A 72089-nucleotide genomic window follows, 5' to 3' on the forward strand; every position below is an offset into this window, starting at 1 on the left:
AAGCCAAAATATAAAGCACCCAGCACATATAAGGATATAGGAAGTTTGTAGCAATCTTGCCATGCTACATGGGTAGGGGAGTTCTCTAGGTCCGTGACTTCATTGTCTAACCATCAGTTACTGTATCTTTCGCATAACAAATTTTCAGGTCCCACCCCATCTCCCATTGGTAATATTATGAAACTACAAGAAATATATGATTTTCAGATGCCAAAACTGACTGGAAACTGGCCAGAAAATGGTCTAAAAAGTGGCTGAAAACAGGAAGAAATCTAGACAGTTTCAAAATCAAACTTGTCGAACTGTTTTTTGCGTTTTCTGACTAAACCAAAAGGAGTTAGGAGAAACAGACACCAGTGCTGGATTGTGCAGGCAGAGGCACAGCTGGTGGAGTGGCGCGTGGTCATCGACCTTGACACATTGGGGACACCGACAAGGCGCGTGGATTATAATTCGGCAATGACGTCAGTAGGCAGAATGTTGTCGGCGATGTGACAGACTCTGCAATATTGTTGGATTTCAGTTCCAAGCAATACAGTGAAAGTTGGAAGATTTTGCCCTTGAATGTTCGGGTACTGTTTTGTATTGCCGTGATTGTTGGAAGTTTTAGAGCGAATAGTTACGGTCCTAAAGTGGTGATTTGCATCTCTTGATATTTACAGACCTTTAGATGTGGTCCGCTCGGTAGTGTTTTCTTTGCTTTTCATTATTGTAGTTAAAACTATTGTGTAGAGTAATTATTTATTTTTTCCATCAAAAGTCATCGTGTGGGATAACATTAGGATTAGGGTTACCGTGAAGGGGGTAACCATTTCCTAGTGCTAGACCTAGGAATTACTTGTTAATTATCTGCCTAAATCCTTCGTGAATTTGTTGCCAATCTTTTCTACATTGTTAGAATTGCATGTGAATTTAGGATAGTTTTTTTAAGCATTCAATGTGAATTATGTCTATACTTTGCTTGTGGTCATTTTTGGTATTGATGACATGTGTAGGTCTAAGGCAAGTGCAAAAAGTAAGATGTGTTTTAACTATGGTAAAATTTTGGACATAGTGAAATAAATTATCCTAGGAATGATAATAAAAGGAAAGATAAGGAGAGATGTGAGACGAATGTTGCCACTAGGTCGAGTTATGACCCTAATGAAGTTTATTGAGAGTAAACATGTTTACTACATGTGCATCTGTGTATAATTACTTAATTCTATAGCGTTGATATGCTACACATTCAATTTTTCTGATGTGTGTTACAGCATGAATTAGAGTAATTAATGTGTTTTGTATGTATAGTGGGTTGAGATCTGTGGCATACTTTTTTTGCACAATGAGCGACGTGAGAGAATGTGATAGTGAGAAGAAATAACGGTAGTCGTTTTCTACTTTATCCTTGTGAACCTGTGTGGTTTGTGAGATTATGTGAGGTAGCCATATATGTGTTATCTTCTTCCTCTTTATGAGCCTCTTTTGTGAGTGTAGTGAAATAACCAACTTTTTTTCTTTTCTTCTTGTGAGTGACACTTTCACCATTTTCTTTGTTGATTTTTTGAGTATTGGTGATTGGAATAACCTTTTGGTGCGTGGGTCAATTTAAATTGAGCCATAACCTTTGTGGTCGCCAAAGGTATTGATTTGTCATAGTGGGTTTGTGATGCAATGAGTGTGGGGATGTCTATTGGTAAGGTGGATTATAGATGCTTAAAGATACATTGGTGATATGCACAGGGATGTGGAGTGTGACATTAGGATCACGAGTGGAGAGGTGATTAAATGTTGAAATCATTCACCTGTTAAGAGACCCTGTACAGGTGGAATGTGAAAAAGGCTTTTTCTATTACTTTTGTTAGGTGGAGACCCATTATCCGCATAAGGTGGAAGAAGTGAGTGGCGATAGAGGATTATCATGAGAACTTATTATCTATTATGATTTACCAGATAGACATGAGTTCAGTGATCAGCCTAGTGAGCATGGGTGATGAGAGGAGAGGTGTTCTCGAGGTATGAGCAACATGGAATGGGATATGATAAATATGGTGGGATCTTTTCGTGGGTCATTTATGCATTTTTTTGCATGTGTGTTGGCTGTTTGTTCATTAACTTGGTGTTCATCTCTGGTTTTGTGTGAACGTGTTATTTGAGAAGATCTGTATTATCCTATATTATATCTTCATTGCATGATTATTTGCTCTTGAACGTTTACAGTGAATATTTGCTTCTGCTTGGGTGTTAATTGACCTTAGTCCTGGTGAATACATTGAGCAGGTATGTAATGTGTTTTGTGTCAGAAACACGAGGTAATGTCTGTGATACCAATTTTATTTGTTACTTTGATTATGCAAGTATAAACTGTGTTTGCTTGTAGATTGATTCAGTATCAAGGAAGAGATTTGTTGGGTTTTGATACCAAATAAATCTAGAGGATGATTTAAAACAGTTGACGAATAATTTATTGACACCATAAACTTGATTCGACTCGAATACGACCGACACTTTTGGAAGGCCCAAGTTGGAGTTGGATTGGTGGTTTGATAGTATGTGGTTTTGAATTATTTTTGGTTCATTAACTTAGCCCGTTTACCTTGGTATATTTTAGGCCTATTTAAATGAATAAGTTAAGCACAATTATTTGTGACCTAATATCCATTTATATATCCATCCTCCTGCAGCTGGTTTGGTGGTGGTGTGTGTGAGAGAGTTACAACAGAGGAGAAAAATGAGAGAGAGGCAGCCATGTCTTGATGAGGTGATTTAGCGATATTCAACTACTAGTCCCTTTCATTTCTTCCTCATTTTTTAATGTTTGTAATCTTTTGTGGTTAGAAGAAGACAACTGCGTGAGGCAGGAAACTTGAGGCCACCAAAGTGTTGGTTTGGTTTGGGTTGAGCTTTGATTTGTGTGGTGTTCGTTTGGTTGTTTTCTAAACTTGGAATCAAGACTTCTTAAGGGATTTTCGCGACATCAGTCACCATACTTAGAATTGACTTTCCTTACTATGACAAAGTGTCGTCATTTGAACAAATTGGTGATTGTTGAGAATTGCCTGAGTGGAAAACTCCCAGCCTCTATTGGTAATTTCTCCACCTCTCTTGAAATATTTGCTGCATATAGGTGTAGAATCCAAGGAAAAACTCCGAAAGAGATTGGTAAATGAATTAGTCTTGCAACTTTAAGTCTATCTGACAATGAGTTGACATGAATCTTTCCGACTAGTGTCAAAGGTTTGCACTGTTCAGCAATTGTATCTACACAACGACAAGATAATAGGATCTATTGTAGATGAAATATACAGTTTGAAGAACATTGGTGCATTAGATTTGAGCCAAAACCAAATCTCTGGTTCCTTGCTAGCATGGCTAGGAAATATTACTTCTCTAAGAAATCTTTACATCACTCACAACAGATTAAATTCTACTATACCCACTAGTCTGTGGAGCCTTAATAATATATTGAAGCTCAATGCATCCTCAAACATGTTAGTTGGCCATTTACCTGCTGAGATTGGGAGTTTAAAGACAATGACTCTGATAGACCCATTAATGAATAACTTATCGGGCAGCATTCCCAACACCATTGGAGGACTACAGAAGTTTATTGAACTTTATCTGGCACATAATAGATTTGAAGGGCCTATTATAAATTCATTTGGCCAAGTTCTGAGCTTGGAAAACATAGATGTTTCCTATAACAATTTAAGTGGTGCAATTCTCAAATCATTGGAAGCTCTCTTATATCTCAGGTATTTCAATGTTTCTTTTAATGAAATAAGTGGCGAAATTCCAAATGGTGGCCCTTTTGTAAACTTGACAAACCATTCTTTCATATCAAATGGAGCAATTTGTAGAGCTTCTCAGTTTCAAGTGCCACAATGTCCACCCGATAGATCAAGGAGAAGAGGGCTTTTGCGCATTGTACTGTATATAATTTTTGGGATTTCATTGCCAATACTTGTATTGATCGGATTGGTTATTCCATTAAGATGTTGAAATAGTAGGAAGGACGAAAATCAAACAAACACTTTACTTGCCTTAACACTTTCAAGAATTTCATACGATGAACTTCTACAAGCTATCAATGGATAAAAGTTTCAGTATAGTTTACAAAAGACTTTGTTTGCGTGAAACCTGCAAGTATGCGAGATTGTTGACAAGTAATAATAAAATAAGTTGTGAGTTACCGTACCACAAGAATAATTTTTAATTCTAATTCACTAGTTATTACTAAACTCGATGTTCGTGACACAAACGACGTGATTTTGTTGTTATTTAAACTAATTCTAAATTAAGGAAGCAATAAAAAATGTGTTGTCAAATATGTGAATGAATATATTGGATTTGAATCCTCATATTGCCATTTATTTTAATTCTTGATTCGTAATATATTCAATATCATGCTTTTGTGACAATTGATAACACTACTGTATTTAATTCTGTTTTCGAATACAAATTAAATCAATTCTAATCACGACCCGATCCTATTCATAATCCGAATTCATATAACCAAAATGCATTAAATTATATGTTATCTATGTGGTAAACATTATTCTTAATTCTATCTACATATTTTAATTTTGATCTTCATTTTGTTACCCATCTCATCTATGAATTGTTTGCAATTTAGTCATCGACTTTTGGAATTTGCCATTTTTCACTATTTTGCATTCGTTTCTCCAATTCTTCATCAAATATCGTGTTTTACTTATTTGACATAAAATAATATGAATTAGGCTATATTTCATTAGAAGAATTATAAAATGTCATTATTTAAAGCACCGAATAAGTTAATAAAATACCCTTATCAAATCTCCAAACTTGAATATTTGTTTGTCTTCAAACAAAATCATAACATAACTTGAACTTGGTATTTTATCTCAAAATTGAAATCATGATATTAAATCTAAACACATCTTCAAGATCATAATACAAAAATCAAAGTTTATTTTCCAATGTAAAATCGACACGTGTGTGTGTGTGTGTGTGTGTGAAGAATTAAGCATAGCATCATGAATTTATAAGTTGTTCCATTTCCGACCCTTAATAGTCAAAGATGTTCTTATTCTTACTCTTGAGATTCGTACCTCAAAACTTGTTCTTTTAGCTATTTTCAAGTTAGTGATTTAAGGTTGATTTTTTTTATTTTTACTATCATTACCTCTTTAGTTTAGGTAAATTTCACTAATTGCAAGTTGATATATCAATAAACAAGGATTATCCATAGTTTGATTGCTTCAATCTCTAGAACTCAACAAAGCTAATAATCTCTCATCAAAAGTCAATTTTTCTTGAACAAGTATTCGGGACTTAACCAAATCATTTGGTGCATCTTCTGTTTCATATACATACTTTTTTTTATTTTTTTTTATTTTTTGTATTTTTTCTCAATTTTCTTCTTTTCAATAATTTTTTCTTTATTTGCAGCATTCTCTCCCTTAAACCTTCTAAATGACCCCTATAGCAAGCTTTCAGTTGATGACTCCCAAGTCAAATATCCAAGTAAATCGACTTTTAACTTGAGACTTTCACCCAGTTTCATCCTATTGACTTTAGTCAATTCACACAAGATTTTTAATTTCACATATGGAATCCACATCTATCTTAATATCTTTCTACAACAGTGAAATCCCCCAAACCATTCTAAATTTTGTCAAGGATGTAGAATATAGTGGTTTTGGATTTTGCATTTATGGTCTACCATTTCAACCTATCCAATTATGAAATCATCTCAATCCTACACAATGTTTAACTTAATTCACATGCTCAATATATATTAACTTTCACATGGAAAAGTAAAAATTAACCTAAGTATGCAACCTATTCACTATTCATAGTCAATTCATAATTCAATATATTTATCATTGTCAGACAGGCCAATTAACTCACACAAGCACACGAAAAATAGTTTTGATTTTTTTTATTATATATTTTTGTAACATCTGAAGCAATAAAGCACACAAAAACAAAAGAAGACTCACACAAGCATACAAAAAGAAAATAGTTCTGAATTTTTTTAATATTTTTCTAATATATGAAGCAATAAAGCATACAAAAACAAAAGAAGAATAATGTTTTTACCCCCCCAAACTTAAGTTAGATATTGTCCTAAGTCCTAAATCCTAAATCCGCATATAAAGGAGTGAGAAAGAAAATGAAGAAAAGACTCACTTGATATGGCGTGCAATCCAATGATTAGCTTTCCTATTGCTTCCAGTGGCTCCGTAGGCAATAGTAGTTTAAGTGTTCTGCAATGTCATATTTCTATACAAAGCAATTAGATAAAGCATTAAGGCTAAAAAATCTGGAACAAACATTACTTAGCTCAAACATCTAGTAAACCAACAAATGTCTAAAAGACCCAAGGAGAAATAGGGTGTGGATGATGAGTCCCTATTCTAAACTATTCTAAATCTAAAAAAATAGAATAAATAAAAGGGATAGACGTGTTGGGTTGCCGTCCAACAAGTGCTTATTTAAAGTCCTTAGCTTGACTTCTGTTGTTTAGATACTGGTTGCACTTCTTCGGTTCATCCTTGACTCTTCAAACAATCATGTTTACTTTATTGTCCCTACCAATAATTCTTCCTGCGTTTGGCCTACTTTTGTAGTTTTTCCAGTGATCCACTCATTGGCAATCCTCAAAGTAGGAGGGTTGCCTGATTGGATTCTCTATGCTAAAGCTCTGATGTTTATCCTCTACCATTAGGACTATCTCATTAGTATCAAAATCCAACGAAACTCGGCTTGTAGACAAGAATGGCCTTCCAAGAATTATTGGCATATGATATGCCTTTTCTATGTCCTCGATGATGAATTTAGACGGAAAAATGAACTTACTCGCCTTGATAAGCATGTCTTCGACTATTCTGTAAGAATGCTTCGGTGATCGATCCATCAGTTGAAGGATAATAGATGCTGCCCTGAAGTCTCCTAATCCCAGTTTTTCGTGAAGAGACAATGGAATTAAATTAATACTTGCTCCTGAATCAATCAAACAATTTATATTATGTAAATTTCCTATGGAGCAAGTTAAGTAAAACTCCATGGATTTTTTAGTTTAAGAGGGATCCTATGCTAGTTTATCGCGCCGCATTCTTCAAATAGTGCTATCGTTTCGTGCTTAGGCAGCTTCTTTGTTGATTCTTCAAAATACTCTACTTGTTCCTTTTTGTTTGTAGATCCTTGAGTGTTCTCAGTCTCGTTTCTTCTTACTGTAATTTTTGGTAGCTGAACCCCACTCCTAGTAGTGATAGCCTGAACTTGAGTAGCATGGATAAATGATTGTGACTCTTCAGATTCAGAACTCATTGCCTACACTGCTAGTACTTGCTCCCATGTATTTTTTTTTGTGTCGCTAGGCAATGTACCCTATTGTCTGTTGGCTATTGAAGTTGCTATCTGTTCTATTTAATGTTCCAAATTCTTGATAGAAGCCTCCTGGTTCTGGAAATTGGTCTTAGAGAGTGTTTGACACCCATTTTTATGTAAAAATGCATTTCAAAATAGTAAATTGATGGAAAATGTGTGGTTGAAAAATAAGAAACACTTTTTTTTATATTGGTATAATATTATTTTAATAAAGAATGTGTGATTGAAAAGAAAAGAGAGAGAAATGCATTTAGAAAAAAATGGGTACCAAACGGGGCCTTAGTCTTTGTGACGTACTAAGATAACAAATCTTCCAGTGAAGACCTTTGCTCTTGCTAATGTTGTTGTTGCTATTGTTGGAGGCCTGGTGGTCTTTTAAGACAATATTGCCCTTGATTATTAGCCCACGAGGAGTTTGGGTGCTTGTTCTAGTCTGGATGGTAATTGTTGGGATAATTCTGCCGCCTCTGGAAGTTTTGTGCATAACTGACCTCCGCTGGCTAACTCATATAAGTAGAAGTTAAACGACAGCTTGTAGTAATGTGATATTCCTCACAACCTGTGCACATTGGAGTTGAAATTTGTAACATATTCACAGAATGGGTCAAAATGTCAAACTTTCTAGTTATTACCTCCAATTGTGCTGTCAACACTGTCATTGCGTCCACATTATATATACTATTTATTTTTCTTTGGACTTCCCTGTTGCTCAGCCACATTGATTGATTTTCTTCTATTCTCTCATACAGTTCATAGGCATCGTCCATGTTTATAGTTATTATCGATCCTTCCGCTGAAGCATCTACCATATTCTTGAATTTTTGGCGTATTCCGTAGTAAAAGATGTATACCTGCGCTTGTTTAGGAATGGCAAGATTGGGATATTTCCTGAATAAGTTCTTGTACCTTTTCCATGCCTCTGGATAGCTCTCGAGGTCTTTTCTGCTTAAATGTGTAGATTTCATTCCGAATTTAAACTAGTGAAAACTTGCGAAGAGTGAAAACAAGAAGAGATCTAGTATTTTAATTAAAGCCTAAAAAGAACAAAAAGAAAAGGAAAAAAAAATAAATCAAACTTATTATTAACTACTAAACTAAAATTAAATTCGTTATTCCTCAATAATGGAGTAAAAAACTTGTTCGCGTGAATCTTGCAAGCATACGGGATTGTTGAGAAACAATAATAAAGTGAGCTGTGAGTTATTGTCCGATAAAGAATAATGTTTAATTCTAGTTTACTAGTTACTACTAAATTCAATGTTCGTAACACAAAAGAAGTGATTTTGTTGTTGTTTAAAATAATTCTAAACTAAGAAAGCAATAAAAAATATTTTGTCAAATATGTGAATGAATGTATTGGATTTTGGATCCCTCTATTGCCATTTGTTTTAATTCTTGATTCGCAATATAATCAATTTCATACTTTCGTAACAATTGATAACACTAGTGTATTTAATTCTGTTTTCCAAGACAAATTAAGTCTATTCTAATCACGACCTGATTATATTCCTAGTTTGAATTTATATGATCAAAATGCATTAAATTATAGGTTATCTATGTAATTGCATATGTGATAAAGATTATTCCTAATTATATCTACATATGCTAATTATTCAATCGATGGCTAATCAATTAAATAATGTAATGGGTATGCAAAATCAATCAAGAAAATCAAGAAATAACTAAATTAATTGTATTAAATCAAAACAATACACAATAGGGTTCATCACTCTTCCAATACAATAAAAAAGTAGCCTAACATTCTAATAATTAAATTATACAAGAAATATTGAAAAAAAATACCCTGAAAGAAGAAATAATGAAAAAAAGTTGAGAAATCCAATTTCTTGGCTTGAACCTTGAAAATGTATGAATATTCTTCAGTAAACTTGTATAATTCGCCTTGATCTTGATGCTGTCTCATTCTTCACCTCCAAAATGCGTAAAATATAAAGATTTTTTAGGTCTAAGGGAGGTCCCCTCACGTTTTGGATGGCTTATGGCATAAATAGAGTGCTAAAAGATTGCATACCGAAAGTTTCCAAAACAAAATAAGGAAACAATTTTTTTTCAAAAAGTTGAACCATGTGGTACGCACATGTGATTTGATATCTAAAGTGAATTTTTGGAACCTTTGTATGCAAGTTGCAAGGCCTGTAGGCCCATGCTTAATCATAATACAATTTTTTTCCCGAACATTTTTGCTTGTGTATTTTGATCATTTTCAACAAATTTTCATCTCATTGACTTATCTTCAACTCCATTTGACGCTTGGCAATCTTGAATTATTATTTTGCAATCCGACTCAAATTTTAAAGTACTGCATTTTAGTCCCCAATCTTTGTATTTGATTCGATTGAGTCATTTTCTCTTGTAATCTTGTTCTTTTATCTTCCAATTGTATCCAATTAAATTCTTGACATCTTTGATCTCCATTTTGTCACCCATCTATCTATGGATTGTTTGTAATTTAGTCCTCAACTTTTGAATTTAATCATTTTTCACTATTTTTGCATTCGTTTCTCTAAATCTTCATCAAACACCGTGTTTTAGCTATTTGACTCAATATAACATGAATTAGGCTATATTTCATTAGAAGAACTACAAAATATCGTTATCTAAAGTCCCGAATAAATGTATAAAATACACTTATTAAGCTACTAAGAAATGAGACTCCTTTGGCAGTAAAGGTGTTCAATCTGCAATTAGAGGGCACATTTAGGAGTTTTGACACAGAATATGAAGTATTACGCAATCTTCGCCATGAACAATTGCACCAATCTTGATTTCAGAGCCTTGTTAATGGAATATATGTGTAATGGGAGTCTTGAAAGATGGTTATATCCTCATAACTATTTCTTGGACATCCTGTTGGGAATTTACTTAAATATGCACAGCGGAATTAAACAAATTTCAATTCCCATTCAGGATTCAACTTTGTATTTAGATAAGAACTTTGATAAGAAATATACATTTTCTTGATTTTGTAAACTCCTTCGCGTTATTCTTTTCCAGCAACTTGAATCTACCTCCTACAGCTGTCCAATTGTCCAGCCTCCAATGAAATCCACATAGAGAATAGACTGCAACTGATAGGATTTTTTCTCTTGTGCCAGCAAGAATAATGAAAATCTTATGGACCTCAAACCCTAGCCATGTATTTATATAAATCCAAACGGGCTCGGCCCGGCCCGATCTGGTCCGGTTCGGTCCAATGTTTAATTAATCCATTTAATTAAATCCGATCCGTTAATTAATTAATCCAATTGATTAATTCGAAAATATAAATAACAAATCCAATTAATTAATTTATCCAACGATTGTGAAATTAATCAATTGGCAATTTGCAATCTTCCAATTATCTTTTGTGTGCGACCTATTAGGTTCCCGACCACGATGCCTAACAACGTGAAATATTATTTTGATCTAATCAAAACTGATAAATTAAACACCCTTTTAATTTATCACAAATTCACACTCGTCGTCCCAAATTGATATTTAGCAATGTATTAGGGCAACACATGTGACGGGAAATGTCACGTGGTATGACAAAATCAAAACTGTTCGTTTACCATAAAATTATAATTTTTTCGTCAATATGATCCGATCAACTGCGAGATATGAAAGTGTGTCAATCTCGATTATCGATCATATATTTCATTCTGCTATTAAGTCAATATGAGTCGAAAACTCCTTTTCGACTTATATGTATACCTTGGCCAAGGATTTCGTTATTGACTTAATTGAACGAAATGCAGATCACGATCTCTTACTATCTAAGAGTGACGAATCCTCTATTGGTCATTCACAACTTTCATATGGTTCTTGACATACCCGAACAATATTGTATTAGCGGCCCTTGGCAGAGCAACATCCAACACCGTTAAAGTATGACTGTCCTCATACAAGGCACTATGATGACCTCAAGTTGTAGGACCAATTTCACTACCGAACGTTAGAGATTAACCACTGACACTCAGATAGTTATCCATGTGAAATCTCTTAGCGGGTCTCCAATATTTTGTTCTATAATAAAACATCCATGTGTTCATTTAAGTGTCACCACACTTTAACTCGTGAAATCAGCTACTTACTTCATAAGTAAGAAATGCCACACGTGATGATCTAATTGTATTAACGATATCCGTATCTCGTTATTACTTACGACCACGGTTTATTCAAGATCCAATTACATGTAATTTGTATCTCACAATCACAACTCCTTGTAATTAACAAATCACTTAAACTTGGATCTTCGGATTCTATTATTTAATATTATTTATCACAAAATTAATTTAAATAAATAATAGATCTCGCCAAAATTAAATGTATTAAACATATTAAAAGTATTTACAACATAAGTCGATTGGATTTAGGGTATAACACTTACAAACTCCCCCTTGCACTAGATCCAATCACTCATGTATCTAATACCATAAGCGTCTACATGACGATCATGTTTCTGTTGTGACAACGGCTTTGTCAGTAGATCTGCAATATTGTCATCTGTGGGAACTCGCTCTATCGTTACGTCATTTCTTTATATAATCTCCCTGATGAGATGATATCGTTTTAGCACATGTTTGGATCGTTGATGAGACCTCGATTCCTTCGCTTATGCGATGGCTCCATTGTTATCACAATACAAAGGTATGAGATCAACAATGCTAGGAACGACTCCAAGTTCATTAATGAACTTCTTGATCCAGACAGCTTCCTTCACTGCTTCAGAAGCAGCAATGTACACTGCTTCTGTTGTTGAATCAGCGGTTGTCTCTTGTTTGGAACTTTTCCAACTAACCGCTCCATTGTTGAGAGTAAACATATATCCTGATTGAGACTTGCTATTATCTTTGTCAGTTTGAAAGCTGATATCAGTATATCCATGAATTTTCAGTTCATTTCCTCCATCGATCAATGACACATCTTTAGTCCTTCTCAAGTACTTAAGAATATTCTTAACCGCTATCCAGTGTTTCCCACCAGGGTTTGCTTGAAACCTGCTCGTAACACTTAGAGCATATGAAACATCTGGTCTCGTACATAGTATCACATACATGATAGATCCTATCACCGAAACATAAGGAATCTTATCCATGTGACTCTTTTCATCATGTGTTTTAGGACACATATCTTTTGATAGGTAAATCCCATGCGACATGGGACATAAACCTCTTTTAGACTCTTCCATATTAAATCTTCTCAAGATTTTATCTATGTACGAAGATTGGGATAAGCTTAGTAATCTTTTAGATCTATCTCTATATATCTTGATTCCCAAGATATATGCTGCTTCTCCCATATCTTTCATGGAGAAATTCTTTGACAGCCATAATTTTACCAATTGAAGCATTGGGATGTCGTTTCCCATGAATAATATGTCATCGACATATAATATTAGGAATACGATCGCGCTCCCACTTGTCTTCTTATAAACACATGGTTCATCTTCATTTTTGATAAAATCAAACCTTTTGATTGTTTCATCAAAACGAAGATTCCAGCTCCTAGAGGCTTGCTTTAATCCATAAATGGATCGATTTAGCTTACATACTTTGTTGGCTCCTTTGGATTCAAAACCTTTAGGCTGTGTCATGTACACCTCCTCTTGTAAGTTTCCATTAAGGAAAGCGGTTTTGACATCCATTTGTCATATCTCATAATCATGTTATGTAGCTATTGCAAGCAAAATCCAAATGAACTTTAGCATGGCTACAGGCGAAAAAGTTTCATCAAAATCAACACTTTGTCTTTGTGTGTAACCCCTCGCTACTAGCCTTGCTTTGTATGTATGGACGTTTCCATCCACATCGACCTTTTTCTTGTAAACCCATTTACAACCTATCGATTTTATCCCACCTGGAAGGTCGACCAAGGTCCAAATCTTGTTCTTATACATTGAGTTCATTTCGGATTTCATGGCTTCTTGCCATCTCTTCGAGTCAGCACTTGATTTTGCTTCTGCATAATTTGTAGGTTCATCATCCTCGACTAATAATATTTGATTAGTAATCGTGAATTCGTACCTTCTGGGAGGTCGAATGATCTTACTTGATTTACACTAAGCTGGAGTGTCCTCAGAGTTCTCTACATCATGATCAAGAGTCTGTCCGTCAACAGGTATAGGATCAGACTTAGGTTCATCTAATTGGTCAACAGTATTTGTGGATTCTTGAACTTCTTCAAGTTCTAGTTTGCTCCCACTACCCTCTCCTAGAATAAACTCTTTCTCTAGGAATATGTCATGTCTTGAGATGAACACCTTCTTCTCAAAAGGATTATAAAACTGATATCCAATTGTCTCTTTTGGATATCCCACAAATACGCATTTGTCAGATTTAACCTCAAACTTATCTGATTCATTTTGCTTTACATAAGCGTCACAGCCCCAAACTTTCATATGAGATAAGTTTGGTCTTTTTCCTCTCCATAGCTCGTATGGAGTTTTGTCGACCGATTTAGATGGGACATGATTAAGTGTGTAGCACGCAGCAATTAGTGCATGACCCCAAAATAATTTTGGGATGTTTGCATTGCTCATCAGAGATCGCACCATGTCTAACAAAGTGCGATTCCTTCGTTCAAATACATCATTATGTTGCGATGTATATGACAGAGTCCACTGCGAGAGAATCACATTCTCTTTAAGATAATCTAAAAATTCTCCCTTTAAATATTCTCCACCTCGATTTGATCTCAGCGTGAGAATATTTTACCAGTCTATTTTTCTACTTCAAGTTTGAATTCCTTGAACTTTTTCAAGTGCTTTATACTTGAATTTCATCAGATACACATAACCATATCTAGAATGATCATCAATAAATGTGATGAAGTAAGAGAAACCACCTCTGGCAGTTATTGACATGGGTCCACATACATCAGTATGTATTAGTCCCAGCAATTCTGTGGTTCTTTCTCCTTTTCCAGTAAAAGGAAATTTGGTCATTTTGCCTAACAGGCACGACTCGCATTTGTCAAATAATTCGGAATCAGTTGACCCCAAGTATCCATCTTTATGTAACTTGGAAATGTGTTTGTCGTTAATATGACCCAATCTGCAATGCCAGAGGTATGTATTATTTAGATTATCACTTTTATGCCTTTTATTTTCTATATTCATAATAGACAACTCAATATCAAGATTATAAATTCCATTTTGCAACACACTACAACCATAAAAGATCTCATTTTTATAAAATGAACAACGATTATTCTTAACATTAATTGAAAAACCATTCATGTCCAAACACGAAATAGAAATAATGTTTTTAGTAATGGTGGGAACAAAATAGTAAGTTTCTAATTCTAATACTAAGTCCAAAGGCAGTGGTAAGAAGTGTGTCCCTACAGCAACTCTTGCTCCATTTCCCACTCGCAGGTTAACTTCTCTTTTCTGCAGTGGTCTACTTCTCTTTAGTCCCTGCATATTTATACAAATATGAGATCCACATCCGGTATCTAATACCCAAGAAGCTAATGAAGTAGACATATTAACATCAATAACGAAAAGACCTGAAGTAGAAGCTTCAGAAGACTTCTTTCCCTTCAAGCTAGCGAGGTAAGCCTTGCAGTTCCTCTTCCAATGACCTTTCACTCCACATGATAGCATGGGTCATCAGATTTGGTATTGTCCTTGCCTACTTTGACTACTTTGTTATTGCCCTTAGCCTTTTTGGATGTTTTCTTAAAACTTCCTTGATTTTTCTCTTAGTGCCCTTGGAGGAATGAATAGCTAAAACATGTCCAGTGCTAGCCTTAACATTGGACTCCACAGTTTTAAGCATATTAAGCAACTCAGGGAGTGTGCATTCGACTTTATTCATATTGAAGTTTATAATGAACTGTGAATAGCTATCTGGCAGAGATTGCAAAATTAAGTCAATACTTAGTTCATGATCCATGATAAAACCCAATGAAGCCAGTTTTTCAATGAAACCAATCATCTTCAGCACATGAGCACTGACTGAAGATCCCTCTGCCATTTTTCACTGGTATAATTGTTTAAAGGTCTCATACCTCTCCACACAAGATTATTCATTATACAATTCCTTGAGATGAAAAATCATAGTGTAAACATCCATACCCTCATGTTGTTTCTGCAATTCAGGTGACATAGCTGCAAGCATCACACATGCTGCAGTGTTATTGTCATCACTGTGTTTGTTGTAAGCAGCCACCTCTTCCTGAGTGGAATTTTCAGTAGGCACCACAGGAAAGGGCTGCTTAAGGACATATCCAATTTTCTCATGCTTGAGAACGATTCTCAAATTGCAGTGCCAATCGAGAAAATTTGGTCCTATCAGTTTGTTGGCATCCAGTATGCCTCTCAAATTCATATGATTACTCATGATTCAAAAACTGTAAATGACGAAAAAACACAGAATTAATATGTATTATAATACATATGCACAAATTCAATATGGACTTTAATTAAACGTGCTCCCACTGTTTAAAATAAATTCATGACCCTCATTAATAAATTATTTGAATCCACATTTGATTCCCAGTGGGTTGGGATCTCATTCATTGTATCAAGATCTTGAGTGTACTCAACAAATCCTAATAAAATATTTGGATAGATATTATTATCAATTGTATCTCCATACAACTTGATCAATTCCCAAGGGGTACAACATTTGATCAACATCAATGCACCATCTCCATGGTGTCCACCTCTTCTTGCGCCTCCAATTAGTCAAAATGCAACATGTATCCTATACTAGTTGGCACGCAAGCCTAAAAAAGATCGGACTCGTAGGCCCATAATAATAAAGAGCTCGCAGACCCATAACAACAATAGTAACAACGGACTCGCAGGTCCAAAACAATTAAGGGCTCGCGGGCCCATAAAACAAAAAGAAGTAAATCAACCATTCAACACATCCATATGGTCAAGTCCATAATCATCCATAAACATTCATCACATAAATGTTTCCTATGTATAATATCTAATATTATATGCAATGTTTCATAAATCTAGCAATTATAGTCATCCAAACTAATTCAAGATTTTGGATCGAGATAATTAAATGATTAATTAATCATATTAATTAATTTACTTAATTGGCGGGCCTATTTAATTAAAATCAAATTTTAACTAAATCTCGAATTAGAGTCCAACTCTAATTCCATAACTATTGGGCGAAGTAATGACAATTCTTTTGTCTTCATACATCTTATGTGTTAGCTTAACATGCCTCTAAAACTTATCTCTTTGAGTGTACTCAACAAAAGATAAATTTTAGTTAAGTCAAATCCATCATTCAGAAATATCAAATATTTCATAGTGTCAAATATATCCCTAATAGACCAGCCTTGAGTGTACTCAACAAGCTAAGATCGATTTAGGATTCTCATTTTTCACTATAATGATGGAAGGCAAATAATACTAACTTAATAATTTTTTTGACGAGGGATTTAATGTGCAATGGTCTCATCAAGCAATTATATATATATACATATATTTAAACATACATCTACTATGCGAATAAATACACATATATATACATATATACATAAATATTAATATGGATGATTATGGACTTGTTCTATCTAGTTTTCCCGAACCAAGAGGAAAACTAGTTGGTCAATTCCTAAGGGGTACATTATTGGACCAATACCAATACACCATCTTCATGGTGTCCACCTCTTCTTCCGCCTCCAATTAGCCGAACTTACAACACGTATCCTATACTAGTTGGCACGCAGGCCTAAAAGAAAACGGACTCGCAGGCCCACAATAATAATAATAACAACGGACTCGCAGGCCCAATTATTTAATAAGGAGCTCGCAAACCCACAACAACAATAAGAAGTAAATCAACCATTCAACACATCCATATGGTCGAGTCCATAATCATCCACAAACATTCATCACATAAATGTTTCCTATGTATAATATCTAATATTATATGCAATGTCTCATAAATCTAGCAATTATAGTCGTCAAAATTAAATCAAAATTTTGGGATCGAGATAATTAAACAATTAATTAATCATATTAATTAATCAATTTAATTGACGGGCCAATTTAATTAAAATCAAATTTTAACTAAATATCGAATTAGAGTTCAACTCTAAATCCAAAACTATTGGGCGAAGTAATTTAATCAAAATCGAATTTTAATTAACTATTAAATTAGAGTCATACTCTAAGTGCTAATTTGCATAGGGAAGTGGTGCTAATTCAAAACAAAATATAATTAATTTAATATTAGAGTCCAACTCTAATAAAATTAAATTAATATATTAATTTAGGACAATAAATTCCCAAACATAATAAAAATTTAATTAAGGGTCAAACAGTCAAACCCAAATAAAACATCATTTTAAAACCAATTCAAAAATCAAATTCAAAACAATTTTGAAAATTTACAAGTTGACCCAAGTTGGAAATTAACACCAGACCCTTCCAAATTAAAAAATAGCAGAACAGGTCCCCTTTTTAAAATTTGCAATCTGACCCCATTTTCATAATTGCGACCAAGGGCCCCTAATTGCATTATTTGCAACAGAGGCCCCCATCTCCAACCAAAACCCTGAATTTTTTTTTTTGTTACTGTTGGTGGCGCTGGTTGGCGCCGCCCTGCCCAACAGCCAAGCGCAGCTGCGCCCAACTGCCTCGATCCAGAAAAAAAATATTTTTTTTTTGTTCTTTCAAAATTAGATTCTGAAAAGAAAAATAAAAATAGAACTACAATTGCTAGATTCATGGATTAACATGATTAAATTAACTTTTAATTTAATCAACATATAGATCAATTCTTAACAAGCACAAAGTTGGCTCTGATACCACTGTTGAAAATTTACTTAAACATGCACAGCGGAATTAAACAAATTTCAATTCTTATTCAGGATTTAACTTTGTATTTAGATAAGAACTGTGATAAGAAATATACCTTTTCTTGATTTTGCAAATTCTTTCGCGTTATTCCTTTCCAACAACTTGAATTTGCCTCGCACAGTTGTCCAATTGTCCAACCTCCAATGAAATCCACATAGAGAATAGACTGCAACTGCTAGGGTTTTCCTCTTGTGCCGGTAAGAATAATGAAAATCTTATGGACCTCAAACCCTAACCATGATTTATATAAACCCAAACGGGCTCTACCCGGTCCGGTCCGGTCCAATGTTTAATTAATCCATTTAATTAAACCCGGTCCGTTAATTAATTAATCCAATTAATTAGTTCGGGAATATAAATAACAAATCCAATTAATTAATTTATTCAACGATTGTTATATTAATCAATTGACAATTTGCAATCTTCCAATTCTCTTTTGTGTGCATCCCATTAGGTTCCCGACCACGATGCCTAACGACGTGAAATATTATTTTGATCTAATCAAAACTGATAAATTAAACACATTTTTAATTTATCACAAATTCACACTCGCCGTCTCAGATTGACATCTAGCAATGTATTAGGGCAACACATGTGACAGGAAATGTCATGTGGTATGACAAAACAAAAACTGTTCGTTTACCATGAAATTATAATCCCGTCGTCAATATGATCCGATCAACTACGAGATATGGAAGTGTGTCAATCTCAATTATCGATCATATCTTTCATTCTACTATTAAGTCAATATAAGTCGAAAACTCCTTTTCGACTTATATGTATACCTTGGCCAATGATTTTGTTATTGACTTAATTGAACGAAATGTAGATCACGATCTCTTACTATCTAAGAGTGACGAATCTTCTATTGGTCATTCACAACTTTCATATGATTCTTGACATACCCGAACGATATCGTATTAGCGGCCCTTGGCAGAGCAACTGTAATACTCCGAAATTTTATGCTCGTTTAAATTTCTTTGGGATAGCGATTTAACTTTCAATACTATTTTTGGCCATAAGGTAAAAGGGGACACCACCTTTGTAGTGGTTAATGTTAGAGGTAGTTAATGAATGTAGGCATGAAGTGCCAAATGTTGTGTATGTATGAAGTGATTATTAGTTGAGAAAAGGAGGTGAGGCGGTGGAGAAGAAAAAGGGAAAAAAAAATATCAATCATTTATCCTTATCTTTATATATATATATATATATATAAATAAATACATCCATATCCATTGCCATAGAGAGATTTCCTTCATTTTAAAAAACACTTATACACTTAAAAAGAGAGCAAAACCGAAAATAAGAAAGGAAAGGGAAGGAAGTAAGACTAGCACTTCTAATTTACATCTCAACCGAAGATCTTCAAGTTTTACGGTAAGATACTTTCCATGCTTAAGAGTTATGATCTTCATGGTAATATTTATTCTTAAAATATGCATGAAAAACCACAATATGATTATGGTGGACAAGTCCACAAAGTTAGATAACTATTTATGCCTTAGGACAAGTCCGAAGGGCACCGGCAAGCCGGAATGTGCAAGTATGGGTTTGATTGCATTCTTTTGTGTAGTATTATCATGATAAAAATCCAAGCATGGTATCTTATTGAGTATTTCTTATACTCATAGTATATTATGCTAAATTTTCAGATCCATGATCGTTTGAATTGATGGAAGTTAGTTGGCTTACGCGATGATGGATTAAGGACAGATGCTTTGTACCGAAAGTTTTCTTTTGTATGTTTTGCTCGATGACTATTTTTCCATTTATTTTTCTTATGGCACTATGTAAAAATATGTACATGACATGATGAAATATGGTATTAATAGTAAATTTTGTAATTATATCTTTCATGTTATGTTAAGAGACATTTTTGTAGTTTATTTTCCTTACAAGAGACAAAAGGCAGAAATGGGACAGTTTCTGGAGTCATTTTCAAAACGATGTTTCTAACTCTATAAACGTCCATTTGAGACTCTAAAAATATTTCTGTTTTTCTCTTTGAGTTTTCTAAATATGGCCGAAGGAATCACTCAATTTGGATATCTAGGGCCTGAGTTATCAAGGTTTTAACGTCAAGGGGTCAATCTGGATTCCCAGTGTAATACTTCACTGTTTTCAGTAAAACGTCTATATCATATGATCTTGGAAAATTTTCATATTTTAACCTAGAAAACTAATTGAAATTATATTTCTAATGCCACAAATTTCATAGAAAACGGAGTTGGGATGAATTTTATAAAAATTGTCAAACTTGATGCCCCAAATGCTGAGGCCGTATATGTAATGTCTAATTTCATGTTGGCATGCACTTTTACCGGCCATCAAATTTTATAAGAATTGTTTTATCAAATTGAAAAAATAAGTTTCTAACATGTAATACTTCTATATAAGAGTATTTACATGTACCAAAGGCAGAAGTTATTATGTTTAGTATGTGACCCTCGAAGCTTAAGTTCGGAGCGTCACAGCAACATCCAACACCGTTAAAGTATGACTGTCCTCATACAAGGCACTATGATGACCTCAAGTTGTAGGACCAATTTCATTACCGAACGTTAGAGATTAACCACTGACACTCAGATAGTTATCCATGTGGAATCTCTTAGCGGGTCTCCAATATTTTGTTCTATAATAAAACATCCATGTGTTCATTTAAGTGTCACCACACTTTAACTCGTGAAATCAGCTACTTACTTCATAAGTAAGAAATGCCACACGTGATGATCTAATTGTATTAACGATATCCGTATCTCGTTATTACTTACGACCACGGTTTATTCAAGATCCAATTACATGTAATTTGTATCTCACAATCACAACTCCTTGTGATTAACAAATCACTTAAACTTGGATCTTCGGATTTTATTATTTAATATTATTTATCACAAAATTAATTTAAATAAATAATAGATCTCGCCAAAATTAAATGCATTAAACATGTTAAAAGCATTTACAACCTAAATCGATTGGATCTAGGGCTTAACACTTACACATCCTACAGAGGCTGAACATAATGATAGATGTGGCTTGAGCACTAGATGACCTACACAATAATTATCTAACGTTGGTGGTACATTGTGACCTGAAGCCGAGCAATGTTCTGCTTGCCAAAGATATGGTTGGACATTTGGCATCTCGAAGTTATTAGGCATAGGGGTGTCAACACACGAGTTTGTGTAGTAGTCAAGCACCTCTCAAATGGAGTTTGGGTAATTTGCTCAAAGAACTATCGAATATCTTGAGTTGTAGCAAAGAAGAATTCTAAGTGAAAAGATGAACAATTCTAGGAGATTTTTTTTACTAATTTAGCCAAGTGACCAGGCTTAACAACAGTGTTAAAAATGGTAATTTTTCTGTAGTCTGTAAGATCTTCTAAAGGCAACTCGATGTCGTCTATTACAATAATGGGAATACATAAAGCTCACAATAGCATTGATGTATGCATTCCCTGTGATAATGTGACAATTCTACCTGGTCTGTGAGCCATGTTTTACAATAACATCCTCTTCTCAAGCACTTGGAAAGGCAAGTCGCAAATCTATCACCCTGCTGGCTTGCATTTTATAAAAAAGGAAAAAAAAAAAAACTTGAGTAAATGCAAGCAAAAGAAACCATAGAGATTTATAGCAAGTTTACCTTTAAAGTAATGCCAACTCCTTTCCTCTTTATTCAGTGGGAGGTTTGAAACCTGTACTCAGTTGTTCACATTTGGTAGCTTCAACTTGATGCAAAGATTAAAGCAAGAAACAAACATCTATGACCAATCCCTATCTTAACAACTTCAACTTCTAATAATACCAACTTTTTTCCCAATGAAAAGTTGAGTGAATCCCTAAGGGGTGATGATACTATAGACCTCAATTTTGTATCATCGAGGTGGCTAACAGATCCCAAGGCCTTTCGCGTCCATGTAAGTAGATTTAAGTAAAAGATGGCAAAGTTGTAATTTGAAAGTCTAAACTTGCATTAACTTTGGAATATCATAGTTTGTAAGTTTTTATAGTAGAATGAATAGGAACCGTTTAATGAAAAAACACGTGGCCTCTTCCGGCGTAGAAGACATCAAAAGTTTTCCAAAAAGACTTTGCTGGTTTATTTGAATGATTTATATTGATTTCAGGGACAAATTATTTTTCTAGTATTCCTAAAAAAGCTCAACCATCTAAGAGACTTTGATGCTGTAGCACTATAGAAACTTAATTCCATCTTATTCCGAATTGAAAGCAACTGGGAATCCAAATTTTCTCATGAAAACACATGCATTGAAATGGAAATTGTCTGTAAAAAAATTGACATCATTTAATTATAACTCATAGACTTGAATTGTGTAACCGTATTATTATTATTATTATTATTATTATTATTATTATTATTATTATTATTATTATTATTATTATTATTATTATTATTTTGCATTGATATTATAAATCATAATTATCACATGCTTCAAACATCTTTAATTCTTGATGCACTGATCTTATACCTGGTCAGTGAAACCTGGATTGATAAATCAAAAGAATCATATCAAGAGTAACCCCTATTGGGGGTGGATCCAATTTCTGAATTTTTTTTATTTTTATTTTTTGAAAAAATAAATTTGAACCATTGAATTGATTTGGATTAGAAGACAAGATTCTTTGTCAAAAATCTTTGTAGGAGCAATGCTCCCTCTTCTTATTTATTATTAGCAGAATCCACTAATAAATTGCATTTCTCTTCCTAATAATAATATAAGGTGTTCTAAGCAAGGATTATCCATTCGTTTGATTTAGTCCACGTTTGAGACCATTCTTTAAAATTTGTTTTTGCTCAATTTCACTTTTAACCACATATTTGTTAAATAAAATAATTTTGAATGCAAACTCAAAATTTTCAACTTCTAAACCACAAACAATTTGAAGAAATCATTTTTTCATTGTGAATCCAATAAAATATGTGATTGAAGTTACAGAAAAATTCATATATGCCCTACTACAAAAAACTAATTTCTGGCTTACTATGTAATGGTAATGTTTTCAAAAAATGATTTCGAATTCTAATTCGCATAAGGTATATTCAATTCTTCATTGGAAATCTATAAACAACTGAGAAGATGATTACAAGAAATATATCTGTATAATGCATTTGATAATGAAACAAGAGAATGTATTTCCCGTTTATAATGTATTCAACAAACTTTATCATAAACAATCCACAATTATGACTGAAATAATATAACAAACATTGTTTGATACTCGAAATTTTCGTATCAGGTTTTGGTTTAACCAGTTAGGAGAAAAATTATATAAGTAAGCTGTAAAGCAACCTTAATGACAGATTATGTACAACAATGCAACCTTGGACATTGACAAAACATTGCACTCATTAAAATTGATTAATCTAATAAGAACTTAGGTACAGTGCCAAACGTTGTTAGATACTAGAAATTTTCGGATCAAGTTTCGGTTTAACCAATTAGGAAAAAAATTAATATAAGTAAGCTGTAAAGCAAAGTCAATTATAGATTGATAGATTATGTACAATGATGCAACATTGGACATTGACAAGACATTACACTCATTAAAATTAATTAATCTAATACAAACCTAGGTACGCCAATAGTGTTTCACTTTGTCTACTTGAAGAACAGATTTGATAGAATTGAAGCGAATGTACATTACAATTTTTTTTAATCCACTACGTATATAACGACATCACATGATTCATTTTCTACATACGTATCGGCTATATAACGACACCACTCATCTTTCTAACTCCCACATTGTCAACAAGTCATATTAGAATCAACTTCAAGATAAAATTTTACTGAAAACAGAGAATACTAATGTTAACATAATTAATACAACATTAATTATTATATTCTACAGATTGCTTGTTCTTGTTGGACCCCAAGTTCTAACCTCTGTATTGTGTTTCCAATTGTCGATGGATCTTCGAGTACAACTTGTTTTGCAACAGATTAGCTTCGATTTGATTGTTTTGTGGTGTTGGTGTAGTGCCAATTAAGGTTTTATATTAGCGATAAAGTCCTAATCATGCCAAAAATGGTGATTAGAAACATGGATTATGAAAAATTATTAGGATTAAAATGTTCTTCGTATCTATAAAATATCAATTCGTGACAAGAATTTAGATTTCTTGAGAGAATTCTAGATGAAGGCGAATACAAGTGAATACCAAGAGTCACCAATTTGAAAATTTTGACTTTGATAATTTGATTAACGTCTATGAAAGGTTTGTTTGGTAGAGTAAAATCAATCGTCGATTGATTATTTCGTTTAGGAGTTAATTGATTTAATATTTTTCTTTTTTACTACAATGTTGTAGTATTTGTGGGATAAAATTCTTTAACATGTAATTATAGAAATTTTATAAAAAAAGAAAACAGGTAGCCTGCATAACCTCCACTAAAATTAATTATTGAATTTGAATTAATTTCTTAACAAATCATATTTTAACCAACATATATAAGCCCAACTACGAACAAAATTGGGAGGACTGGCCCAGCAACCCAAAGGGGCCCGCGAGTAAGTGAAGGTGTAATTGCGAGTACGGTAATCTATTCCCGGGTGCCCTAGCCTGGTACTCGCCCCCAATCTCGCTTTCGCCATTCTCTACTGCGATCTTCAAGAATTCAATTTTCTACTCTATAAAGTAGTTCTCTCTCTCTCTCTCTACGCACATTCATGCATTTTTGAATGTTTTAGTATTTTTGAACTGGACATTTGTTTGCTTACTTGGGGTTTAGTTTGGTGGTGGTTGTTGTTGTTGTTTTTGTTTATTTTTTAATGGTGGAAAGAGTTTGAAGCGGTAATGTTGCTAAAATGTCAATTATGCTGGAACGTTCTCGGAAACTTTGTAATCAAATCACTGGAGTTTAAGTGTATCTTTTTAACGTTGGTGAGCTATGCGTGTGTGATTGCTGATTTAGTGTTCTGCTTTAATGAAATTAAGTTCCTGTTTTTCCTCCTCTTTGATTATTTACTGGAGATAACTAGTATTGTACAAGGCTGAGAGATAGCATAATTTTGGGTCTTGGTTCGTGCCATGGTTCCCCTTTTTATGAGACTTAGATCCCACATTGAAAGAACTGGCTTTCGGCATGCGATTTATATATAGTTTGGCTTTCTTACTTAAACAACTAGCTTTTGAGGTATGACTCTCTCAAAATCTATAACAATTCGATTGAATAACGTAACAATTTTTTCATTTTATAGGCAATTTGGACACCCTTTCTAAAGCTTGTGTCATGTTCTTTGAGACTGACATATATGCTTGTGTTTGAGCTCTAGCTTTGCATGCTAAGGGGCTTAGCTTTATTAGTTAGCCATTCCGGATGGAGATTTGGCTGTGCTAATGAATCTTGGTAGACCTGAAGTAAAATATAAAGCTCTTTTAATTTAATATTATCCTTACATTGCTATATGATCATTGAGGATTTTGGGCAGTTTGAAATGGATTTTTCGTGTACCAATTCTATTTTTTGTTGTCCAGAATGAGCAGTGATCATTTCTTCACCTGGCTGACTTGCTAGATATATCGTGTAGGAAAAAGAAACGAGAAGTGGTTTTTCCCAATGATAATTGACCTAGGACTGCCATCAGGCAATGATAGAAAAGACAAGGACAATGAGCCAGATGTTTACATATGTATGAACGATGCTAGAATTGAAGGACAGAATGGGGATGGAACAACTTTTAGTGCTCCCAGTATTTTTGTGCATGATAAAGAGCAAGTGGGACCTGATGTGATCTCGGGATCATCAAATAGCAAACAAAAAGTGCCCAATAGAGATGAGCTGGCCATTGATTTTTATACATATTTGGAACCACATGATGACATGGAATTTCAATCCAAGGAGGATGCGTTTTCATTTTATAAAGAATATGCAAAATCTGTTGGATTTTCCACCATAACAAAGGCCAGTCGTCGATCAAGAATATCTGGAAAATTTATTGATGCAAAATTTGTGTGTACCAGATATGGAAGCAAACAAGGACCTAGTTCATCTGAAAATTCAGAACCTATGCCAATTGCGGATGTCACAAAAAGCATCCCTGTGAAGAAAAAACGAGGTAGAACGAACAGGTCCTGGTTTAAAACAGATTGCAAAGCTTGCATGCATGTCAAGCGAAGGCAGGATGGAAGGTGGATTGTTCATAGTTTTGTACGGGAGCACAACCATGAAGTTTTTTCAGAACAGGCTAATTACCTTGAAAGTCAAAGGAATATGAATTTTTACGAGAACAATATCAATGCCACGCATGGTATCAGGGCAAAGACGAAAAATCCGTATATGTCAATTTCTAGAGAGTCTAGTGGGATGAAGAAAACTGAGAATCAAAAGAGCAGCATTGCAAGCTCTGGTGGATCACATTTAGATTTTGGAGATGGAGATGCACAAGTTATGGTTGAATTTTTGTTGCACATGCAAGACAAGAATCCCAACTTCTTCTATGCAATAGATTTAAATCAGGACCGACGTTTGAAAAATGTGTTCTGGGTTGATGCAAAAAGTAGGCTCGATTATGAAAGCTTTGGAGATGTGGTGTTCTTTGACACTACGTATAAAAAGAATGAATCTAAATTGCCATTTGTTCCTTTTATTGGCATGAACAATCACTTTCAATTGCTGTTACTTGGATGTGGATTACTTGGTGATCAAACTAAATCTACTTATGGTTGGCTCATACAAGCTTGGCTTAGAGCGATGCACGGTCAAGCTCCAAAAGTGATACTGACTGATCAAGACCAAAAATTGAAAGAAGCCATAGCTGAAGTGCTTCCACATTCTCGCCATTGTTTTTGTTTGTGGCACATATTGAGTAAGATTCAGGAAAAGCTTGCATATGTGATGAGGCAGCATGAAAACTTTATGTCTGAATTTAGTAAATGCATTTTAAAGTCACAATCCGAAGAACATTTTGAATATAGTTGGTGGAAAGTGGTGGACACATTTGACTTAAAAAAAGACACTTGGATTCAGTCATTGTATGATGACCGCCTAAGATGGGTTCCAACATTTATGAAAAATATATTTTTGGCAGGATTGTCTACAAAGCAACGTCTGGAAAGCATAAGCTCTTTAGATAAATGCTTGCTGCGTAAAACTAGATTGAATGCATTTTTACACCAGTACAAAACAATGCTACTCGAGAAGTACGAAGATGAAGCAAAAGCTGATATTGAGACATGGAGTAAACCACCAGGACTGATTTCTCCGTCACCTTATGGGAAACAAATGGCAACAAGGTACACTCATGCTGTATTTAAGAAATTCCAGGTTGAGGTTTTGGGAGTAGTTGCTTGTCACCCTAAACTAGAAAGTGAAGATGGTTTAACCGCAACATTCAAGGTCCAAGACTTTGAAGAAAATCAAGACTATAGTGTGACATGGAATGAAAAGACGTCTGATGTTTCTTGCACTTGCCACTTATTTGAATACAATGGTTTCCTTTGTAGACATGTGATGATTGTTCTGCAAATTTCTGGTGTGCATAGTATCCCAGACAAGTATATTTTAAAACGCTGGACAAAGGATGCAAAGAGTAGGGAAACGATGAGACAACTAGATTTAGGGGATTCTAGGTTTCAACTCTACAATGACATATGCCAGCGGGCGTTGAAACTGGGTGATGAAGGGTCAATATCTCCAGAGAGCTACAATATTGCATTTGTTGCGATGGAGAAAGCTTTGTTAAAGTGCAAGAGCATAAATAATTCAGTTCAAGGGCCCAGTTCTCCCTCAGATCACAACCTTCATGTCTTTGAAGATGTGACCCATGGTAACTGTAAAAGCAAGACTAAAATAAAGAGCAACATCTTCGGAAAAGGGAAGGTGAAAGTTGTTTTCTTTGCTTTCTTTTTACTTTCTGTTCACACGTTTTTCACTATTCTAGTAGTGTACATATATGGAGAGTTGGTTTTGTTAATTTTAGGTGCATCCCGAGCAAGAGACACTAACCAAAGGGATAAATGATGGCTGGGATAAAATGGTTTAATTCTGATCCTTTTTGTGAGATTTAATTTACCTGTAATCTTGAAATAGTTGTTGGCTGTGAGATTTAATTGGATTGTTGTGGTGTATCATTTGTTGTAGGGGTACTCAAACTTTCAAGCACCAGCCCTTGATTGTTCTTATGGATTGCAAGAAAGCATACCAGGGACGGTATGGTGTCTTTATCTATAATCACAATGCAGTGCAGTCTAGGCTTCTTCTTTTTTTTGCCTGCTCGCTTCAATTGTAAGTTGAATAATAAATTGTCTTAGAGACCCAAATTTTGTGATGCTTGTAGGGACAATTAAACTCGAGGGTTTCAGCACCTGGAGGCCTTTGTGGTTCCAAAGAGATTGTTCATCGAGCAGTATGCAAATACCATTTCTTGTCTCCATTTTATTTGAGCCAGTACTATGAATTCGCTCCTTATTTTCATTATTGTTGCAGGAGCAGATGAACACATTTGCTTCAAGTAGCAACTATTATTATAGCAACCAAAGAAGCATTCATGGGCTGGTGACTCAACTTTACACTTTAATTCCTTTCCAAGCTTTAATATTTGAATTGAATCTTACTCTTCTCATAGGGACAATTGAACTGAACAACACCAATGCAGGATACTCCTTGTCTTCCTCAACAAAGATTGCATGGCCTGGTAAGTATAATGTTATACATTATGAATAAGAACTTGGTTCATGTGTGATGGGAACCTATAAGGCAGCACTGATGTGGACCCAAAAAAATTGGAAAAAATCTGAAAAATGAATCAAGAGATTCATTATGTATAAAATCTTGACCTATTATAAGAATTAGTGTCATCATTATATTGTCAAATCATTTCCTTTGCATGCTTACAGGGGCAATTGCATTTCAGACCCCATCACATTCAGAATTGTTTTCTCACCCAGGATAACTTGCAGGTTCTGATACTTACAGAAACCATATGTTATTTATGTTCAATCCTTGTAGGATGCATCTTAACAAAATTTCTCTAGTTCCAACCATTGACACACAAATCTTTTAACTGAAACTTGTTATTCATCTGATATAGAAGCAGCACTTTAAAATCATTGAAAGGTAGCGATATTCACTATTTCTGCATCTCCATTGCTGTTCATGGGAGGAGTAGCATATTTGATCATCTAGTCTTAAGGAGGACAGACAATTTAGGGTAACTTATACCTTATTTTCTCTATTTAAAAAAAAAAAAAAATCTGTATTGAATTTTAGGGAATCATAACTGATAATGTCCTTGATAGGGGCAGCACTGGACAGGTGGAGACAAATGAAGCATAGCATAATAAATTGATTTGGCATGGTAAGCTGGTGCACTCTCGGAGTCTGGAGATTGGAAATTTTTGCATGTGTTGATATTCTGTGTGTCATAGACGCTGGGGGAGGGGATTGGCCTCTCTGCCATAGGCCTTATTTGTGAAGGCAGAAGTATTTTGTAAATGTAGTTTCTGCTGTAAAGTTGCCAAAGAACACACAGCTAAATGTAGTCTTTATGTGTCTCTTTATCCTTTAGTACTACTACTATGCCATTTTCACTCGCCATATTGTATATAAGCCGCAGAAGAAAACGTCAAATATTGCATTTGGTAAATGATATTATGGTATACTAAAGTATTAATTTTTAAATTTTAATAAAAAATGTATCATTTATACTTGTTATCTTATTCGGTCTAATACTATCTTCACCACTTAATATTACGTTGTACGGTTGGTAGTCTAAATGATATTTCTTTTGAATAAAAAAAGAAAATTATCTCATCATACCATTTGTTTATATCTATATTAATTTTATAATAATTTTTTTTAGTATAGTCGTGTATCAAGTGTAACTGCATACAGGATGGAAGACTTGGTTAAGATTTGAATTTTCTTATGAATCTTTAATTAGGAATTAGCTAGCTGAAGCTGATGTGGGGCCGGCCGCCAACCCATTTATAAAATAGCTAGTTACGTGGTCAACTGATTCAGACCTATTGGCAGCAATAATCATTCTACACGTACATAATCTTTTATCTATTGCTCACAACATGGGTTGGAAACCACGGCTAGGATTTCTTAATATCACAAGGGCCCGTGTGTTTGTGAGGGGTGGGGGGACACGGTTCAGTAACCCCCCTTGGTACATATATTTTTATTCTTAGCAATAATATTCGATAAGAAAACATCATGGTTACACTCAGTCACTCGTGTATTAGGATGAATTATAAAGGAGAGAATGAGGGTTTATTGTGTTTTTGCTTTGTGTATATATCCGGAAGCTCTAGCATAATTCTTGTGTCAACCCATTGAACTGTGTGATAGTTCTCACTTTTGCAGCCATGAAGGATTTTTCTCTTCCCTTTGATGTTCTGCGGGAAAAAGTCTCTTCATTTAAAGTGCATGAAGTATAAAATTTTGATTTCGTCCACGGTTTATAATCACTTTTAATAGATAAATGCACTTGTAAATAAATTTCTGGTCATAGTTATTAATTTAATGTGGAGCCGTTGGAGCATTTGCTGGGAAATATTTCAACACCAGGGAAACGGAGAAGAAACAAGATAGAAAATATATCAAGAAGATGCAAACGAATATGAAAGTTTGAATACGATATCGTTGTCCTCAAATAATATTTGCTCCCTCTCGAATACAATTTCGGTGCTCAAAGGGTCTCACAACAAATGGTATGTAGGATTAATCAAACCTTGTAAAGAATTCAACACTAAGCACTAGTGTGATTTCCCAAAACTATAAGAACACAAGGAGGAAAATCATATGAATATGGACGAAATGAAGTTTTGATCATTTTGTGGAATGAAGTAATATTTCTCACCTGTTTGTAATGTAATGTATTGATCATCTCATCACCTACATATAGGCCTTGATCAATATCTCATGAATTGGTGCCAAAACGTGGTGAAGAGTTGAAAAAATACACTCCAAAAGTCACCAGAAATAAAATTGAAAAAGGGCCCTCAACGGCTATTTCTAACTCTATGCGACCGTATGGATCAGTTTGCAGCAGGGTTGCATAAGCCTATACGATTGCATGCCCTTGACCACATAGGCGCATAGGCCAAGTTATTAGTTTCCAATTCCAATTTACATTCCACACTCATTTTTATTGATTTTGAACAACATTTTCCAACAATTCCCCACTTATTCAAAATTCATTAAGTCTAATTTTCAAAGTTAACAAAGCTTATGTATAAAGATTAGATATCTTTCAGTTTGAATCTAACCATAATGTAATTCAAACAAAGTAAAGTCGGAATCAAAGGTAGCGAGAGACTTTGAACTAGTCATTACATATGACAATACCGGTAAGAGCACACACACAAATATCACGGGTTCTTAAGTTCCTCAACTCGCTTAGTGCTAATATGATCTTGCGCTTATCTTTTTCAACAAACTTTTAAAAGATAAACTCTAACTTTTTATTAAGGTGGCACTACCTTGAAGTTCGTTTAGGTGAAGTTCTTCCAATATCTTTGTTATTTTTAGAGATACATGTACATAGTACTAAACTTTATTAAGAACTTAAATCTCAACCCTCACTTCAGTAACAACCAGCATTACTTATTATGATAGGGTTATTGCGAATTTTAATAATGTTAAAATTATCTACATATTGAATGACTTGTTATTACCCTTTGAACCTGTGGATTACCTTTTGAGTAATGACAAGTAGGGTTGCCTTCATTGACGGACCTTTTAGTTTAGGAGTTTCAACCCCACTCTATTCGAATAAGATGCTACAAAATCTCTATTTAGAGGTTTAGTTAAAGATCCACTGAGTTCTTGATTGACTTTACATAATTTAGGGAAATTATTCCATCTTTGTTTTAATTTCCTTATGAAGTCACGTCTAAGACTTATATGTCTAAACTTTCCATCACATGTGACTTAGTATCTTATTAAATGTAGCTAGCCAACCATTGATTCATTTAATAGATACAACTTATCATCACCAAGAAATCCTCTTATGAAGCTATATGCTTTTAACCATCCTTATAATTGTATAAGGATTTTCTACATTTTCTCCTTTATAGATATCTTTCTATGATTAAAAGGTATAAGTAACTTTAAAACTAAGTTATTCCCACAATTCTTTAATTAGGAATACATATGCAATCTAGTAATATTGCATCCCTACGTTTTGAACTTTTCATATAAATTCAAAAGCATTAATGTTAACCCCCACATTTTAGGTTATATTTGAACTTAGAGTTCATCAACTCTTTCATAGTTCAATTCACTTATCGCTTTGATAATATCCGTGAAAGTCTAAATACTTTCTGATAGTGGTTGTTAAGTCACAATGTATTTCAATCCAACTATCTTTAATTTTGATCGCACACAATTTGATCAATGTCATCTCATAGACCAACAATGCTTTTCAAGCATAAGCCAACTCAATTGGTTCCACAATTGAAGTCAAATTCAATCAACGAAGAAGACTAAGCATCTTGATTCACAAGAATTACAAATTCTTCAAGAATATGTAACCTCTCACTTTTGTAACATTCCATAAGATAGTATCATATCAAATCATAAGGTACATGTTCACCTTATTCACATTTGAACAAAATCACATTCTATCATATTCATATGCAAATATAACTTTGCATAAATCATTTCACTTAATTGAGGCTTTCATCATTAACCAAAGTTAACGAAATCAATCAACAAATGTGTCGTTTTCATATTTCAATAAAAGGAATACTCATGAAGCTCATATTCCATCAACAAATAGTTGGCATTCCTCAAACACTACTATCTTATGCATATGAATCATTCCCAATTGTCATGAGAAAGCGAGAATAATCAAATTATTTCATTTCCACATATAGTAACATTCACATACTTTGGAAATTCACATCCTTTCATTTTTCTCATTATGTTCATACTTCTTTAAAGTATTCTACTTATCACAATTTGTAAATCATTAGCCACAAGGATCAAAAGACATGTACAACCATTTTATCCTAGTTAATTAAAACCAATTTCCAGTTTCAACTTAAACCACAAAGGAAATAACACGTTGCTTAACAACTTTCGACATACGATCATGCACATATGCATTCAAAATGAAAATTGAGAAGGGAAAATAATTACGGAAGTCGAATACTTGATGACGGATTCAATCCTTCATTCTTCAACATTTCTTTCCAAAGCAATTCAAATTTCTTTTGTGGAAGAAGTGTGGATTCTGATAAAGGTGCCAATTCTAGATCAAGTGTGTAAAATCTCTTCAACGTTGTTCCAAACGAACAAAACTTGATTCATCAACTTGATTTTCGCCATAGCAGTTCCTTTCTCTGTCACAAAAAAAAAAAGATAGAAAATATATCAAGAAGATGAAAAAAAAAATATGAAGGCTTGAACATAATATCGTTGTCTTCAAACGATATCTGCCCCCTCTCGGATCAATTTCGGTGCTCAAAGGATCTCACAACAAATGGTTTGTAAGATTAATCAAACATTGTAGAGAATTCAACACTAAACATTGGTGTGATTCCCCCAAACTATAATAACACAAGGAGGAAAATCATATGAACATGGAAGAAATGACGTTTTGATCCTTTTGTAGAATGAAGTAATATTTCTTAATTGTTGGTAATGTAATGTATTGATCATCTCATCACCTACATATAGGCCTTGATCAATACCCCTACGAATTGGTGCCAAAACATGATGAAGAGTTGCAAAATACCCTCCAAAACTCACTAGAAATAAAATTGAAAAAGGGCCACATAGATCAGTCCACTGAGCTTATGCGACTGCATGCCGTTGTGGCCTATGTGGTCATATAGGGCAAGTTCGTGGTTTCCAATTCCAATTTACATTTCACATCCGTTTTTATTGATTTTGAACAACATTTTCCCACAACATCAGTATCGTATCAACTCCCAACCTCATCATGGCATCATAGCTATTAGATATTGTTGGCGTCAAAATTAGCAAGGCTAATTTTAAGCCAACTTTAAGAAAAAGGGGAAATTATTATTGAAAGAAACCACAAAATATGTTGAGAAAGTGTAATTGTGCCATGAGCTTTTACATGAATTCACTTGCCTTTTACAAGATTTCTGCCCTACTATTTATACACGAGCTTGATCAATCCTTTAGCAGAAGTCAGCGTTCCGCTTAATCCAAGGACCATATTTGAGTACGGTTGGAGAAAGTTAGCAGGGATACCCATCCATTTGAGGGTGTTGTTGAAAAGAATGTTTAGAGCACTCCCCGTATCCACTAAGACTTTGGTGATGGTTATCCCAGCTACAGGCAATGAGATAACCAGAACTCCAAGGTAAGGATGTAGGTCCGCCTCTTTTTCATCAAAGGACAATTGCTCATTTGTGGCTTTCTTGAGGTGCTTCTTTGTTGTGTTGATCTCAGAGAGATCCGCAACGATTGGTCTCTTCAGTCTGGCTCCCCGCTTGCATGTTCGCCCTGCCCCTTAGCATGTTGACTTGTGACTTTAGCAGCTTTTAGCTCGTGCAAAATGGGTCGTTCCAATATTGCATTATAGTTGGATGGCAAATCAACCACCAAGAAATCTACTAAGATCCTTTTTTGGCGAGGAGCTTCGCCCAGATCTACAACAAGGATGATCTGATATCGGGCTTCAATAAGATCTCCAGAGAATCCCTGTAGTTTCCTTGAGTATGGTTGGATGTAGTGTTATGATATTTCCAATTGCTTCAAAGTTCTTGAGTACAGTATGTTGACCGAACTTCCGTTGTCTACCAATGCCCGGTGGACTTTTACTCTGGCAACCGGCATTGTGACCACTAGGGCATCACTTTGGTCTTGGAAGATTCCTTTAGAATCTTCCTCCGTGAACCAGAATCATTCAGGGTCTATCTCGATCCACGAGGTTTGATTCTAGTAGTTCGGCATGATTCTTGCACTTCGGGCTTGTCTTCGTCTCACCCTTCTAGACCCCTCCACATACTGATTTCCTCCCACCATCATTTTGATTTCGACGCATGGGGGTGGATTACGATTAGGGACTGCCTGCTGAGCTCGTACGGGAGGCCACTGTAGCAGTAGTTGCTGCGTCATAGGTCAATCTGCTTCTTTCGATTTGGCAACAAACTCCTGTAACAGATTTCTAAGAATTAAGGACTCAACTTCCTCTTTTCATTCTCAGCAGTTATCAATGTCATGGCCCACCATCCTGTGATATCGACAGTATCGTTCTTGGTAGTGTCCTGCCTACCCGTCCTTCAGGATCATAGGCCTGTGAAATGCCTCTTTTTCATTAGTTTGCGTGAATACTTCTTCCAAGGAGGCTTTGAATGGGTGATATTCCCAAAATTTGTTTGACTGAGTCTTAGGACGTTCTCTTTCTCTCCTATTCTTCTTTCTTTCGGGCTAAGGATTGCCGCTTGATTTTTTTTCTTTCACCATATTACTGAGGTCGGGTTCGCATCTGGCTTCCTCTTGGTCAGAGGTGGCCTCTTTAGCACTTATGTATTTCTCCGTTCAAGAACTCGTGATAAGTTCTTGGGCCGTCCTTGTGTACTGACCACCAGAATCTCGTTCTAGGCCTAAGTCCTGCTAGTACAGCCATGAGTGCTGCGTCGTTAGATATTTTTTCCACTTCCATGGATTGCTTGTTGAATTTGCTCAAATAGCTTTTGAGGGATTCACTTCTTCCCCGTTTGATGCTTACTAGCCATTTTTCGGGTATAGTTTTGGCCTTGGAGCCCATGAACTGGGCCAAGAATGCCGTGGCCAGATCATTCCAATTTTTTTACCAACCTCTGGTGTAGTCTCCTAAATCATCTTTGAGCTTTGTCTCCCAGAGTCAAAGAGAATGCTCGGCATATAATTACGTTGCTTGCCCCCTGCAGTTCCATCCACGAGGTGTATTTGTCAAGGTGGCTGAGGGGATCACCATCCCCTTCGTATGGGGTCATCCGGATGATTTTCAATTTTTCAGGTAATGGTTCAATAAGGACATCCTCAGTAAAGGGGGAATGTTGTTTGGTGAGATAATCTTCAGTGCCACCTTTGTTTTTAGCCTCCAAGTCAGCTATGTATCTTTTCAGCTCACTCAACTTGGGTTCTGTCTGCTCTAGAGGACGTTTAAAGTCGGGGTCGATTTGTCATCGCGTAGGAGTTAGCGAGTACTGGGTCCTCAGTCTATCGAACACACTGTCAGTCCTCTTCGCCCCGGGATCCTTACTCCTGACTTCGTGAATTCGACTTCTTGAGGATTCCCCTCTTGAAAAGTGGAGAGTCCTCCTAGTGGGAGGACGTCTTGCTCTTGTCCTCGCAGGGGATTCTGCCTCGGTATTTGGTGTGGATAAGTGGGCTTGACTCCGTTCCAATCGTCCCACTGCATTTGTCAGTTTTTCTAGGGCTTCCCTCATGGCGATCATCTGAGGGTCTTGTCATCGTGGAGAACTTGGTGGAGTATTCGTTTCATGAGGGTGGGTGTGAGATGAGTTTCTAGAATTTGAGCTATGACTCATGGCTCTCGGATTTTGTGGAGAGAATGAAACTATTTTTCACAATTGGGGACCCTCCTTTTAGCGCCAAACTGTTGATGTCTTGCTAATTTTAAGTCAACTTTAAGAAAAATGGGAATTTATTATTGAAAGAAACTACAAAATATATTGAGAAAATGTAATTGTGTCATGAGCTTTTACATTAATTCATTTGCCCTTTACAAGATTTCTGCCCTACTATTTATATATGGCTCCAGCTGAAATTACATCAAATCAGTCAAATCAGCTACAGTACCGAGCTCGAAACTTGGGTCGTCGAATTCTCCTGTGATTGGTCGACGAGGCAGTGGCCATGTGTCAATGTTTTCCCTAGGTAATGATGACCTGCAAGGGGTTTGAGAACCATGGCTTCGAATTGGCGGTTTTGGGCGGTGATGACGTCACTTGTGGCAAGTGTATATAATTGATAGGATGATGTGACATGAGGTAATCATGATATTTTCCTGAGATAACGGTAGGCTAGTCCGATCTGGGAGCAGTGACCGAACTCACATCTGCCTGTGGTGGGTTTAGCGAATTGTTTTTGTTAGATCGGAGTTCGATAGTCAACAGATATAATATCATTTTAATTAATTGAAAACAATGCCTATGTTTTCTTTCTCACGTACTTACTCTTAATATTAATTTGGATTTGTGATCAAACAAAAACCAAACTTACTTTGGAAGTTAGATAATTAATTAAAGAGAAAAGGCCAAGTCCAACTAAATCACTTGTAATTAATTACTACTTGTAAAAACTACAATACAACATCTGTAATGTTATCTTGACTAGTTTTATAATTTAATAAAAGGGATAAAATCAAGAATTATTTATTTGGGCTTAATTGTATCTGACCTTGTCACATTTGACATCGTGTGTTCACACAACCAGATGTCAAGATTTCACAGAAATAATTTCACCAAATTAAATTAAATAAAAGAAAATCTTTGGCTTCAACATTGTGTGGCCCTTAATTAGTATTTACGTTTGCAAATATATACACTCCTAAATACTATGTTATCTCGGTGAATGATCAGTGTAGAATTGGGGTCTCTTTGATTTTTATTTTGGATAAAGGCTAATATTTAAAGTTAAAAGAGATTACATCCAGTTTTTAATTTCACGTTTTACTGCAGAAGAAATCAGCTTTATTTCATCGAAATAAGAAGGGTTAATTAATTAATAATTATACTTTTGAGTTAATTACCTAAGACAAGTCTAGGAATAATAATATTGTCACACAAGTGACTACCTCATCATCAAATAAGAAGGGTTAACGTTATTTCCTCGAAATAACTTGTTTCTTGGTCTTTACTCATATCCTCTCTCTTTCCCGACCTGATGAATTTGGACAAGAAAGGTCAACATTTAACTACTTGTAAAAATTCATTGTACTAGCAGATTAATTCCATTTAACTAGGATGATGACTGACTTCTCTATATAAACGCAGAGGTTCTAAAGATCGAAGGACAAGAAAACGATCAGAACCTTCTTAACCATGCAAAGCTCTGATAATCAGCCCTACTATCAAGAAAATATGAGCATGCCCACTGATCCCAAAAATGACGATTTAATCGAGCCAGTCAGAAGACGGTCGAGAGCATCTAAGAAGACACCCACAACAATCCTCAATGCAAGCACCAGCAATTTTCGGGCCCTGGTGCAACAATTTACTGGCTGTCACACCAGAGCTTATAGGGGGCCTATCTACTTAAATTTTTCACTTAACAACCATCAACTAGTCCAAGAACATAATGATTGTTTGGTTCCAACTTCAAAGCCAGTTTCGTTAGCATTTACTGAAAATTCTCAGCAGCAGCTACAAGAAGATCACAAACTGCATCAACAACTAGCCCAAGAACAAATTTTTAATGAAGCCTCAGTTTCAACAGTCGTCAGGAACCCTGGACAGTTGACTTTAGATGATTTTGATATGGACAATGATGTTTATCTGCAAGAATTAGTCCCTCCAGCTGGAGATTATTCATTATCTGATAATACCTACGGTGATCTTTGGGGATAATGGTCTAGCATAGTGACTGTTACAATTTTGTTCTGTAAACCGTAGATGATGAAATAGTTTTATTTTGATATTCATATACAATTAGTTGTCCTTTTGGAATCTGATGGATTCATACCCTTTCTTTTACAACCATGATTTTGATATTAAATTGTTACTGTTTTTAATCTTTATTTAAGTACATCAATCTGTTATCTGTATTTACTACTCTTATTACAATTCCATAATAGACATAAATTATTACTATTGTTATCAAAAAATATGCCAACAGAATCCCGACATCTTCCCCTCCACATAGACATTACCCGCACACTGAACACTCATTTAGAAGGCAAAGGCCGTCAGTTGAAAAAAAAGTCCGATGACTGTTTGCACTCTAATGATCAAGTCAACGGCCGGATGAGAAAGAAAGAGAGTACAAGAGAGAGAGAGGGGATTTGGCTAGGATTTTAGAACATATCTCAAATGTGAAAATGAAAACAGATTTATAGAGAAATGAAAATATAAATGGGCTAGTTGTTAATGGGTTGAGCCCAAGATGCAATTGTTTAATTGAAATGGAAATTACATAAACCGGCTACTTAAATTTTCAAATTCAAAATTTAGGGGTAAAATTTATTTATGCAAAAATCAGTTATTATATATAGTTAATCCACCCAATTAAAGACCCTATTCATTTCCCCAATTCAATCCCATCTCTTCCTTCTCACTCTACGGACTCTCCCTTCTCTCTATAACAATCTGAAATCGCCATAGGAGATTCATCACCGACAACGTTCACGACGTCGACACTGTGGCGACGACGCGGCGCCGATTCTGGTGTGAGACCGGCATCGTTGCAAGGGGCGCGACACCTCCTTTTCTTGGACTCGCGAATGTAAGCGCCGGTTCGATTTTCAGCAGCGATGGTCTCGTCCATTATCACCAGAGATGGTAAAGCTGTAAACTCCATTGCCCCCTGCATTTTTTATTTTTATTTATTTAATTTATTTATTTTTAGTTGTGGACCTTGTGGTTGTGGTGGTTTTTGTTGGTAGTTGGTGGTGTTTTCCAAAGTGGTGATGTTGGTGGTGTTTTTTTGGTTGTTGGAGCAGTGGTGGTGGTTGTGTTTTGGTTGTGTCGAGGGAATTGGGTGGTTATTGTTGGTAGTGGAACTGACGATGGTGGTAGCGTCTGTGGAGAGATGGTGGTCGGCGATGGTGATGAGGTGAGGATGATGGAAAGTGGCGGTGGTGGTAGTGGAGGAGGTGGTGGTATGTAATCTGACCAACTATTTGCCTTGTGACTAACTATTTGATTACTTGTGACCTTAAAATTTAATAATTGTGACCAACAAATCCGAAAATATGTAATCGATAGATAAACTGTGACTTATATTTTTTCATCTGTGACTAATAAAATAAACTGTGAATTATATAAATTTTTTGATTTGTGACCTCGAAATAATCTGTGATCAATTAATTTGATAATACGTGATCATTAAATAAGTTTGTGACTTATAATTATAAACTTGTGACCATTAATGGTATCAATGTGTCCTTATTATTTTCAATTAATAAAATATATTTAATTGAAAAATGAAAACCTGATTTTTGCATTTTCAAAATTTTAGACATGAGAATTGAATTGTCAATACTTAATACCTTAATTGTGAATTTCCCCTTAATTAAATAGCCCTAGACGAGGCTTCTTGATTTAATAGACCCAATCAAATTAAATAGTCGATGACATGTCAATCAATGTGGGACTCCCTCCATTATGCGTGTGTCACGTAATTTATGGATACAATAATAGTTTCCAATTCCGAATTATACATTCATGTGTGGGTTGAACATCGAAATATAAGTAATCAATTAGATGAGATCTTGTAGATTGCCTCAGAAATATGAGCAACTCCAATGTAAGGACTTTCGAACTGCCTTGAAAATATGCATCGGTCCCAAACAGGTGAGGACTTACAAATTGCCTCAAAAGATAGACACTGAATATAATTTTTCGAAATTTTGGTAGCATCTCCTCTATAAGATGGACTAAACCAACCTATAATACAGTATAATATATCCACTGCACATTTACAAAATAAATTTGGGGTCCATTCGCCCCTCCAAATAAGGTAAAATGACGATCATATCAAACTTACTATTGTGAAGTAACATGATGTCTATAAAATGATAATGTAGATAGCGTGCCATACGTACTAGTAGTAATGGAAAATAGTATCATAGGTCATGAGGCATGCTAGCAGTGATGTGACATGCGTACTTGGCAGCAATAATATAATGCATATGCTAACAGTAATCACAATAGTCTCCAAGTCTTAGTCGAATATTTATATGCAGGTTAGATTTGAAATATAAGTCGCTGTGATGAAACTGATGCGGAGACGAGACTAAATATATAAGCAATGGTGATAAGCTGATACTGATATAGAGGCTGACTTTGAGTTGAATATAAACAACAAAGGCGGTGCTCTAGATGTAAGTAGTAGAGGTGATGCTCCCAATATTAGTAGCAGAGGCCATGCTTTAAATATATATAGCCGTGGTAAGCTGACATCCTTACATGGGGGTGGCACATCTATATTAAGGGCTTCCTCCATGGAGTTTGGTCTAACCATGGAAGGGGTTAACTTCTAAGGTAGCAAGCTGTGACTCCCTATAAGAGGCTTCACACTTGTCCTTGCCGAGGTTTTTATTTTTTTTTATTTTTTTACCTCCTTACAAGGGGTTTTCTCTCTATACAAGGGCTTTCTTCACGGTATTTGATCCAGTCATGGAAGGCTTCATTTTCGTAGGTAATAAGGTGGGCCCACCTCTCTCCTTATGAAGCGATAATTAACATTCTTTTATGGTGAATGTTTCATCCCTGTAGGGGATAATATAAACTCTTTGGAGAAAAGTAAATGTAACATGGCTGAAGCGAAAGTAAAACTGTAAAAGATAGGCAGTTGTAGTATAGTCGATATAGAAACATGATGAGCTCTCTGAAAATAACGTATCTGTAATGCAATAACTTATATGGTGAGGCATCTCGTGAAGTAAGGAATGAATATCAAGTTGATGGATCTTCTCAAACTATCAAAATCTTATGAGATATCCTTGGATAGACGAGGTCTAATAGCTAGGCTTAATGATAGTAATGGGTAAGGAATAAGCATCTCACGAAGCGAGGAATAGACATCCTACGAATAGCTCTCAAACTATCAGAGTCTCATAAGCGGCCTCGGATAGACGAAGTCATACAACTAAGCTCAGCGATGGTAAGAAGCAACAAATAAACACCTTGCGAAGCCAAGAATAAGCATTTGGCGAGGCAAAAAATAAACATCCCGCGAATAGTTCTCAAATTATAGGATTTTATAAGCGGCCTGGGATAGACGAGGTCCTACAGTTAAGCTTGACAATAGTTAGAGGCGAGAAATAAGCATCTCATAAAGTCAGGAAAGGCTCCTTTTGCAAGGCAAACATGTCTGACTGGCTACAAAGTTGCTCTTTTTTCAAGAGCAAATGTTTCGAGAATTCACATATTCCTTTATTTAAGGAAAGAGGAATTCAAAATATACCACCTCTTCCTTTGTTCAAGGAATGAGGATTCCAAGATACTACCTTTTTCTTTATTTAAGGAATGAGGATTCATAAAATGTTGTCCATGATAATAAGAAATTCGTGAACTAGGGTTCATCCTCAAGAATAAGAAAACCACGAGTTGAGCAATCGGGATGACCAATGAAGCCTTTGAACAAGAGAATCCAAGCTCAATATTTTGTTGAATATTTGGTATGTGTCAACAACTGAACCCTAGGATGCTAAGGTGGTGGATGCGACAACAACACAACATGAGAGAAGACATTGAAGTTGAAGATGAGCTGCCTCAAGCAAGCCGTTCTTAAGTAGGAAAAAAGTTACCTGGGCATTTCTACTGAACACTTGAAGTTTGTTCTCATTATTGGCATTAGTTCTCCATATCACTGGAACTATAGCAAAAGTAGTAACCATAAGTTCGATTGAAGTCAAACTAGCTTTGATGGTAATAGATCAAGCAGATAGTAGAAAAATAGCATCTGATCACATCTGGACTGTTTACTCACAGAAAGGTGCAAACTACTTGAGGCTCTTATGCACATTCTGGAAATTGCCTTCTTTGAGCTATCAAATTTATAACACATCATCATAGTAGCCGATTAGGAAATTGACTTGTTAAGCATTTTGGCACGTCGCACACATATATTAACTTTAATTTCCATTACTCTAGCTTGATTGTCAGCAGAAGCTTTGAACATTGGTAATTTCAAATATAGTTTTAGAAAAATTGCAGCCATGCTTCTTGTGAGTGGCAAGGGAACCCAGCTTCATCCAGCCTTTTCATTTCCTTTAGGATGTAATTAACATATGGGCTACTGGAGAAGAGTAAATATTGAATTGAAATACCCGAATTTATCTCATGAATTTGCCAAAGCTAATTGTAGTGCCAAGGTAGAAGAAATGGAATTAGGAGAAAATGGAAGCATCCAAGGATCCTGGATGCTTTATTTGAGCATAATTATGTAAAGCCCATAAGGAAAACCCAAAAAGATTAACCATAAAGTGTTGGTATCTCTAGCCTACCTTTGTCTTAGAAGAAAATTTTATGGCCCAAACGTTAAATAAATTATCCAGTAGGCCTAAATATTCTTGAGAGGTCACTAGGCCTGATATAAATTAACCATTGTGATTTTGCATAAACATTAGGCCCAACAAATTAAGTCATTATGGGGCAACTTTTCATAAACCTTTGGCCTAAGTACACTGAAGCCCAGATTTGCACTGCTTGCAATTTGCCGTAGTGGAAATTAATTACACCAAGCTAGAAAGTTCCAATCATATTAGACAAAAACAGCTTGCAAGACGGTGCTTCTTCTTCCAAACACGCCACCATCATTGTGCTGTCTCCATCAAAATTAGTTGTCAACACCTTGGACAAAATTTAGGCTATGAACTTATGAGCTAGGCCACGAAGCGACAGTCACTGTGGTGTTGCGGGCTGTCGCTAGTGCCAATAGTAGCTTCAAGGAGGGGTGAATCATCATGGAAAATTCATATTGTTGGGATGCGGACTGTTATCGAATGAGGACATCGAGACTTTTGTGTGGTTGTTTAAAACATGGATTGAGTGCATGCATGGACAAACTCCTAATGGAATCATTATTGATTAAGATCAGGCAATGCAAAATGCAAGTAAGATTATTTTTTCAAACACAAAGCATAGATGGTGTTTGTCGCACATTATGAAAAAGTTGCTAGAAAAGTTTGGATATCACATCCATAAGAGCTTGATATATTCTACAATACATGGATTGGTATATTAGTATGAAAATGGTCAGGAATTCAAAGAAGATTGGAGATTGATGCCCGATACGTATGACTTGCATGATAATAATTGGTTATCGGGCTTATACGAGAACAAAGGTCGTTGGGTGCCTTATTTTTTGAAAACTATGTTCTGGGCAGGCACGTCGACTACAAAATGAAGTGAAAGTTTGAATGCATTTTTTGACGGGTATGTACACTTGAAAACCTCACTAAAGTAGTTTGTCAAGCAGTACGAGAGAGCACCGAGAAATAAGGTTGAGAAGAAATTTCAAGCTGATTTCAAGTCCTACTCCCAAATGGAGCTGTGTGCAACAACTTTCAAAATGGAAAAGAAATTTCAAGTAGTTTATACCATTTCAATGTTCAAAGAAGTTCAAGAAGAGTTCACTAGGAAGGTGTATTGCAACGTCATATCTGAAACTGTAAATGATTACTATTGGTCGACATACGAGGTTAGTGAGCATGTCGCACTTCATGATCACTGGAAGAAAAAAACATTTGGCATATCATTTCGGAGAGATACGTGCAAAGTGATTTGTAGCTGCCACCTGTTTGAATTTTGGGAAATCATTTGTAGGCATGCGATTGTTGTCTTGATCCGTAATGACATCACGTTGATGCCTGAGCAATATATAATAAGGAGATGGAGAAAAGATGTCAGTAGAGCACACATGACGACCGCAATAAATTACGATGGATTGGTAAGCACTCTTGGCCAATTAAGGTACGACGAAATGTGTCAGGCTTTTTCAGAGGTGGCCAACCTCACAACAGATGATGATGGATGGACACGTAGTATAATATAGTGGATAAAATCGCAAGCCAAAGATTTGCGGATGACAAAGTCAAGTGTCGAAATCGCTGCTCAGTCCAATCATGCAAGTAGCAATGCAAACACATTAGATCTAACATCGTGTAATAGAAAGGGCGCACCGAAAAAATTTCAAAGGAAAAGCCCGTTAGAGTCCAATTCAAAGAGAGCAAATGTAATTTTTTACTATTTCCATCTTCGTTGATTGAGTATTTTAAACAAATAATCATTTCTCTTGTCCAACATGTAAGCCACCGCATCATCAAGCAAAGGAAAGAGGCCTACAGCTAGGCATAGTAATACAGAAGAGAGATCAATCGATGTCCAGGCAGTTCAACTACCACAATGTTTAATGCCGACGCCATTACAATATTTCATCCGTCTGATGCCTACAAATGTTGTAGTCAATGCTCAAGGTATGCAGATCGAGTGTGTTTCGTATTGTATTTGTGTTACAAAGATTGATAGAGTTTCGGTTTATTAAGAATTTACGAATTTCATTTTCTAACTACTTTATGAAAATATAAAGTAATAGTATTAGTTAGGGAACTTTTACATTTTCACACAATCAATACACTCCGTCATTCATTCTTTTCAAACTACAAACAAGTTTATTAATCATCTAAGTACGCAAATAGTCATTTTTTCCATTTAAACCATAAGTGTATAATAACTTCAAAAACAACAAATAAAAGAAAAAAAGGGGAAAAATGGCTTCAATGAAAATCTGAGATTTACCAAAAGAGAAGAGAGAAATAGGTGATTCAAGTATAAATTAGTAGACTAACAGGCAAAAACGGCTGGTGATTCATTTAGCAATGACAGACAAACGTCAAATGTTAGGAAAATGAGAGTTTATGTTAGGATTTCTGAAACTTCGAACGTAATTGCTAACGTAATTTTGTTTAATTATGATTTGGGTTGTTGAATATATATATTTTTTCATTTCATATGATTTTGAAATAATTTTAGTTTAATTTAGATAATGGGTGATGATATGTGTTGTGAACTTGTTTAACCATAGGCCAATAATGATGAACTTAATTTACTTTTTATAATTATTTCAATATGCTGGTTGTAATTTGTATTACTAAATTGGTATTTTACTAAAAAGTGAAAACTATAAAAATATTAAGTTAATAAAATTAATGATTTAATTAAAAAATTTAAGAATGGTTTCAACTTAACGGTTTTAGCTCGATTTGTAGTTTCGCTATTTTTTTTGTGCAACACTAGTGATAGATATTAAATCTTGAAGAAAAATCAACAATTTTGGAATATCCTAAATCATTCAGGAGGAACTAACAATAAGTAGAAAATTGAACATAATCCAATAGAAACAGTGTATCTGTATCATTTGACAGAAGATGAAATCTAAAATGAAATAAAACTCACTACACCTTCTGGACAGTAGACAATGCTAGATCCTTTGATGATGAGAAAGATTACAACTTTACAAATGGTAAAATCCTATCTGGAATCAGACAGTATCCCTAAACCAATCACATCAATACAATTGCATAAACCAAGCATCACGTTTACTGAATGTTCGCTGCAGATTTCGCCGGAGAAGAAGGAGATTCCGTATATTCTTCATTGCTTCGTCACCGAACTGAGGGAGAGGTAGCGTGACGGTTGATTTCACCTTGGGTTAAGATTTGCGACAGTCGATTTCACTGTCGGAGGGTTAGTGCGACGGCTTTGGTATTGGGTAAAGGTGGCTATCCATCGAAGCTAGGGCATAATGACTGAAGCGGAGGAAGAATTCAATTTTATTTCGTTATTCCTACCTCGTTTTAAAGGTTGTGCCACATTAGCATTTCTCAAAACCTTGTACCAATTTGGTAAGTTTTTTCCTGTACCTATGGCGGCATTATTGCCTTATAATGCTAAGATGTGCATTGTAGAAATTTGAAAATATAATAATGTAGATCCTGAAACAATATTAGGTATTCATTATTATCTGTTTGTTTCTTAACAAAATTTGATTATTATTTACCAAATAAGTGTAAAAAGTTTTTACAAGTATTCAAGCCTAGGCATGATTTGGTTTTTGACGATTTTAACTCCAACTTGAAACCAAATGCAAATTAGTTAGTTTTGACGAATTTCAACCCAAATTAACCCACTCTAACTCTTACACCAAATCAAATCAAACCAAATGGATTCGATTCGGTTAGTTGGTTTGAACTTTTAGTTCATATTGGATTTTTTTTATAAAAAAAATTGTCTGAGTTTTAGGTTCACTTAGATTATAACAACTATTGACCAACAAATAAAATCAGGTTAATAAAGACGATTCAATATAAAACTTAAAAATGTTGTTGCTTTTTATGTATTATGTACTCTAACTGCTTAAGTATGGAAAAAATGTTATGTATAATATAATGAGCTCGTTAAAGAAAATTTTCAGTGTTATTACTTATCAGCAACATCATAGAGTGGAGGGAATCGATATATAGTTATGAGATTATGACTTATCTTTTGATTTTTATTTTTCTTAAATTTAAATAAAAAAGGGTAAACATGGAAATGGGTTGAATACTAGCAATACGCCAGGGATGAAGTCCCTCAGGAAAGGGAAGTTGAGTTGGATACATCCACCAACTATCTTATTGATCAGCCTCACAAGATCTCATTCAATTTTCCTCCAAACTATGATCTGTAAGACATACCTCGAAGGTCAATAACCATTTTCGATAGGCTAAACCCATGATAGCCTAGGAATAGGCAAGCTTAACCTCCCTCTGGATCTAAAAATAGGCAGAAAAGTCCACTCTACCTAGAAATAGGCGTGAGAGGAAAGCAGAATAAGCAAGGAATCTAGCAAGACCATCTCAACCACCTTGAGAAACACAAGTAAGAGAAAATGAAGATTCCGACGAACCACAAAGATTCTACAATCTTGATTTTGTTACTATTTATACTGATAATTAAAGTGCTGTTAATTTTAGTAAGAATCATGTAATCATGATAGAACTAAGCATGTGGATATAAAATTTCATTTTATAAGAAATATGATTAAGAAAGGCCTGATATGCTTAGTTAAAATTCCTACAGAATTCCTTGTTTTAGGAACCAATGTACTGCCTCTTAATAAATTTAAAATCTGATTGAAGATTCTAAACATTTCTAGTGATATTTAGAATATCAAGCATTATTTGTTGAAAATTGTACTAACTTCAAAAATTTTCTTTTTACGGGTACTTAGAGCAAGTGAAGCCAATTGATGTCCAGATCCATTAATAAATGCTAAGTAATAACTCAGCAAGGTGGAGATTATAAAAGTGTTTGGGCTGCCTTATTTTCTAAAATCGGGTTATGACCCATTTCGTTAAAAATGTGTTTCCAGTTTAAACGACTTTGCCTATGATTTTAACGATTTTGATCTGCCATTAATGTGATTCATTCTTGACCTTGAATTGTGTCTGTTGTTATGGATTGATACTTGGCTCTTTCGTCTCCTTCATTCTAGATAATTTTTCTCTCCGAGTGAGGTAGGGTTTCTCTAAAAATTTGTAACTGTGATCTTTGTGTTTAATCTTTGTTCTTTTAGTAAAAGTGATGGTTGTTCTATACAATCTTTGTGAGATCATGAGTGTTTTGGTTACTAATTTGTAAATAGAGAGGTTAGAGGAAACTTTGAAGAAATCTTTCTTCATACATTTTGTACTATTTCTTGGTTGAAGTTGGTGGATCTAGAGCAATATCTCTTGAAGATGCTCGACGGGTGATCGAGTTTCACGATCGAACATCTGGGTCCCTATTAGGGCAAAACAATTCTTGTGATCTTGGAAACTTTAAGTTTCTACACTTTACATTTTTGTTACAATTTTTACGATAAATAAGTTTTTCTCAACGCTTGGGACGTACAAAAACCATCAAAAATGCACAAATTAGATAGTTTCAAATTCAAAGCATCAAATTTAGCATTAATCCTTTAGCAAAGAATCAAATTTTGCAAAACTATTTTGAAAAATCAACTTAAAATTTGAAGCTAAGAGTACCAAAAGGAGTACAAACCAGCAATAGCATCAAGATTGGACGGAAATAGAGCAGGCGGCGGCGGACGGGCTTGAGCAAGAGAGAATGAGAGAGAGCAGGGGGCCCTTGCGTTTAGGTTTAGGGCTTGAGCATGAGTGAACTGTCTGAAGTTTTTGCGTTTTACATTTGTGTTTCATTTTTTCTTAACCTTTTTTTTAGTGGCAGGTGGGGTGGGTTGATTTTTATCAATTTTTATGGATCAACCCATAACCGACCCAACCCAACCTGCCTTCGTGAATGATAAGCAGAACCCAGTTAAAGTTTAAGAAAAAAGTCGGCCCAAACCGATCGGCCTATTCGAGTGGATTGAAGTCCTTGTATCCTGATGTTGGAGACATTCAACTTTAACGTCTTATAGCTAGCTAGCTAAGTCACTGAGTTTAATCTGGAGCGGAAACAGAGAAGTTACCGTTTTCTTGCTAAAAGACACTTTTCGATCTTTTCATACTCTTATTACTCAATTTGAAGGGAGTTTGCAGAATGTCAGTAAACGTATCCCTACTAATAGAGAAAGAAGAGGCTGCTAGGGAATCCCAAAAACATTCAGATCTCAAGTGGAATAAAATTTCCCCAAAACATTTTAGGTACAATGCCTCAATAAATTTATCACCAATATTTCCATCTGTTAAACAGGTACACCTCCAATTATGCGGGTGGGGGAGCAAACATGAACATGATAGTGAATAATAGAGTAAAACTGCTTAGCATTTCAAATGCTCAGAAGAAAGCCAATCTTTTACAGCCGCCAAGTCAGGTAATACAGTAGCACCAGATTTCCTCCAAGTTTCAGCTTCAGGTATCTTAAATCTGTCTAACAACAGAGCCTGCATTCCCACGCTCTTCGCAGGATAGTAGTCTTTGCGTATGCTGTCTCCAATGTGCAGAGCTTCTCCAGGTGCAATATTTCCAGCCCTTTCCAGGGCTATCTGATATATCCTCGGGTCTGGCTTCTCTACACCTTCGAGGCCTGAGAACACGCCAAAGTCCCACTCAGAACCCTGAGTCCAAGAAATTGCGAAGATTATACATCAAGCTAAGGACATATTCAGTTTGAGCCAAATATACAAATCAAACCTAATTGCATATTAACCTGTTGTAAACCCAATGCCGGAAGGATTACATCCTGATACCGATACTCTGCATTGCTTACTACTCCAACTGTCATGCCTGTTCCACGGAGCCATCTCAAGAATGGCTGGGAATCAGGAAATACAGTATAAGGTGCTGAAGAACCAAAGGTCCCATATATGCGTCTGAAAATCTTCTCAAAAGTCTCCTCATCATAATCATATCCCGCCTGTCAACAGAAGATAAATGCTCATAGGAAATTGTGAGAAGGCATCAAAACTAGAAAGAACCTCCCACATTCCTATCCACAATCAACAATTTTGCAACAAGTCTTACCCTGACAAAAGAATCTCTTACACAAGTTTTCCACCAAACAACGTTGGGTATCTTTTCTGCAAACCCAAAGCATGGATGTTTCTTTGCCATCTCTGTATAAGCAAGTTTAAATCCCTCATGTACTCGTTTATAATCAGGACATGGCAGTCCTACTGATTTTGCAGCCATGCAATAATAGTCACCGAGCTCCCCTTTGTAAGCTATTAGCGTGCCAGTAACATCAATGGTAATACAGCGCAACTTAGTCAATAAAGACATTGTAAAGATGACCGATGCAGAGTCTTTGAGTCCTGGATATATAGTTGTACAGGGAAAGAAAACTCGATGTATATTGTTGACGAAGAATGTGGAATATTACACTGACAAGAATGGACTCCTCAGCTACCTTAGAAGTGCAAAAGCATTCATCCAGCAATGAACTACTGAGTAAAAAATGGAAGACAATGTGGTTTATAAGCGAAAAGCATACCAGGAGAAAATTAACAAATGGTTTCAGTAATCAGTTACGAAAATTTAATGTCAAATTTACATCAATTGTCAATGACTATAAAAAAACATTTGGGGAAGGTTTTGATAACATGATCAACTTAAGCTCTAATGTTAGACAGCAGCTGTAAAAGTAAAACATTAATTGATGCAAGAGGGGAAAACTGTTAACACACTGAAAAATAGTGCCCTTGTACTGCAAGGGTATTCTGTACCCTGTGTGTACGAAAAGTCAAACGAAATAGATATCCCACAATCATCGATCTACATTATCAACTGTGATGCCCACTAAAGATAAGAAAGCATTCACAGACTAACTTCTCTTGTGCAATAATACTAGCAGACTCGAGCTATCGCCCCACCACCACTCCCACTGATTAAAGAATTCATCTCTATTTTGTATATTTTACTTGCGAGTACCAAATTCGCAAAAAGACCAACAGACATACAACTGTGGAATGAAATTAAGGAAATTTACTATTATTAAGAATGTATGTAACAACCAATACAGGTGTTTGTTCATGTATATAAACGAGACCTTTCAAATCTATAAGTTGCAGATACTGAAGCTCTTATGCATAAGATAACAAAATGAATCACCTTTTCTACTGATGCTAGAGGACTCTATTCAACTACACTAGAGTTTATCCGTAGACGGTGGCTTATTCTTGAAAATTTTGTAGCTAATGTAATTTCCATAAAAGGGCATTCATAGAATTTCCGTTAATGTAAAATTGTTATTTTTAGAGGCTCTATGAACCAAAGAATACTTGATCTAACATTATCGGATTTTCAGACAAAGATGGAACTCTTAAAATTATTTGGCTAAATGTAGATAACAAGAATTCATCAAGCAACATTTTTAATACATTGGAACAACTTCACTATCTATGGAGCACCAAAATGCTAGAAAAATGAAAAGAAGCTGATAAAAGCCATTAAATGAGAGATCCACTAGCCATTGTCCAAGTAGATCCTGCTCAAACAACTCTGAAATACCCAAATTTCACTGTTAGTCGTCCCAGTTAAAACCACTTGAGAAAAACATATAGGCTTTCAAAAATTTAGATAAATACTCAAAAGAAAGAAAAAATCAAGGAGCAGGAACTAATTGTAATACCTCGAAAACATCAGATAAATACAGAAATTCGCTTGCTCAAGTTAAAAATAAAGAACATTCTTAATTTAACATAATCAGAATTCAAAAACAATGTTCTCATTTTTATTTGAAAAGATGAAGCCCATGAGAGAAAGAAGGATTTAAAGCATACCAGGAAGGTCAAACTCGTAAAATTTTGAGTTGTTTCAACTGAATCGCCATCACTTTATAAGAAAGGTTGCTTCTTGGAGGAGTGTTTTCCCCAAGTAGAAGTACTAGAAGATAAATATTAATTTGCACAAAGACCCTTTATGTTTATGACATTGATGTTTTTGGTCCATTTCAGTATTTTTATTTTTATTTTTTATCTTTTCAGAAAATTTAACCCCTATTTGATGGTCATTTTTTGAAAATTCTTTTTTACTTATTTTTGACCAAATATTTATACAATAAAATAGTTTACATGTAAATTCAAAATATTTCCCTATTTTGTAACCAAACATTCTCCTAAAAATCATTATTTAAAACATTTTTTTTTAAAATAATGACCATAAAAAAATGAGCTTTATTTAGACAATAAAGGGATAACAATATGTCAATATCTTGTTGAAACTTGAAAGAAACATTTTGAATGCACAACTTTCAATTGAATTCTGGGTTCAACAAATTTTAGTAGGGTAATTTTGCTATTTTAATCCTCCACTGAGTTAATGTGTAATTTGTTGGGGAAATACATAGAAATAGAATATTGGTGGATCCGCCAACAACATTTCAAAACCATGGACTGTCATTCGTTTTCCCTTCCCGTCTCCATATTATTAGTAGGTAGCGTTATTTAGCACCAACGGTGTTAAAACATTAATTTATATAAATGTACTTTATAGTTTCAATTAAATGAGTAACGTGACTTTGTATTTATATGAATCTATCATTTTAATTTTATATAATTGTTCCTTAAATTGATGTTTAACACCAGTGTGATGAAAATGATTACTCTAAAAACAAATCTTGAAATTAATTAATATGACCATTAGCCCCGTTCCTTACAACTCATCTTTTTAATATTTATTTTCAATCTCAGATTTTTTTAATAAAATAATTTTACATGTAACTCTAAAAATTTCTTACTTCTAACAACACATTTTTAACGAATTACTATTACAAAATTTTTTGACAAAAAGAGGACTCAAACAAATGTTAGCAATCATATCATCAATTTAGGTGGCAACGGAATGTGATTTAATTCGTTAGAATTAATGAAATAAACTTTCAAAAAATGATCCCAACTAAGGACAATAACATTGATTAACCATGGATGATTTTGTAATCCATTTCCTCAATTTTCCCAAATTCTTGTATGCTTGCCAAGATTTCCCTACAAAAAAATGTTTAAACATTTTCATTTTTACTTTCTTTCAATACATTAATTTCTCCTTTTTATTTATATTATTTATTTCCTTGGAAACATGCCCCTTTCCATATTTTGTTTATGGAGCTAATACATGAAAGAAATTGAATAAAGGGAATCGACATAATTACTATTGCAAACAAAAATTATGTCAATTTCAGGATCATTTGCAATACTCCAACTCCCCTACTTCCATCGACGAGAATATTAAGAAAATTTTAAATGCGGTGAATACAAATGCTGGTTCAAATATGATGCATTACATGCAATCTGTTTATGTAAGACTACATACTTTACTGCGGCTTCAAGCGTCCTCCTAGCTTCAGGCATGGCCTCTGTTGACCAATACAATGAAAGCGTGAAACCATATTCGTGCAACTTAAGCATTTTTGACACTCAAATCTATCAAATGAAACTTACCGAGAATTTGCTGGTCCTGCCCTGCAGTTGTAGGGAATTCTGCAAGCATTTGTTGGCATTCTTCTTGTAACTCCTTCACGGCTTTCCTTTCCATGCTTGGTATAGGAGGGATGTCCCAATCTGACCAAGTCGGCAATGTTCTTGCAGCTGCTATGACTGCCCCGTCAACAAAGCTGTTGTTGTCATTTGACAGTTTACCTGCTTTGCGATATTGTTTCGATTTTATGAAATTAATAACAAACTAAATTCTATTCAGCAGTATATGTTACTCGTCAAAAGGCTAGAAAGGAAGGTTTATGTGAAATTACAGTTGTGGTAATATTCTTCAGGAAGGCCCGATATATTGAAGACAGATAAGAACGAATCCAAATGAATCCGTGTGCTGCCTGAGAAGCGGATGTCATCCCAAGGATTCTGCAATATTCATGTCAGATATAAGAAGGTTTGAATCCAAAGAAATATTACTTGGGGAGAAAAATACCAACTATAACAAGTAAAATTTGACACCTAAACTATGCATTAGCTTAATGATCGACAGAGGTACAATATATAAACTTCATTAGAGACGAAGGTTTGAGATGCCAAATCATTTTTTCTATTCTCTCATTATATTTTCCTCCCATAAGTCACATGCAACATGTAGATCCTTCGAAACTCCAGTCATATCTTCCTTCATAAACATGAGGACCAAGTGTTCTGCACAGTGCTTCTTAATCTTTTGCAGCAGTTTATTTATTATCCAATAAAGAGGCATTTGTTATGAAGACATAATTATACCTCTACAGAAAAAAAATAAAAATAAATAAATAAATAAATAAAATATATATATATACACACACAAAAACTAATTTAGACAGGTGAAGCGGTTGTAGAATAATTTTAGTTTTATGAAATGTAGATGAGACATGAGACCAAATTATCAAAGGTCATAAAGAACCAAAACTAGGGCAGCTCTAAACTTTACTTGTGAAGAATCAGCTGAGAGAAAATTACCACAGGTGAAGAAAAACCGTATCTTTGCATGTAAAAGTTATTCTTCTGTCCAACCATGTAGTTGACAGTCATCTACATATGTACCACAACAGTATAAGTATCATGATAATGAAAATGACAAAGTATCAGAACAAAATAAATTGCACTTTGCTTGCGCAAAGCATCCCAGAGAGCTAGAGATATGTTTCCAAAAAAATATTCACATTGAAGAGGCTCAACAGAATTAAGATTACATCCAACCATGTGGCCGTTCACTACATTACTAGGGGTGAAGGACCATAGGCGATTTAGATTATTCTTAGGCAGATGAGACACCATCTCTCTATTGATCATGATACTGTTTCCCACACTTATCGAGAGGGGAACAAGGTAGCCGATTCACTTGCATCTGAGGGGTCAGATCAACACCATTATCAGGAATGTGATCCCCTTGAACTACCACGATGTCTTCGAGCTCTTGCACAAATAGATAGATATGGACCTCTAGTATTAGAGATCACTAGTTTGATTTTCATTTGCTCATTTTGTATTGAAAGTAGTATTTCCCCTCTTATTACGTCCCTTGATATGTCGCATCTTTTTGCGTTTGGGGAGTGCAGGTTTACGTCCTCTTTCTCTTGCTCTCGTGGTTTGTTTTTATATATACGGTTGAGGAATCCAAACTCCCATCAGCTTTCCATAGTGGCGTCTGAAAACCAGCTAAGAATATGTTGATGTTTTGTTTAAAAAAAATGCTTCCTTCCAAAGCTGATTCCATTATTTCCAATTGTTGATGGTCTGTCTTTAAATATTTTGTTTCTGTTAGTATTTCTTTATTTGTTTTGTTTTGTTTTGTTTTGTTTTGTTTTTTTTTTTTCAAAAGCATGCCCTGCTTTGCATTTTTGACTTCATGGTTATCCTGGGGGTAGATACAAGGATTTCCATGTTACAGAGACAATAGAAAGCTCTGAGACAGCATCTTATAGCTAATAGTAGTGCTATTTCCCTTGGGCAGGGTGAAAAGTTCACAACAGGATGCACCTAGATCCCAAAAGAAGAGATCTGTCCTAGAGAAGGATGCTAATCAGAGTACAGGAATATGTACATCTTGTAAATTAAGAATTGTGTGGCTGTAGCTAGTAATGCACTTAATGTGGTTTCATAACTATATCACACATAAATGTCAATTATCGACATTCAACGAGCGACAGAACTTCAATGTTTTGTTTAATGGTAGCACAGTGTCCTATTTTGTATAAAGAGAACTCAATGTACAAAACCAACATATTATTATTACCTCGTCTCCTTTTCTGATTCGTTGTCCAGCATTTATCATCACCTCAAGCATACGGTCCTTGAAACGCCAATGAAAGAAACAATTTGGCTGAAAGGAATGATTCAGCATATCTATAGAAATAAGAAAAAGTATATTCAATCAACGAACTATTGTAAGGTAGCCAAGATCCTCTGTTCATCAAATTGCAGTAGCGCAACTGTATTACTGAATTTCATCGTTCCTAAATACAGAAGCCAAATGAATTGAAAACTGCTTGATAATTTTTAGGCCTTCATAAATGATATTTTCCATTGTCTCATCTTGCACGGTATAAAACTCTAATAATCCGTTGGTCTTGTTGATATAACTATTATCGCAAAATGTAAAAAGAAGTGCAAAATTATCAAAGGCCCTAGAATCTCTTTTACCAGAGTCCGTGATCTATTTGCCACAAATACTGAACAGATATGGAAAAAAAAAAAAAAAAAGAATAATAGAAAGGCTCACCAGCATAAGGAACAAGCATATTTGCATCTTGAACAAGGGCACCAATTCTTATTTGCTTGTTAATACATCGAGATTGCGCCATGCTCAATGCCCAAAAGAATCTCTCTGGTTCTTGAGCAAGGCGTTTTATTTTGAGGGGCACAGCAGAATGCTGTCATTAAGACAGTATTAAAATTGAGCAACAGCTTACATAAGTAAAAAGAAGTCCAGACTTAGACAATACTAGAAGGTAGATTTGGAAGTATAAAATAGGTTCATATTACCCAATTTTTTCCCCAAAATTCTAGTGCTCGTTTTTGCTGTTCTCTTATGGTTGTAGCAAGATTATGATCCTGCAGCTCCAAAAGGTCCTCCTATTTTGTGTGAAAAACACAGAGAAAAGCAAGCATCTCAGGCAACAAAACAAGGTCAAAAAAGCCAGGAAGAAGTTTAAATGGTGGAAGAGTTCGAAATTGTAGAATTTAAAAAGAATAGAGCAAGTGATGACCTACAAAACTTTGACACTCAAGTGGCAGACCATATGATTAACCAAGCTCTAGATATGGTCACCAAAATCAATGACACACATACCTACTTCAATTACTTGAAAGTTGAAGACCTCAAAGATAAATGGACATCCCATGGGAAAAGTGAAAAATAAATCATTTAAGAGTCAGAGCCAGATAATAGTATATCATGATAGTAAAACATGACAAATGGCTCAATTGCAGTTCTATGTCCATGCTCCTTGTTTTACAAAGAAATTCAACGTGAATTATTTGAACACACATTTCATGTTGGATATATCCTTTTCAACCTTGTATGATAAGGACAACAACTTAAAGTACTCATTATAAATAATTACTAGAGTATGAGGCAAAATTTCAAATGTAATGAATGACCATAATAGTTTACTATTACAAGTTGGTACTTCAACTTGCTACAATTATTTATTTATTTTTTTTTTTTTGGAGCCCTTAATTTTAGACTTTTAGTACATATAACTTGAGACATGAATGCTATGTACTCATTGAGCTTTAGATTGCCAAAATATTCTGCTTTGATCCCTTTCCATACAACATATCTTTGAAATGCAAGCATCAATTTAGGTTGATTATTCATACTTCAAAAATTTCCGGTAGCACAACTACTCTTACAGGCCAACTAGAAGAATAATGATGCTAAAAGTAAGTCTTAGCCAGTACCATAAAACAGTATATAGTGTTCTACTCAGATGCAGACCTCTGTAGCTAGAAGCAAGCTAGAGCATTCATCAGCACTGGGTAAAAAATCACCATACAGCTGCCAAAAATTATCCTTGCAATCAAACGAATATAAAAGAAGACATGCCAACCTTAGGTCCCAATCTGTCTGCCATGTAAGACATAAAGGAAAACGCTAGCTTAGCATGACTGATAAGACAGAAGAACTGGATAAGAAGCCCCAAAATACTTCAAAAAAGAAAGAACAACAAATGGAGGATAGATAATAAATAGACATTTTTTCGTTGACACAAAGATAAGTCATCACACTGAAAACAAGATATATGATCACACATTTACCTCAGGATTAGTAGAGTTGATAATATCAAATATAGGATGGCCGAGTGGTATAATATCTGGAAAAAACATCCATGGAAGTTTCTGACTTATTGTTAACATCAGTTCTAATGGAATCTCCATGATCACCTGCACAGCCAAAACAGTACGGATGGTCATAATTGAGCATGAGCAACCGAACTGGAACTTTTGGGTTCCATGTTGTAAACAATACAAAAAGAAACATATCATAAAGACAATACTGTGTAAACAAACATTTATATTGTATAAAAGCAGGACGTACCCTAGCTCGACGAAGAGGCTCAACATCTTTGGAAGCATATACTCCAAACCCATCAGGACCTTCTCTGAATTCAATTCCATAAGCTCGCATACTTCTAACATAGCCTATCTTGTAGAAATCTGGGTCTGCTGGCTCTAACTGTGTTCAGACATGATGTGAGGGTTCTATTTCTTCTTCGTATAAGTAAATATAAAGACAGTAGAACCACTAAACGAACTGATAGATAAGGGAATACAAATACGTCCATACAAACAGCTCTCGTTCAAAAAACTAGAAACTATAGATAATTCTAAACGACAGCGAAAATACTGACAGATAACATTCGAATTTCCAAGCTCTAACTAACGCAGCAAACTTTTATTTATCCAACTTATCTAGAAAATAAAGAAAATACTAATAGTAAAAATGCAATCTTGGAACATAAAGAAACCTTGTGAAGTCAAGAACTCAGGAATTCACATAAAGTAGCTCAAGCTCGGATAAGATAAGGCACTTGAGTTTTAACTTAACATGAGATTAAGCTTTTATTGCCGAAATACGGAATCAAAATACATACAATATTCATCACCAAAATAAGGTAAAATGACAAAATTATAGTTGATATAGAGAGATACCTTGGAAGCAGGAGTGTGTTGGGGAGGGGAAGAGGGTTGAAAGAGTGGGAATGACACATCAGCAGAGGTCTCTTCATCTGTAGCCAAAGCAGCTGTTGAAGATTTTATGGGTCTGTTTCTGGTACTACACAAATTAATGGGTTTTTGCTGCAGATTTTTCCATAATTGCTGCAAGAAACTAACTAATCAACCTCCAATCCAGCTCATACTAAAAAAAATAAAATAATAATAATAAGACAAAAAAATAAGAGAAGGAAAAAAGGGGTTGAGTTGGAGAGGGAGTGAGAGAGTAGCCACCTGCCGGTGATTATTGAAGGTGAAATAGGTTGGTTGCTGAAGAAAAGAAACAGCCATGTGCGAATTGAGACAGGCTCTCCGAATATTCGATAGACCGTTTCGTGCCCCGTTGTGTTGGTGAAGAGAAAGGCTATCCAGTCCAGTACTCTTTTGAGAACTTTAAGCTTTTCTTCCATCGACCGTTACTGCTAAGATATGGCTCTAATTAAAATTTAATTTGGGATATTTCACTTTCTGTCGAATGAATGTCGTTATAATACTAAAGAATTATAATTTACTTTTGCAAATCCAATTGATAAATAATCAACAGATTAACGGAAATACATGTTTTAGAATTTGCATAAAGTTAACTAAATTCATTAGATATTTATTACTTGATTTGTTTTATAAAGTTCTTTTTTATTTTATTCAGTCTCGACAGTTATACTAAATTTTTAGAAAAATAAACTAATATTTTATTTTATCTCGACATTTATACTAAATTAATTGGCTGTTCAGACCAACTTTCACATGGCCTGTACAGGCCAGCATTAATGTTTGGAAAAATAATCATCCATCCCCCAAAATGTGAGTGGCCTCACAGGGTAGGTACAGTCGTCATGTCTTTTTATACTATATATTAAGTTAGAAAATTAAAATAATATTTTATGTAGTAAATAATTTTATACTAATTTTAATTTGTTCAGTTTTTAAATAAGAAATTATTTTTCACAATAATATGATTAAAATGAAAATCACTTTGTATATAGGTAAGAAAATGACTTTTATTAAATAAATCAAATTCTCTCATCTAAAAGAGAGAGAGAGAGAGAGAGAAATATAAAAGAATATTAAAGAAGTCAATAGATTTATATGTAATTTTATTATAACAATGGACTTATATTTATAGATTCATAATGAAAGATACTATCTAAATAAAACAAATTCTTTAGAGTAGATAAGACTTATATAACAATTATTTCATAATTTTACAACTCTCCTAATTGATAACCATTTGTGCAATAATTGCCTCATTAAAAATTTATTTTAACAAAAGCTCAGTGGGATAAAAATATTAAAAGAAGAAAAAAATAGTACAAATAATTATAACAAAATTGGAGTAATAAAATGTAATCTTAAAAAACCTTGTGAAGAAAATTCGGTGGCATAAAACTTGAGCGAAGGAAAATTTATACATCTACTTGCGTAATTTCAACAAATGAAAATTCTCGTATCAAATCATTCACATCTCGTATGCCATTGTCTTCAACATTGCAGTTGTTATGAAGTGTGTTACATATTGTCCTGATATAATTTTCAACCAATATCATCTTTATAATATAGTTTTCTATCTTTGTTGATTGTAGTAATATGATAGTTCGATAAAAAAAAAATAGATCTTATTTTTATACTCTTCAGGAGTCTCGTACAAAATTTGTAATATATAAGAGTTATTTTGAGGGTGAATATCTTGTTGGTTATAGACATTCATTATACAAATAATATGTCTCGTTAAAATCTTACTAGAAAAAACACTATAGCAAAAATTCTAATGAAAGGAAAAAAAAAACTACATTATTTTGATTATGCTACAAAAATTCCCTAATAAAAAATTTTGTTAGTAAAATTCAATTGGACAAAAACTTAGTCAAGGAAAAAATAGTACAACACGTATTTACTTCCTCTCATAATAATATCACTTGAATTATATGATTCATATATATTAAATATTTCAATGATAACATTAATAGTCATGTCAAATGAATTGACTATAATTGCATTTCAAATTTTATGCATTATTAGGATAACAAGACATGGACTTATGGTTGTATCCACTATGATCTTTGGGAAATTTATTATGCTGAGAGTCGTACATTACATGATATAACTTCATTTTTCTTATTGCTTTTCATATAAGTATACGCATTTTGGAGTTCTAATTGCAAGTTTAGAAACTTCGTGTTTCTCTTATTAGTTCAATTTTGATTAGATTGCATCTTTTTATTTTGCGAATTATTACTTCAATCGGTTTGTTACAACATATTTACTTTGATATCCTTGCTATTCATAATATGAAGTGGTGCATCATGTATAAAAGTATTGTTTTTATTCTATTTCTTTTTCATAATGCATAATTTAACGAGAAATCTCAATTTTTAATATTTTAAGTACTTGAACCTGTTTTGAGATTTTATAATTACTTATGTCTATATACTCTTCATTAATATATGCCTGCTAATTGAGGCCATCTCTCTTATTTGTTCCTTTTATTTCAAGTTTTTTTTTTCCCTCTTTAGAATTGATTTTACAAACAGGGATGGCAACGGTTCAGTTTTGCTTCGGTTCGGCCAAAATCATTACCGAACTCAAATTCTTTGTCATACTATAACCGCACCATAACCATATAAATCGGTTCGGTTCAGTTCGTATCTCGGCTCGGTTAATAACCACAAAAATAAATTATTTTTTATAGGTCCATCTGTCAAATTGATATAAAACAATTTATGAAAACAGAGTCAATGAAAACAAAAATACAATATTCCAAACGAAATGCAAACATTATCCCAATTTCCAATTACAAAATACAAATTTAACAAACAATATTATGAATATAAAAATATTAAACTTTTCATTTATTCTTGATTCTTGTGCATTGTAGTTACTTGGTTCATGCTTAGTAATTCAAAAGTTTCAATCTTAACTCATATTCAATCTTCATTCCTCCCCACAATTCTTACTAGCATAGGTCAGCACTCAAAATTGATTTCTATATAGTAAATAAGAAATGTAAGTAGAGAATATAACAATACTACTTAATCCAGAATGGTTTTAACTAAAATTTAAATAAAAAAATGTACCTCTTTGTCAACTTCCTCCTCACTAAATCTTGACATCCTAATAAAAGAATGATTTTTTTAAGCGGGTAATCGGTTCGATTTTGATTCGACGACATAAATACCATATCCGCATCATCACGAATCGGTTCATTAAATTCAAATGTCATATCCGCCTCATTGCACCATCGGTTCGATTTTTTTTGCCCCATTCGATTTGGTTAATTACGATTTTCGATTTTAACGGTTCAAATTGCCATCCATAGTTACAAAGGTTCAGTCTTGTCATTTATATAATGCTAATAATTCGTCATACGAAGACATTAATATGAGATGGAGCATTTATAGCTAGTATATGAAATTTTATAAATCTCTTATAGGTCATTAAGTGCATTTTACAATTGAGTTATCTTTTCGTATTGTCAAGTGCGATACTACTGATAACACAATATAATGCGTTATGTATTATTTTCAACTACTAATTTATACCTCCAATGTTCAGAAAATAATTCAATCAAATTGGTAGTCAGCAAGCTGCGTTATAAAATGTCACTTGTTAAGTCTTAAGATATATATTTTAATAGTTTATAAATATTCAAACGAAATTTGTATTTTTAGAATTCTTTAATATCTATCTCAGTTTACACTGTAGTGGAACTATGATACATTATTGCACTTTCAAAAATAATTAAATGGAAAATTTTGAGCTATAACCATGAGTCAATTATAACAAGGGGAATATAATGTTGGCATGACGCGTTCAAAATGGGAAGTATTTTGTTCTCAATAGTAACAGTTAAGAAATTAATTGGAGTCACTTAACAATCAATTTCGTTAAATCATTTATCGTCATTTCAATCAATATTTATCAAAAATTTGGAATGCAACTTGATACACCATCTTAAATATTTTTTTATTAGAAATACAATGTTCTAGACATCTACAATATTGTAACACTTGAGTTATAGTTCTTCGTGAACAACAATATCATAATCTTTTAGAATATTAATATTAATGATATTATACTTTTTCAAGAGTAATAATAATATTTGTTTATAAATTATGCTTCTCTAAGAGCATTAACACGTGTCAAACTTAAATTTATAAAAAGTCAATCTACAAGATTGTATAAAATTTTGGTTTTTTCAGTAAATAAGAAAATGAATAACAATATAATATTCTTCACGTAATATTAACATAAAACAAAAATTTATGCATCTTTAGAAGCATTTAAATAATTAAATTACATAGATTGACATATCTAGAACTTCTCAAATCCTGGAGTATACTAGGGATGTCAATTCTGCTTTGGCGACCCACAACTCGACCCCAAAAAAAGTTCAAACCGACTCAAATCGTAACTCATGTCCTCCAAGCCAAAGCTCGAGCCGAGCATCATTTTCGAATAACGGCCCAAGGCTATGCCAGCCTATGTGACTGGCCAAAATAGCTTGTGACATAGGCTTAGCCTATGAATTAAAGGCAGCTACTATAGCGGCCTTGATCTTCCACTCAAGCGCCTGCTTGAGATAGTACAGGAAATATTTGCATATAATTTTAATTCCTCATACATTAATTGTAATTGGTCTCTAGCCCCAAAAGAAGGAGGGAGTGCTTGTAACCTTTTTATAATCTATAACTAAAGTATAATAGATTTAGGGTTCTTTAATAACGATAAAATATTTTTCAAAGAATATTAATAAGTATTGTACTTCTTCAATAGTGACAATATAAATATGATATACAATAAAATAAATTTTTTTTCTTACAGAATATAATTATTTTGATTTGACAGCTTCATTGAATAATTGACAAATATTATATTCTTCAAAAATGTAAATTCGAAAAAATTTATAGTACTTTAAAAATTTGCTAATGTTTACATAGCTATTTCTCATACTTGAACCATTAGATTTTGATCTTAATTGATGAATTTGAAGAAAGATAAGTTGTGAATGCTAATCCAAATGTTATGATGATCAGACTACGAAATTCTGAAATATCAATGATTTGATCACAGCTCCACAAGCTGTCCAAATCCTACGAATCTGCACTGTTGATTTCGAATTAATAATACTATTTTTTTCATAATATAAAGTACATGTGCTACTTTGAGATCACATCACAAATTATTTTAAATATTGATAAATTTAGATTATTGCTTATTCAGAGCAATAACTCGATATTATTATTTGCAACATTATGCATTTTGGGAGCATATAAAATTATTTCAGAATAGTATAATGTTGTGCTTCTTGGAGATAGATAAGGAGAAAATAGTGAAATGAAAAATTTATACTAACAGGAGAGGTTGTTTACAAAAATATAAAATTTCATGTATTGTGATAAATTAGAAAATGTGGATGTATTAATTGACAAAAAAGCATTAAGCCATACACCTTTTCAACAAAATAACATTGCATGTTGATCAATAACTTTTTTCTTACTTTTAATCACACGTACTCCAAAAAAATCACTTCCTAAAAAAATAAACATTGCAGAAGGACTAAAATTGACAAATTGGGCCACCTGGTAGATCAATTTATCTAAAAAATAAATTGATTCGAATGGTCTAAAATTGAAAATTAGGATAAAAGAAGGATAAAAATAATTTAAGTCCATAATCAACACCTTACTTTATTTCTTCATGGATCACTGAATAATATTTTACTTCTTGTACCCTCATTTTATATACAGAGCCAAAAGAAAAGAAAACTGTTTTGTGTGAAATGTATACAATACATGGGTAATTGATCTCAATGGCCAAGTCATACCATCAGAAATAGACAACTGCTAGCTAGATAAACCTTAAACGGATGATGAAGTTTGTCGTAGAGGCTCAACTTCTTGGTGATGGACAACTTGATTCTGTTGGCTGTCAAGTGGCATGTACTGTGACATGATTGCCATGATCTCCGAGTCCATATAAGACTGCATATTACAAAATAGTCAAACGGGATAAAAGTAAAAAATAATGTGCGAATGAATGAATATTCGCAAGACTACTTGCCCGAAGTCTATATTTGTAGAATATGTAACCAGCAACACCGGCACCCACCACAACGGCTAGGACCAGGAAGGTAAGGAACCGCCCAAATTTCCAACTATTTCTTTCTGTACAATCCATAAACAAATATTTATCGAAAGAGATCTTCAAGATGAAAGTTCAACATTTGTTTATTCACAGCATATCTAGGAGGATAATTTGTCTTACCAATACACATGTCATGCTCCATTATGTACAGTTTATCTCCTTTACACTTGCAATTGAATCCACCCCATGTGTTCTTACAACTGCATCCATCACATTGACAGGCAACACCTTTTTTGCATTCATCAACATCTGGAATGAAAAACAGACAACATTACCCCCGAAATATAACATTGACATTCAGAACTGCATTAAAATCAACTTATAAATGTACGATGTTAAAAGGGGAGACACTGAAGCACCTTCACATTTATGACCATCCCCCTCAAAACCAAGCGGACATTGGCATCCTGCTAGGTTAGATTCCTGTTAAGCATTAAAAATAATATTTTTAGAGGGAAGGAGAAATCTAAAGTGCGAAAAAGAAGATGCAAGAGAGATTGCTTTCACTGAACTAAGCAGGCTGAAAATCTTTTTCCGTCTCTAGTTTCTGACCAGCAACCTCCATTGTGTATCATACACCTTCCTGGTCCAACACCTGCCAATGAAGGACAAAAGGCAACCAGATTGAAGCAACGTCTTCGTCATTTAAAAAGTGAAAATGAGTTGAAAATCAATGTAAACTATCCAAGAAAGAGAATGGAAATGGAATTTCATGGCATAAGTTGAGGTACAATGCCTGGATGCAATGGTAACCTAAGGTGCAAAAATACTATTTGGCATCATCCTTAGTAAATAAAATTTAGTTCAACAGGATTGTCAAAATTCAACTGAGACCAAAGTGATTGGCTGAAAAACAAAGATCATATGCTTGTATAGGCAACATCATTCAACACCTAATGCAATTATGGCACGGTTGGCACATCGTATTAGACCATATAAGGATTAAAAAATTCAATCTAATCCTTATTCGGTGTTTGGTGCAATCATTTCCCAGATTAAATTAATCATGGGTACTTTCTGTCACTATAAATCGTTTTTGCTGTAAAATTGATTCTCTGGTTATTATTGTTTTCTTGTCCTACTTTACCCATAGCAGTCTATGTGAGAATTTCAAGACTTCGAACAGCGAGTAATGACCAACATTAACTTGTTATCTGATGAAAAAAAAAATGAAGGCATCATTTGGATATATAATACATAGAAAGCTTTATGTTAACACCCCTCTTTCTCACTTGTCAGTACATAGAACTCGAAAGGAGGGCCAGATCACAACTTGATTTCCTAAGCATAGATGCAGTTACGGCTTAAAATCCACAATTATCATATAGGGAAAAATGTACCTTGACATGATGTATATCCATCTCCGTCGTATTGAATGCCATTCACCAATGGGCACTGGCAAACTCTTCCCCTAAATGTGTCCTTCAATAATGAAATGAATAACGAACAATAAATGTGGATGTAGTTTTTAATATATTAAAGAGTCCAATACTATATGACAGCTCATTATAAAAACAAATGCTGTGTTATGTACCTTGCAAGCAGTTATATTAGATTTTGGATCCTTCCAACAACCACCATTCCTTTCAAGACATTCATTGGTCTCAAGATCTAATCATCATTAGAAAGAGTAAGCAAGATATAAGTGCATTTCTAGTAAGTTATCTTTATCCATCAGTAAGATCATAAAGCATAGGGCGAACATCAAAACCTTCGCTCAGGCAAATTGGAGGATCAGTTGTTTCCTTAAAGCCAGCACATATGGCCTTCAATACAGCAGACCTCTCTAATTTTCCTACACGGAGGCAAAAAAAAATGCATGTGAGTACCCACATACACACAGAAGATATATTAGTAATAAAAAATCAAATTGTAAAATGACGCCACGTGACAGAAACAAACAAAATCTTTCCATATTATGTTTCTGGAGCAAACACCCCCTCCCCCAACCCAACCCACATGCGTGGAGAAATTGAGAGACACCCTGCATGACCATGCACAAGAAAACAAAAGGTTTTGGAAAAATATTCTTTTACAAAACAATACATCATGACTTCATTTGGGAACTTATAATAATTTTACCCCCTATAGGGTAAACAAGAACCTTACAACTTAAACATGATTTTCTTCAATACAAGCAGAAAGCCATAAAAACTTTCTATTCGATGTGTTTATTTACCAAAATTGGCCTTCAAAAGTGGCTCAGTAAATGGAGATGAAAAATACTAGAGTACTTGTTTTTCACAAAAATAGATTAACATGAAGGGAAGGAGACTTAGATAATTGGGTGATGTTTTCCATCGACCTAAAGAGGTGAGAGGTAGACCATAATTAACTTGTCCAGTAGTAGTTGTTAAGGATCTAGTTAATTTAGATCACCCGCTAGATCAAGCAATTTGCAGAAACGAATGGTTAAGATGGATTCATGTAGCCAACCTAAAATTTATTGACAATAATCTTTAGTTTGTTGTTGTCATTGTCTAAAAGTAGACAGGTATATGTGGGATCTTTCTGTTTCCCGAATAGGATGTAGTATTATAACATGCTCGCTTGAAATAAAATAGGTATGGTCACTTGAAAATTTATGCTACATCATTTACAATGCGTCTCCAATATTGATACGATACTGAGCTATGTAAGATCATAACTGAGAAGAACACCAAGAAGATGCGTGAGTCATTAAGAAAATAACAACAAACCTCTGTACTGAACATCATTTATGACCAATGTAGGCAAGATGGTAACATCACCACGTGATCCTCGACCAACCTAAATTTGACAAAGGAATATAATATTTGAGATCATAGGTAATAATTAGCAATATTTAAATACATCATTGCAGGAAAAAAAGGAAGGGAAGCTCTCTCTCTGTTTTTCTTTTAAAATCTTGTAAATATGGTTGAGGTGATACATGGCTGAAGAGTTGTCATTAAATAGAAGTACAAACCTGAACTTCTTGTTCTATTTTCAAGACTTCATTTTCTGTATTGGCTTCAGAGTCACCCATGCACTTCTCTATTTTCTCAATTGGTAAATCTGATACATGACATTGAAATGTATAAGACTGGGCATTTGAAGTTATAAATCTATTTGTAACATATTGTAAACAGAACACTTACTGAGTGATTTCATGACCCCCTGTGCACATTCCTTGCTATATTTTTTTTTCTTCATTGAACATCTGATATGGAAATCTGTTACATAATCCCACCAAACCCATGAGCGACCACTTTCATTTGCAACTCGATGCACACAAAGCTGTCTTAAATTCTCAAACACCACATCCTTTCCTTGATATCCCTCCCCAAAGTCCTGCTCTGGATCAGGCGCACAGTATCTCCCATGGTTTATACACTGAGATTTGCATTGATTACTGAGAATAAAAGCCTGAGGACAGTACCAAGTTATATAGTGCGGAGTGAACTGCGTGTAACCACCTTTCTCTAGAATTTGAGCATGTCCCTTGAAGTTCTTTATAAAATTCATCTGCTCATCACAGCGAATTCCACATTCATCATTACTGTTGGTCCATAACTCATATTCTACCCTTTGATCTGGATGAGGCACTGACTCTGTCCAATCTATTTTAATGATGACTTCCTCACCTTTCTTTAAGGCACTTTTCAATTTCTCACCAAAGGACCGGTCAATCAAAGCTGATGGGATTCCAATCTTCTCTATGTACCCATCAGCATCAGAGCTCTCCTCAGGAGAGTCCATGGTGATTAGAGGCTCATCTATGCTATCAGCCACTAAAACTGCAGCAGCACCGGCCTGCTGCCCATTCCACACCTTCAAAGCAAAGTAGCATTCTAGAAAAAGGAAATTGAAATTATAATTAAGTGATAATCTGAATAAATTATCCTTTTTTTTATTTATATTCTCCAATCCCACTCCGTGATCACCTTCTTCAAATGCCACTTTCCAAAATGGAATTGGATGAGTAATATTTTACTCAACTGTAGTTAATTGTTGCTTGAATTCTTTATACACAAATCTTATAAACTAAAAATAAAACTAACAAAACATAATGCCATAGTTAAAGAAGATTATCTTTGAAGAGAACAAAACCTCCAATATTGCTTATAAATAAATACTTTGCACAAGATATAGAATATCAATTGAATATAGAAAGACCACCATAAAGGGTACAAGCCTGGAAATTAGAGAAATGGAACAGAAGAGCAAACATCTAGCGAGATCGAGAGTACTACAATCACTATTCCATTAAAAAATTTAAAAAAAAACGAAGACAAACTCTCCCATGCATTTCATAACTCATTAATCATTATAAGCAAATAGAAAGTGAAGAGAAGAGATAACCTCCACGATCAAGAAGAAGAATAGTAGGACGATGGGACTTTGACTTGAAGGGTTTATCACCGTCGAAGGGAGAGCAGCCAACAGAGCCCTTTTGAGGATAAACAACAGTGCCCACCATTGATCCTCCATAATCAGGCACCCCAAAGTTACCAATAGCAGCATCATGCTTTGAGCTTAAATCGTATGGAGAAACAATACTAACACTGCTTTTTTCCACGACAAATCTTGATTCAACACTGCTTAGTAAAATTGATACTACGATCAAGAACAGACTAGCCATGAGATGCGAAGTTGAATAAATCTATAGTTTTTATGGGCTTTTTCAGATTGTGCAGAAAAGAGAAGAATATAGAAGAGAATGGGTAGTGGTTACGACATGGAAGAGAGAGAGTAGACTTTGGCTTCTGGTCTACTCTTAACAATTGTATACTTCCGGTAAGAGTCATGACGTAAAAGAAACGACACGAAGGTGGACTTGGACGGAGTCACAGCAACTACCTCGAATGCAACTTCCAACCGATATTATTCTCACAAATTTTCCTTGGAAAAGTCTTAAGGTTTTATTTTTAATTTTGTCCATTGATAAAGGCCATCCAAGAAGAAATGCCCAAATCAAATGATTTTATTTTATTCCATAAAAAATTGTAAATAGTTCTTATCTTTAGTGAAACTTCCTATTTTCAAACCTGTCTAGGTCCCTTGTCACTACGTCCAATTTTCGTGTTTCTTTTACTCTCGCTCTTCTTCATCCTAGTCTCTCACCACTTGTCCCCTTCCTCATCCTTCTCCATCGTCTTGATTTGAATGTATAATCGATTTTCATCCAATTGTATTCATTTAACTTGGTTTGAACAAAGATTTTTAAGCAAAAAGTTTAAAAGGTTTTTTTTTTGGGTATTTATTTACTTTTATTTTTTTTGAAAGGGGTAAATCTAATTTTTACTATAAAATTTGTCAAAAGTTATTATAATTATAATTTTAAATCCTGAAATACTAATTTAGCTTTTATAATAAGTCTCAATACTCTTTGATATTTTGTCGAACTTGGAACAAATTGTTTTCACTTTAACATTATGGACAAGTTCGATATTGTCGCACATTTATGTGCAAGCAAATATACAATAATTGACGGATTTAATGATCGATTAATGCCCTTGTAAAAATGATACATTCTCAAATTCAATAGATTAGATTTGAACTTCCTTTAAAAAAAATACTTTAATATTATTTTCTTCAATCTTAAGGTAGTCTGGTAGGAGTGAGAGTTGGTAACCAGAGTCCGCAAACCTAATAATTATAAAAAAAATCATGTTTTGTTTTTTGCCATTGCTTTTTTCTAATAGTAAGAATAGATACATGGTTATAGGAGTGAGATCTTGCTTTAAAAAATAAGAAATGTTTTTTTTATAAACCGAATCTGCAAGCAAACTATGGGGGCGGGACTCGTCACATACATACTTTTTTAATTTTAAACATGATGGGCATTAAGACAAGTAATTAATGAATTGATATTTATTTTTCCATTTGATTGTCTGTTCGCTAAAATTTTGACATTTTGATACATTAGCTCTTGTTACTAAATGAAAATATATCATATTAATTATTATGTTGACGTCGATCCAATTTATTAAAGTATTAATTGCATCAAACAAGAAACTAACTTCAGTAGGTGAGTCTTGGATATTTGTGTTGCCATAGACGAGGGATGTGGTCACTTGCCCACGACCAAATCAATTTCTCTTTTNTTTTTTTACTTTTCCTATAAATTTAAGAGTAATTTGGTATTAAACTAATGGCCCGAATAATCGGTTCGAATTTGGACAAAAAATTGAACTAAAGTGATTTTAAACAAATTTCAATATATATATTTTTTAAATAACTGGAAAGTTGGGGATGGACGGCCCGGGGCATGGATTTTGGCATCCTGCATAGGACCCCTCCTTTGGGGAAGGGCACCGGTTGGCTCATATTTTTCAGATCAAATTGCTTAGTTAAGTTTAGCAGGTTCGATACTAATACAACTGACAATTCCATAGGGTTAGAATGAAATTCGTAAGTTCTTCAAACAGAACCGAGCATAACTCTAGCTAAAAATAAGGCCAACATTTACTCGGATGAGTAGAATGGTTTCAATTATAAAGAAGTTGCAAGACCGCTTTTGTTTATGATCTCTTAACCAATACAAGTTTTCTGCTCGAGTTTCTCAATGTTTAGAACTAAAAAGGTAAAAGAAATAAATTGGTTAACTGAAAGCTTGATCAACATAATTGGAGATGATAGCGCATGTAAATACACTTATTTTGGCGACAAAACATGAATAATTGTTGATAAACATGATGAAATATGGCTTGATTCCATGTAAATTATGTTGTGCAGGACAATATTGATGAATGTAACGGAAATAAGGAGAAATAAGCGAAAAATGGACCAAAATGGAAGAAAATCAAATTTCAGTAATCAAATTGCAAATAATCGAAAGATGACCCGGAAGTAGAAACGAAGATGTGAAAGAGTCAATGATCAATTTGGTGAAAACATGGAGTATTAGAAGAAGAAAAAATGAGAAAAATGCCAAGAAATGAGAGAATAGAGTTCAAGGACTAAAATGCAACTTTTGGAAGTTTGTCACT

At 34.4% G+C, this 72089-nt stretch overlaps 4 protein-coding genes across 17 annotated transcripts; 1 reads left to right on the forward strand and 3 right to left on the reverse strand.

The window, feature by feature from the left end:
• The first annotated feature begins 24715 nt into the window (after positions 1-24715).
• On the forward strand, positions 24716-29788 carry LOC111374984 (protein FAR-RED IMPAIRED RESPONSE 1-like). 10 transcript variants are annotated; one of them, XM_022997748.1, is made up of 11 exons: positions 24750-24859; positions 25423-25571; positions 25753-28043; positions 28144-28200; positions 28305-28373; positions 28501-28569; positions 28650-28714; positions 28819-28857; positions 29060-29122; positions 29254-29373; positions 29462-29788. In XM_022997748.1, exons 2-11 carry the CDS (start codon positions 25562-25564, stop codon positions 29496-29498), a joined length of 2820 nt encoding a protein of 939 aa, XP_022853516.1. In that variant the 5' UTR covers positions 24750-24859; positions 25423-25561; the 3' UTR covers positions 29499-29788. The 10 variants fall into 10 exon arrangements, 7 of the variants coding, with proteins under 7 accessions (XP_022853519.1, XP_022853516.1, XP_022853521.1 ...); XM_022997749.1 differs by lacking the exon at positions 24750-24859 and adding an exon at positions 24866-25358; XM_022997751.1 differs by lacking the exon at positions 25423-25571 and having other exon boundaries at positions 24716-24859.
• Positions 29789-49453: 19665 nt separating this feature from the next.
• On the reverse strand, positions 49454-52170 carry LOC111374986 (haloacid dehalogenase-like hydrolase domain-containing protein 3). 5 transcript variants are annotated; one of them, XM_022997760.1, is made up of 4 exons: positions 52087-52170; positions 50330-50748; positions 50016-50222; positions 49454-49923 (listed from the first exon to the last, which is right to left on the reverse strand). In XM_022997760.1, the coding sequence occupies exons 2-4, from the start codon at positions 50585-50587 to the stop codon at positions 49627-49629; spliced, it is 762 nt and encodes a 253-aa protein (XP_022853528.1). In that variant the 5' UTR covers positions 50588-50748; positions 52087-52170; the 3' UTR covers positions 49454-49626. The 5 variants fall into 5 exon arrangements, with proteins under 5 accessions (XP_022853528.1, XP_022853524.1, XP_022853527.1 ...); XM_022997756.1 differs by having other exon boundaries at positions 50330-50751; positions 52087-52159; XM_022997759.1 differs by lacking the exon at positions 52087-52170 and adding an exon at positions 50859-51920.
• A 1359-nt stretch (positions 52171-53529) lies between these two features.
• On the reverse strand, positions 53530-59406 carry LOC111374968 (protein PLASTID TRANSCRIPTIONALLY ACTIVE 14). The gene is made up of 12 exons (XM_022997730.1): positions 59230-59406; positions 58933-59100; positions 58319-58456; positions 58039-58164; positions 57719-57847; positions 56761-56850; positions 56498-56648; positions 56012-56121; positions 54736-54807; positions 54051-54156; positions 53743-53940; positions 53530-53657 (listed from the first exon to the last, which is right to left on the reverse strand). The coding sequence occupies exons 1-12, from the start codon at positions 59284-59286 to the stop codon at positions 53530-53532; spliced, it is 1473 nt and encodes a 490-aa protein (XP_022853498.1). The 5' UTR covers positions 59287-59406.
• Positions 59407-64653: 5247 nt separating this feature from the next.
• On the reverse strand, positions 64654-69926 carry LOC111374987 (vacuolar-sorting receptor 6-like). Its single transcript, XM_022997761.1, has 12 exons — positions 69460-69926; positions 68256-68948; positions 68084-68172; positions 67836-67905; positions 66848-66931; positions 66671-66747; positions 66477-66558; positions 65649-65731; positions 65496-65559; positions 65257-65385; positions 65053-65156; positions 64654-64973 (listed from the first exon to the last, which is right to left on the reverse strand). Exons 1-12 carry the CDS (start codon positions 69737-69739, stop codon positions 64851-64853), a joined length of 1878 nt encoding a protein of 625 aa, XP_022853529.1. The 5' UTR covers positions 69740-69926; the 3' UTR covers positions 64654-64850.
• Positions 69927-72089: the final 2163 nt, after the last annotated feature.

The sequence above is a fragment of the Olea europaea genome, unplaced genomic scaffold, assembly GCF_002742605.1.
Source record: "Olea europaea var. sylvestris unplaced genomic scaffold, O_europaea_v1 scaffold132, whole genome shotgun sequence".
NCBI classification, from domain to species: Eukaryota; Viridiplantae; Streptophyta; class Magnoliopsida; order Lamiales; family Oleaceae; genus Olea; species Olea europaea.

Coding starts and splice junctions, on each gene's coding strand:
- LOC111374987 (XM_022997761.1), bottom strand. CDS start 69,739: ATGGCTAGTCTGTTCTTGATCGTAGTATCAATTTTACTAAGCAGTGTT. Junction 65,732..66,476: donor TGGATATACATCATGTCAAG/GTACATTTTTCC, acceptor CTTCATTGGCAG/GTGTTGGACCAGGAAGGTGT. Junction 64,974..65,052: donor TCTACAAATATAGACTTCGG/GCAAGTAGTCTT, acceptor TGTAATATGCAG/TCTTATATGGACTCGGAGAT.
- LOC111374968 (XM_022997730.1), bottom strand. CDS start 59,286: ATGGCTGTTTCTTTTCTTCAGCAACCAACCTATTTCACCTTCAATAAT. Junction 58,165..58,318: donor AGCCTCTTCGTCGAGCTAGG/GTACGTCCTGCT, acceptor TTGGCTGTGCAG/GTGATCATGGAGATTCCATT. Junction 53,941..54,050: donor TGAAGAATATTACCACAACT/GTAATTTCACAT, acceptor ATCGCAAAGCAG/GTAAACTGTCAAATGACAAC.
- LOC111374984 (XM_022997748.1), top strand. Junction 28,374..28,500: donor AAGAAAGCATACCAGGGACG/GTATGGTGTCTT, acceptor TGATGCTTGTAG/GGACAATTAAACTCGAGGGT. Junction 29,374..29,461: donor AGGAGGACAGACAATTTAGG/GTAACTTATACC, acceptor TGTCCTTGATAG/GGGCAGCACTGGACAGGTGG.
- LOC111374986 (XM_022997760.1), bottom strand. CDS start 50,587: ATGTCTTTATTGACTAAGTTGCGCTGTATTACCATTGATGTTACTGGC. Junction 50,223..50,329: donor TAAGAGATTCTTTTGTCAGG/GTAAGACTTGTT, acceptor TTCTGTTGACAG/GCGGGATATGATTATGATGA. Junction 49,924..50,015: donor CGGCATTGGGTTTACAACAG/GTTAATATGCAA, acceptor TCTTGGACTCAG/GGTTCTGAGTGGGACTTTGG.